Source organism: Hordeum vulgare, chromosome 6H (assembly GCF_904849725.1).
Source record: "Hordeum vulgare subsp. vulgare chromosome 6H, MorexV3_pseudomolecules_assembly, whole genome shotgun sequence".
NCBI lineage: Eukaryota > Viridiplantae > Streptophyta > Magnoliopsida > Poales > Poaceae > Hordeum > Hordeum vulgare.
The window spans coordinates 184,306,160-184,378,248 of NC_058523.1; the positions used below are offsets into that span (position 1 = coordinate 184,306,160).

General features: G+C 43.9%; 1 protein-coding gene across 4 annotated transcripts; it reads left to right on the top strand.

The window, feature by feature from the left end:
• The first annotated feature begins 31,258 nt into the window (after positions 1-31,258).
• LOC123403388 (RNA-binding protein cabeza) lies at positions 31,259-39,357 on the top strand. 4 transcript variants are annotated; one of them, XM_045097327.1, is made up of 4 exons: positions 31,259-31,423; positions 37,891-38,356; positions 38,844-38,942; positions 39,027-39,357. In XM_045097327.1, the coding sequence occupies exons 2-4, from the start codon at positions 37,896-37,898 to the stop codon at positions 39,031-39,033; spliced, it is 567 nt and encodes a 188-aa protein (XP_044953262.1). In that variant the 5' UTR covers positions 31,259-31,423; positions 37,891-37,895; the 3' UTR covers positions 39,034-39,357. The 4 variants fall into 4 exon arrangements, with proteins under 4 accessions (XP_044953262.1, XP_044953264.1, XP_044953261.1 ...); XM_045097329.1 differs by having other exon boundaries at positions 38,844-38,914; XM_045097326.1 differs by lacking the exon at positions 31,259-31,423 and adding an exon at positions 37,615-37,724.
• The last annotated feature ends 32,732 nt before the right edge of the window (positions 39,358-72,089 follow it).

Here is a 72,089-nt window from a genome sequence, read left to right on the forward strand (position 1 = left end):
ACCTTGCTGCACTTTTATTTATTTATTTATATTTACCTATTATCACTATCAGATCTCACTTAGCAAGTAACCATAAAGGGACTGACAACCCTTTTATCACGTTGGGTGCAAGTTTGTTTGTCTTTGCGCAGGTGCCTTGGTGCCTCATCTTGATACTCCTACAGGATTGATACCTTTGTTCTCAAACTGAGGGAAATACTTATATCTACTTTGTTGCATCACCCTTTCCTCTTCAAGGGAAAAACCAACGGAAGCTCAAGAAGTAGCAGGAAGAATTTATGGCGTCGTTGTCGGGGAGTATTCAAGTGAAGCATATCTACCAAGTACCTATCGCAAACTCATCTCTTGCATTTACATTATTTGTCATTTGCCTCTCGTTTTCCTCTCCCCCACTTCTAAAACAAAATTTACAAAAATATTTGCCTTTCTTTATTTTGCCTTTTTCGTTAGCCCCTTTCTTTCGCTTACTTTCTGTTTGCTTGTGTGGGTTAGTCTACTTACCCTTATGGCTAGTCCTATTGCTATGATCATTACTCCCGAGAACGAGGTTCTTAACTTTAAACAAAATGAGGGAGAAAACTTAAAAGATGCTTGGTATAGAATTTGCAATGCTTAGAGTAGATCTACTCGTAAACAATCTACTACCGTTCTACTTCGCAATTTTTATGTGGGTATTTCCCCTTGGAATAGGTATGTTCTTGACACCATCGTAGGTGGAAATTTCTTGGCTAGCCATACCGTTGATTCTTATGGTGCTTTAGTAAATTTGGTAGGCTCACCCCCACTCATGGTTAATGGAACTACTTTAACTTTGGAACATGTGATGCGTAGGGTGGATATTATTGAAAATAAAGTTCCTACGATAGAACTCGTTGAAAATTTTGATAAAAATATCCACAATTAAATCACTCAATATAGATCCAAGGTGGGAATGACTTTGAAAAATTTAAAGGAAAAGGAACCCATAGTTAACGAAAAACTAGATCATGATTCCGCTAGAATTGGCAAACTAAAGGATGTTATAACCAACTTGGGTTCCGCTTTTGCTGCTGTTCAGAACACTCCAAATTTTGCCCACAATAAGGCCACTAAGCTTTTTTATGTTCCTAAAAACAATGGTGAACCATCTAGTAAGAGAGATGAAGATCTTAAAATGTTGAGTGTTCACCCTACCTATCTTAATATTTTTTTTAAACCTATCATCACTAATGATTATCTTTGTTGCCTATCTAGGAGTATAATTATTGATAAAATTAAAGAACTCCCTAGTAATGATGATGGTATGAGTGGTTTGAGCACTAAAGATGACAATACTTGATTCTATTGCCTTACGCCTAGCTAAGGGCGTTAAACAATAGCGCTTGTTGGGAGGCAACCCAATGAATAAATTTATTTTTGCTTTTTTAATTTATGTTTTGTTGGGTCCACACCATAATTATTCTGTTATGATTGTGTTTTTTATGTTTTAATTAGTGTTTGTGCCAAGTAGAACCTTTATGATTAGTTTTGGTGATAGTTGTTTAATCATGCTGAGAAAGATAGAAACTTTGTGCTCACAAAATTGTTTTTAATTCCTACCCAAAAAGAGATTTTGAGTTGATCCTTTTTTCTGCTGATTTACATGCAAATTTCCATAATTTTCATATTTTTGTAAGAATTTTTGGGATAGCAGAGGTATACAAAATATACAGATTGCTACAAACTGTTCTGTTTTTGACAGATTCTGTTTTTGTTGTGTTGATTGCTTATTTTGATGAAACTATGGTTAGTATCGGGGGGTACGAGCCATGGATAAGTGAGAATACAGTAATATAACATCTATCTAAATGGAAATTAAGTTTATTACAGTACCTAAAAAGTTGGTGGTTTGTTTTCTTATGCTAATGATATCACGAGTTTCTGTTTAAGTTTTGTGTTGTGAAGTTTTCAAGTTTTGGGTGATGTTCTTATGGACAATGGAATAAAGAATGGAAAGCGCCTAAGCTTGGGTATGCCCAAGTCATCCCAAGCCAAATTCAAGGACACCAAAAAGCCTAAGCTTGGGGATGCCCCGGGAAGGCATCCCCTCTTTCGTCTTCAATCCACCGGTAACGTTACTTGGAGCTATATTTTTATTTACCACATGATATGTGTTTTGCTTGGAGCGTCGTGTATTATAGGAGTCTTTTCTTTTTGTTTTAATCACAATCATCCTTGCTGCACACCTTTTGAGAGGGACATGCACTCAACGTGAATTTGTTAGAATACTCAATAAGCTTCACTTATATCTTTTGAGTTAGGCAATTTAGCTCGCATGTGCTTCACTTATATCTTTTGAGCTAGATAATTTTTCTCTAGTGCTTCACTTAAATCTTTGTAGAGCACGGCGGTGTCATATTTTGTAGAAATAAAACTATCGATCTTCACTTATATCATTTTGAGAGCGCTCTCTCTAAGTAACTTGGTAATTGGCGTGTGTTATGAAATTAGTCCTAAATATGATAGGCATCCGAAGAGGATATAATAAAAACTTTCATATTCAAGTGCATTGATTAGTAAGAGAAGTTTGATTCCTCACAGATAGTTTTGAGATATAGATATGGTAATATTAGATTTATGTTAGTAGGGTGTTGTGAATCTAGAAATACTTGTGTTGAGGTTAGTGATTCCCGTAGCATGCACGTATGGTGAACCACTATGTTATGAAGTCAGAGCATAACTGATTTATTGATTTTCATCCTTTGTGTGACGGTCGGGATCGCGCGATGGTTAACTCCTACCAACCCTTCCCCTAGGAGTAAGCGTTTAGCACTTTGTTTCGATTACTAATAAAACTTTCGCAATAAGTATATGAGTTCTTCAAGACTAATGTGAGTCCATGGTATAGATGCACTCTCACCCTTCCACCATTGCTAGCCTCTCTAGTGCCATGCAACTTTCGCCGGTGCACAAAACCACCATATACCTTCCTCAATACAGCCACCATACCTACCTATTATGGCATTTTCATAGCCATTCCGAGATATATTGCCATGCAACTTCCACCGTCCCGTTTCATGACATGTGCCATCACTTTCATATTGCCATTGCATGATCGTAAGATAGCTAGCGAGATGTTTCAATGTCATACGCTAAGCTAGATTGTTGCACATCCCGGTACACAGCCGGAGGCATTTCATATACTCATTATTGTTCTAAGTATCGAGTTGTAAGTAAATAAAAGTATGATGATCATCATTATTAGAGCATTGTCCCATGTGAGGAAATAAAAAAAGAGGCCAAAGATGCCCACCAAAAAAATAGGAAAAAATGAAATGAAAAAAAGAGGTCAAAGAGCCCAAACAAAAAATGAGAGAAAAAGAGAGAAGGGACAATGCTACTATTTTTTCCACACTTGTGCTTCAAAATAGCACCATGTTCTTCATGATAGAGAGTCTCTTGTTTTGTCACTTTCATATACTAGTGGGAATTTTCATTATATAACTTGGCTTGTATATTCCAATGATGGGCTTCCTCAAAATCACTCTATGTACCTCTTAACAGACTTGTGGCAAGGCACACATCAGGTGCGGTACACAGCATGGCATACTTTAGAGTATATGGTTAAGGCATAGGGAACGACCTTCGTCCTTTCTCTTTCTTCTTCTGTGGTCGGGCTTTTTGAGTCTTACTCAAATTCACTCCTTACAACACAACCAAGAACTCCTTCTTTGTCGATCTATTTTGAACTCCTTCAAAAACTTGTCAAGGCATGCATTTCATTTGAAAGTTCTATTAAGCGTGTTGATCTATCTCTATAGATCTTGATGCTCAATGTTCAAATAGTTCTATCTAGGTCTTCCTTTGAAAAACTCCTTTCAAACAACCTTTTATGCTTCACAAAATTCTACATTACTTCTGATCAACAATATGTCAACCACATATACTTATCAGAACTTCTATAGTGCTCCCACTCACTTCTTTGGAAATACAAGTTTCTCATAAACCTTGCACAAACCCAAAAGCTTTGTTCATCTCATCAAAGCGTATATTCCAACTCCGAGATCCTTGCACCAGTCCATAAAAGGATCGCTGGAGCTTGCATACTTGTTAGTATCTTTAGGATCGACAAAACCTTCTGGTTGTATCACATACAATCTTTCCTCAAGGAAACCATCGAGGAAACAATGTTTTGACATCCTATGTGCAATATTTCATAAATAATGCAGGAACTACTAACATAATTCTAACAGACTTTTAGCATCGCTACGAGTGAGAAAGTCGAGCCTTTTTTAATAGTGACTTCTCACATCATCGTCTGTCTTCCTTTTAAAGATCCATCTTTACTCAATAGTCCTACGACCACCAAGTAGTTCTTCCAAAGTGCACACTTTGTTTTCATACATGGATCCTCTCTCGGATTTCATGGCCTCCAGCCATTTGTCGGAATCCGGGCCCACCATCGCTTCTCCATAGCTTGTAGGTTCATTGTTGTTCAACAATATGACCTCCAAGACAGGGTTACAGTACCACTCTATAGCAGTACGCGACCTTTTTCGACCTACGAGGTTTGAAGTAACTTGATCCGAAACTCAATGATCACCATCATCAGTTTCCACTTCAATTGGTGTAGGTGCCACAGGAACATCTTCATGCGCCCTGCTACACACTGGTTGAAGTGACAGTTCACTAACCTCATCAAGTTCCACCACCCTCCCACTCAATTCTTTTGAGAGAAACCTTTCCTCGAGAAAGGACCCGTTTCTAGAAACAAACACTTTGCTTCCGGATCTGAGATAGGAGATGTATCCAACTGTTTTCGATATCCTATGAAGATGCATTTATCCGCTTTGGGTTCGAGCTTATCAGACTGAAACATTTTCCCATAAGCATCGCAGCCCCAAACTTTCAAGAAACGACAACTTAGGTTTCTCCAAACCATAATCTATAATGTGTCATCTCAACGAAAAAATGCGGTGCCCTATTCAAAGTGAATGCGGTTGTCTCTAATGCATAACCCATAAACGATAGTGGTAATTCGATAAGAGACATCATAGTATGCACCATATCAAATAGGATGTGACTATGACGTTCAGACACATCATCACCCTATGGTGTTCTAGGTGGCATGAGCTGCGAAACAATTTTCACATTGTCTTAACTGCATACCAAAAACTCGTAACTCAGATACTCATCTCTATGATCATATCGTGGACAGTTTATCCTCTTGTCACGATGATCTTCACTCTGAAATAGCTTTGAACTCGACAATATTTCAGACTTGTGATTCCTCAAGGAAATACTCCTGTATCTACTCAAATTGTCAGTGAAGTAAGACCATAATGATATCCACTGCGTGCCTCAGCACTTATTGGACTGCACACATCAAAAATGTATTACTCCCAACAAGTTACTATCTTGTTTCATGTGGCATGATTTGCATGTCTCAAGTGATTCAAAATCAAGTGAATCCAAACGATCCATCCGCATGGAGTTTCTTCATGCGTTTATACCAACAAGTATGGTTTGCATGTCTCAAACGTTTCAAAAATGAGTGAGTACAAAGATCCATCAGCATGGAGCTTCTTCATGCATTTTACACCAACATGACTCAAGTGGCAGTGCCACAACTAAGTGGTACTATCATTATTACTTTGTATCTTTTGGCACTAATATTATGAACATGTGTAACACTACGATCGAGATTCAATAAACCATTGAGGGTAATTATTCAAGCAAATAAAATAACTAGTATTCTCTTTAAATGCATAATTTTATTGCAATAAACACGATCCAATCATGTTCATGCTCAACGCAAACACCAAATAACAATTATTTAGGTTTTACCACCAATCCCGATGATAGAGGGAGCGTGCGATGTTTTGATCACATCAACCTTGGAAACACTTCCAACACATATCGTCACCTCACCTTTAGCTAGTCTCCGTTTATACCGTAGCTTTCATTTCGAGTTACTAATCACTTAGCAACCGAACCGGTATCCAATACCCTCGTGCTACTAGGAGTACCACTAAAGCACACATCAATATCATGTATATCAAATATACTTCTGTCGACTATGCCAGCCTTCTTATCTACCAAGTATCTAGGGTAGCTCCGCCTCAGGGACCGTTCCCCTCATAACAAAAGCACTTAGTCTCGGGTTTGGGTTCAATCTTGGGTTTCTTCATTAGAGCAGCAACTGGTTTGTCGTTCCATGAAGCATCCCTTCTAGCCCTTGCCCTTCTTGAAACTAGTGGTTTTACTAACCATCAACAATTGATGCTCCTTCTTGATTTCTACTTTTGCAGTGTCAAACATTGCAAATCACTCAAGGATCATCATATCTATCCTTGATATGTTATAGTTCATCACGAAGCTCTAGCAGCTTAGTGGCAGTGACTTTGGAGAACCATCACTATCTCATCTGGAAGATTAACTCCCACTTGATTCAAGTGATTGTTGTACTCAGACAATCTGACAACATGCACAATGATTTGAGCTTTTCTCCTTTACTTTGTAGGCAAAGAATCTTGTCGGAGGTCTTATACCTCTCAACAAGGGCACGAGCATGAAATCTCAATTTCATCTCTTTGAACATCTCTTATGTTCTGCGACGTTTTCAAAACGTCTTCGGCGCCTTGCTTCTAAGAAATTAAGTATTGCGCACTGAACTATCATGTAGTCATCAAAGACGTGTATGTCAGATGTTCGGAACATCCACAGACGACACCGGAGGTGCAGCACACTGAGTGGTGCATTAAGGACATAAGCCTTCTGCGCAGCAATGAGGACAATCCTCGGTTTTACGGACTCGGTCCGCAAAGTTGCTACTATCAACTTTCAACTAAATTTTCTCTAGGAAAAATATAAAAACAGTAGAGCTATAGCACAAGCTACATCATAATTCACAAAGACCATTAGACTATGTTCATGATAATTAGTTCAATTAATCATATTACTTAAGAACCCCCACTCAAAAAGTACATCTCTCTAGTCTTTTGAGTGGTACATGATCCAAATCCACTATCTCAAGTCCGATCATCACGTGAGTCGACAATAGTTTCAGTGGTAAGCATCTCTATGCTAATCATATCTACTATACGATTCATTCTCGACCTTTCGGTCTCTTGTGTTCCGAGGCCATGTCTGCACATGCTAGGCTCGTCAAGTTTAACCCGAGTGTTCCGCGTGTGCAACAGCTTTGCACCCGTTGTATGTGAACGTTAGTCTATCACACCCGATCATCACGTGGTGTCTTGAAACGACGAACTGTCGCAAAGGTGCATAGTCGGGGAGAACACAATTTCGTCTTGAAATTTTAGTGAGAGATCACCTCATAATGCTACCGTCGTTCTAAGAAAAATAAGGTGCATAAAAGGATTAACATCACATGCAATTCATAAGTGACATGATATGGCCATCATCATGTGCTTGTTGATCTCCATCACCAAAGCACCGACACGATCTTCTTGTCACCGGCGCCACACCATGATCTCCATCATCATGATCTCCATCAACGTGTTGCCATCGAGGTTGTCGTGCTACTTATGCTATTACTACTAAATCTACGTCCTAGCAATATAGTAAACACATCTGCAAACACAAACTTTAGTTTAAAGACAACCCTATGGCTCCTGCCGGTTGCCGCACCGTCGACGTGCAAGTCGATATTAACTATTACAACATGATCATCTCATACATCTAATATATCACATCACGTCATTGGCCATATCATATCACAAGCATACCCTGCAAAAACAAGTTAGACATCCTCTAATTGTTGTTGCATGTTTTACGTGGCTGCTATGGGTATCTAGTAGATCGCATCGTACTTACGCAAAAACCACAACAGAGATGTGCAAATTGCTATTTAACCTCTCCAAGGACCGCCTCAGTCAAAACCAATTCAACTAAAGTTGAAGAAACCGACACCCGCCAGTCATCTTTATGCAACGAGGTTGCATGTCAATCGATGAACCAGTCTTTCGTAGGCGTACGAATAATGTTGGTCCAGGCCGCTTCTATCCAACAATACCGCCGAATCGAGAAAAGACTAAGGAGGGCAGCAAATCGAACATCACCGTCCACAAAACTCTTTGTGTTCTACTCGAGATAACATCTACGCATGAACCTAGCTCTTGATGCCACTGTTGGGTAACGTCGCATGGGAAACAAAAAATTTCCTACGCACACGAAGACCTATCATGGTGATGTCCATCTACGAGAGGAGATTTGGATCTACCTACCCTTGTAGATCGCACAGCAGGAAGCGTTAAGAAACGCGGTTGATGTAGTGGAACGTCCTCACGTCCCTCGATCCGCCCCACGAACCGTCCCGCGAACCGTCCCACGAGCCGTCTTGCGATCCGTTGCACGAACCGTCTTGTGATCCGTCTCACGATCCGTTCCGATCTAGTTCAGAACAGGCGGCACATCCGCGTTCAGCACATGTACAACTCGACGGTGAACTCGGCCTTCTTGATCCAGCAAGCAAGACAGATAAGTAGATGAGTTCTCCGGTAGCGTGACAGTGCTCCGGTGGTGGTGAAGGATCTACTCCTGCAGGGCTCCGCCCGAGCTCCGCAGAAATACAATCTAGAGGAAAAACCATGGTGTTTGTGGTCGGGCTGCCGTGGCAAAAGTTGTCTCAAATCAGCCCTAAGACTCCACTATATATAGGAGGAGGGGAAGGGGAGGCTTGCCTTGAGGGCCAAGGCCCCCTTGGTGCACCGGCTAGGGATAGGAGGAGTCCTCCTCCAATCCTAGTCCAACTAGGATTGGAAGGTGGAGTTCTTCTCCTCCTTCCCACCTCCCTTTTTTCTCTTTAATTTCTTATCCTTGGCACATAGGGGCCTCTTGGGCTGTCCCACCAGCCCACCAACGGCTGGTGCGCCACACCTAGGGCCTATGGGCTTCTCCGGGTGGGCTGTCCCCCTCCCGGTGAACATCCGGAACCCATTTGTCACTCGCGATACATTCCCGGTAATGCCTGAAAACCTTTCAGTAATCAAATGAGGTCATCCTATATATCAATCTTCGTCTCCGGACCATTATGGAAACCCTCGTGACGTCCGTCATCTCATTCAGGACTCCGAACAACATTCGGTAAAAACATCGCCGAACCTTAAGTGTGCAGACCCTGCGGGTTCGAGAACTATGCAGACATGCCCCGAGGTACTCTTCGGTCAATATCCAATAGCGGGACCTGGATGCCCATATTGGATCCTACATATTCTCCGAAATAACTTATCGGTTGAACCTCAGTGCCAAGGATTCATATAATCCCGTATGCCATTCCCTTTGTCCTTCGGTATGTTACTTGCCTGAGATTCGATCGTCGGTATCCGCATACCTATTTCAATCTCGTTACTGGCAAGTCTCTTTACTCGTTCCGTAACACAAGATCCCATGACTTACACTTAGTCACATTGCTTGCAAGGCTTGTGTGTGATGTTGTATTACCGAGTGGGCCCCGAGATACCTCCCAGTCACACGGAGTGACAAATCCCAGTCTTGATCCATACTAACTCAACGGACACCTTTGGAGATACCTATAGAACACCTGTATAGTCACCCAGTTACATTGTGACGTTTGATGCACACAAGGTATTCATCCGGTGCCAGTGAGTTATATGATCTCATGGTCATAGGAACAAAATACCTGACACGCAGAAAACAATAGCAATAAAACGACACGATCAATATGCTACATTCATAGTTTGGGTCTTGTCCATCACATGATTCTCCTAATGATGTGATCCCGTTATCAAGTGACAACACTTTTCTATGGTTAGGAAACCTTGACCATCTTTGATCAACGAGCTAGTCAACTAGAGGCTTACTAGGGACAATGTTTTGTCTATGTATCCACACATGTATTTGAGTTTCCAATCAATACAATTATAGCATGGATAATAAACAATTATCACGAACAAAGAAATATAATAATAACCAATTTATTATTGCCTCTAGGGCATATTTCCAACAAGCCTCTAGTGAACACTATGGCCCCCGGGTCTATTTTACACATTATATATTCAGATCTACATACAAAAATATCAAAAATACCTTGCTCACTTTTATTTATTTATTTATTTATATTTACCTATTATCACTATCAGATCTCACTTTGCAAGTAATCGTAAAGGGATTGACAACCCCTTTATCGCGTTGGGTGCAAGTTTGTTTGTCTTTGCGCAGGTGCCTTGGTGCCTCATCTTGATACTCCTACTGGATTGATACCTTGGTTCTCAATCTGAGGGAAACACTTATCTCTACTTTGCTGCATCACCCTTTCCACTTCAAGGGAAAAACTAATGCAATCTCAAGAAGTAGCACACTTCGCGAAGTACTCCTGATGATATCTGTGTAGTACAGCTAGTCTGTCGTGGTTATCGAGGGTGATTCCTCTTTCACCATTCCAGACGATGCCTCTGTCGTGCAACCCCTCAAGTGTGGGACCCTCGAGGGTGATTCCTCTAGGTCCACCTTGACGGTTACATCATTCGGGATCCAACGAGGGTGATACCTCAGATTCCCCCTGATGTTTCTACCACACAGTTACTTGACCATGTTACTGGGATCTTTGATGAATAGATATTAGGTGGGTGGTTTCCTGCGTGTCTGTGTCCATGACATAATTAAAATGATAATGGATTTGGGTATTTGATCTAGGTTGGTCGGAAGGCCTTATTACGCACTAACCGTCTGTGTGGGAAGAATTATGGGTACTCGACGTCACGGTATTAGCCGAAGCTCTTCAGACGTCAGCGATGGAGCGACGCGTGCCCGAGTGGTCCCGAGATGCATCGCTCTTGTATTAAGGGGTGCTAGGACTGACCTCGGCCGCCAACGCATCATGCAGGAGCGCGGAGGGCAAGTGGGCCCCCGAACCCTTTGTGCTTAGGAGTTAGACCGGCGGGCTGGCCTCTGTGCTAAGCTTAGGTGGGGCTGCGATGTGTCGATATTCCGAGACCGGGCATGACCCAAAAAAGTTTGTCCGGCCAGAGTATTATCGAGCGTGTCGGGAATATGTTGTTAACCCCTGCAGGGAAGAACTTATCTATTCAAATAGCCGTGTCCATGGTTATAGGACGACTTGGAGTTGTGCCATGATCTTATACAACTACAATTGTTACTTAATTGGTTCTAGTTGCCCCGGGATTGCTTCCTCGCACGGAGTCGAGGGAGGATCTCTGGGCGTGACCTCATATTAATATTGCTGCAACAATATGACTATTAATTGTGTTACCCTGCTCTACTCTTGTCCATTTCTACAAGACCCTGAAGATGCTAGTCTTTGATAGGACTAGGCCTTCTCTCTATATTCTTGCATTGCTGCAGTCAGTCCACATATAAACCCCTTCTTTGATACTGATGCATACTTAGCATAGTTCTGATGTAAGACTTGAGAGTACTTTGGATGAGTACTCACCGTTGCTTTTCTCCCCCTTTGCCCCCTTGACCCGTTGCCGCGACCAGATGATGGAGCCCGGGAGATGGAGTTTTGCTGCCGACGCCTGCTACCCCGTTGGTGACTTCTTCGTGGAGGCCGCTGAAGACCAGGAGTAGTTAAGAGGTTCCCAGGCAGGAGGCCTCGCCTCGTTCGATCATTGTATCTTTTGTGCTAGCCTTCTCTAAGGCACCCCATGTTTTATGTATGTACTCGGATATTCTTGCTTTCGCTGACTCGTGTGTTTATCGAGCTTCTGTATTCTAGCCCTCGAGGCCCCTGGCTTGTAATATGAAGCTTGTATTGTTTTATTTGTGTCTAGAGTTGTGTTGTGATATCTTCCTGTGAGTCCTTGAGTTTGATCGTACGCGTTTGCGTGTATGATTAGTGTACGATTAAATCGAGGGTGTCACACTTCTTGAGCCACTAGCCCCTTAGGGGGCATCTTCTTGGGGAAGTTGTTCCTGTTTGGGAAAGACTTGGTCTTGACTTTGCGAATGAGCTTGCCACCATTGTCTTCCCTCTACTCATAGGGACAATCTGTCACAAAGTGACTGACATTGCCACAATTGTAGGAAGTTCTCATTCATTGATTTCCCTTAGACCCGTTGAGTTGTTCTTGGAGAAGTTGGGCCTTGAGTTTTTCTTGCCCTCAAACTGCCTTGATGGAAGAGCCATATGCTCATGGTAAGCATACTTGGTGTCTTCAGTACAAGATTCTTCTTTGTCTTCCTCGTCTTCCTCTAAAGCAGCCTTGACCTTCAAAGCAAGGTTGGGAGAGTCCTTTCTTGACTGTTGAACTCGGGCTAGAGCATTTTCAGTGGTTTTGTTCAAAATATTCATGGAAATGAACTCATCCAACACATCACTTGAGGACAAGGCATGAAAGTCTGGCCTTTGACAAATGATGGAGGGCATGGACTTGTTGAAAGGCGTGATGGCCTTGAGAAACTTCCGTTTAATCCAAGTGTCATCCACATCTTTGCTTCCATGATCTTGAAGGGACACAACAAGAGTTGTAACTCTCCGATATAGCTCATGAGGGTCCTCATTCTCGATTATAGCAAATTCATCGGCCTCATCGAGAACCACTTCATAGTTGGACCTCTGAATTCTAAAGCTTCCCTTGTACATGGAGATGTGTGATCCCAAAAATCATTGGAACGAGTGAAGGGATGCAAGTGAGGAAGGTCTTCAACAGGTACAGTTGCTTGAAGAATGAACAAGGCGGAGTGGTTGAGTTGATTGTCTACCTCTTCTCTTGGCGTGAGATTTCTTGGATCATGTGGGTAGTATCCCTGCTCAATGATTCTCCAAAGTTGAGTTGAGATGTGGTTCAAATGAGACTTGATACAAAACCCAGTTAGGAAAACAATTCTTAACAAGGTTTGGTGGCGGACCTAGATTAATAATATGCGATGGGTGAACCGGTCCTCCATAGACTAAGGGAGGAGGAACAGAGGTAAAGGCATTAGCCCCACTTGTTCCTTCAGGCATTTTATCCTTTTCACTACTAGCATTTCCCTTTTCGTAATTGCCTCCCGAATTCGAAGATGTGGGATTCGCCACCAACAATGGGTCGGTACACGGCTTGTAATTATCAAGGAAATCCTTAAGCATGTTTTTGACTTCGATAGCCATAGAGGATTTAAATGTGGACATGACTTCATTCAATTCCTCTCGGGTGATCGAGTTTGCAACAGTTCCCTCGGGCACCTCACCAACCCGTTCCCCGTCGTCAGCCATACTCTTTGGGTGGTAAAACACTTAATAAAGAGACAAGGTTTTGATACCAATTGGAAGAATCGATATGGTTGACTAGAGGGGGTGAATAGGCAACTAAATTTTTTAAGCTTTTCTTTAAACAAATTAGACGTTGTCTTAATTCTTCTTTTGTAGTTGCGGATGCTTGCGATAGGGGTTAATCATAAGTGGGATGCTTGTCCAAGTAAGGGCAGTACCCAAGCCCCGGTCCACCCACATATCAAACTATCAAAGTAACGAAGGCGAATCATATGAACATGATGAAACTAGCATGACAGAAATTCCCGTGTGTCCTCGGGAGCGTTTTTCCTCCTATAAGACTTTGTCCAGGCTTGTCCCTTGCTGCAGAAGGGATTGGTCCACTTGCTGCACCGTTGCTACTACTTGTAACTTTTGCTTGCTACGTTTCACCTCACTACACCATCACTTGTTACCGCTAGTTTCAGTGCTTGCAGTTATTACCTTGCTGAAAACCGTTTATCAGAGCCTTCTGCTCCTCGTTGGGTTCGACTCTCTTAATTATCGAAAGGACTACGATTGATCCCCTATACTTTTGGGTCATCAAGACTCTTTTCTAGCGCCGTTGCCGGGGAGTGAAGCGCCTTTGGTAAGTGGAAATTGGTAAGGAAACATTTTTATACTGTGCTGAAATTTATTGTCACTTGTCACTATGGAAACTATTCCTTTGAGGAGTTTGTTCGGGGTATCTTTACCACGAACGGAAGCACGAGGAGTTGTCCCTCAACCTGAGGTACCTACTGAAAATATCTTTTATGAAATTCCTTCGGGTATGCTTGAGAAACTGTTGGCTAATCCTTTCACAGGAGATGGATCTTCACATCCAGACTTGCATCTGATCTATGTAGATGAAGTTTGTGGTTTATTTAAGCTTGTGGTATAGGCTATGTGATGATACTGGATTATGGGACTACAATCGTTTGAAATTGGAATTTCATCAAAAGTTCTATCCTATGCATTTAGTACATCGTGATCGGAACTTTATTTATAACTTTTGGCCTCGTGACAGGGAAATCAATGCTATATTCATGCCCCAATCATGAGCTCTCGAGAGAAATCATCACTCAAAACTTTTATGCTCGGCTTTCTCATGAAGATCATACCATGCTTGACACTTCTTGTACCGGTTCTTTTATGAAGAAGGATATTGATCACAAGTGGAATTTATTGGAGAGAATCAAACACAACTCTGAAAATTGGGAGCTGGAGGAAGGTAAGGAGTCAGGTATGAATTTCTAGTTTGATTGCATTAAATCTTTTGTTGAGACAAACACTTCTAGAGATTTTAGCACTAAGTATGGACTTGACTCTGAGATAGTAGCTTCTCTATATGAATCTTTTGCTGCTCATGTTGATCTTCCCAAAGAGAAGTGGTTTAAATATCATCCTCTTGTAGAAAGCAACATAGCCAAAACCAATCTAGTTGAGGAGAAATTCATTGCTTTTAGTGATCTTGTTGTTCCTTGTGCTTACACTGAGAAACCACCATACCCTGCTAGGATAAAGGATTATTCTAAAGCTCCAACTGTGATACGTAGGGGTTACATTAGACCACTTGCAACCCCTGGGGAGATTAGAGTTGAACCTAGTGTTGCTATTATCAAAGATGTCATAGCCGAAGACGTAGACGGGCATGTTATCAAATTCTGTGAGGACTCCGCTAGAATTGCTAAACCTCACGCGAAAGAAAAACGCGGACCTGTAGTTGGTCTGCCCGTTGTTTCTGTCAAGATAGGAGATCACTGTTATGATGGTTTATGTGATATGGGAGCTAGTGTTAGTGCAATACCCCGTTCTCTATATGATGAAATCAAAGATGAGATTGCACCTGCTGAGTTAGAACCCATTGATGTCACTATCACGCTAGCTAATAGAGACACTATCTGCCCTCTGGGAATTGTGAGAGACGTAGAAGTCCTGTGTGGTAAGACGAAGTATCCTACTGATTTCCTCGTCCTTGGTACTGCGCAAGATAGCTTTTGTCCCATCATATTTGGTAGACCCTTTCTTAACACTGTCAATGCTCACATTGATTGCATTAAGCAGACTGTCACTGTTAGTTTCGAGGGTGTGTCTCATGAATTTAACGTCTCTAAGTTTGGAAGACAACCCCATGAAAAAGAGTCGTCTCAAAGGGATGAAATTATTGTTGTTGCCTCTATTGTCGTACCTCCTACGGATCCTTTAGAGCAATATCTGCTTGAGCATGAAAATGATATGCATATGGAGGAGAGAGATGAGATAGATAAAATTGTCTTAGAACAATATCCTATTCTCAAGAATAATCTGCCTGTTGAACTGCTTGGGGATCCTCCCCCACCAAAGGGTGATCCTGTTTTCGAGCTTAAATAGTTGCCTGATACTCTTAAGTATGCCTTTCTTGATGAGAAGGAGATGTATCATGTTATTATTAGTCCTCTCCTCTCTGAGCACGAAGAGAAGAAGTTACTAAGAACTCTGAGGAAGCACCGTGCTGCTATTGGATATACTCCTGATGATCTTAAGGGTATTAGTCCCACTCTAGGTCAGCACAAGATTAAAACCAATCATGACTTTAAACCAGTTGTTGATCATCAAAGGAGATTAAATCCTAAGATGAAAGAGGTCGTTAGAAAATAAATCTTAAAGCTTCTGGAAGCAGGAATCATTTATCCTGTTGCTCATAGTGATTGGGTAAGTCCAGTACATTGCGTACCTAAGAAGGGAGGTATCACCGTCGTTCCTAATGATAAGGATGAACTAATCCCACAAAGGATTATTACCGGCTATAGGATGGTGATAGACTTCCGGAAATTGAACAAGGCAACCAGGAAAGATCATTATCCTTTGCCGTTTATCAACCAAATGCTAGAAAGGCTATCAAAACACACACACTTCTGCTTTCTAGACAGTTATTCAGGTTTCTCGCAAATACCTGTTGCACAATCTGATCAGGAGAAAACCACTTTCACCTACCCCTTCGGTACCTTTGTCTATAGACGTATGCCTTTTGGCTTATGCAAAGCACCTGCCACCTTTCAAAGATGTATGATGGCTATATTTTCTGACTTTTGTGAAAAGATTGTCGAGGTTTTCATGGATGACTTCTCCGTTTACGGGTCTTCCTTTGATGATTGCCTCAGCAACCTTGATCGAGTCTTACAGAGATGCGAAGATACCAACCTCGTATTGAATTGGGAGAAGTGCCACTTTATGGTTAATGAAGGTATCGTCTTAGGACACAAAATTTCTGAGAGAGGCATTGAAGTTGATAAGGCTAAGGTTGATGCGATTGAGAAAATGCCTTGCCCCACAGATATCAGAGGTATACGAAGTTTCCTAGGTCATGTTGGTTTCTATAGAAGGTTCATTAAAGACTTCTCTAAGATTTCTAGGCCTCTTACCAACCTCTTGCAGAAGGATGTTCCTTTTGTTTTTGATGAGGATTGTGAGGAAGCTTTCAAAATACTTAAGAAGGCTTTGATAACTGCACCTGTTGTTCAACCACCTGACTGGAACTTGCCCTTTGAAATCATGTGCGATGCTAGTGATTATGTTGTTGGTGTTGTTCTAGGACAGAGAGTTGACAAGAAGTTGAATGTTATTCACTACACTAGTAAAACTTTAGACAGTGCCCAAAGAAACTATGCCACTATAGAAAAGGAATTTTTAGCACTCGTGTTTGCATGTGAAAAGTTCAGATCTTATATAGTTGACTCCAAAGTCACTATTCACTCTGATCATGCTGCTATTAAGTACCTTATGGAGAAGAAGGATGCTAAGCCTAGGCTGATCAGATGGGTTCTCCTGCTACAGGAATTTGATTTGCACGTCGTTGACCGAAAGGGTGCTGATAACCCTGTAGCAGATAACTTGTCTAGGCTAGAGAATGTCCTTGATGACCCACTACCTATTGATGACAGCTTTCCTGATGAGCAATTAAATGTCATCCGCACTTCACATAGTGCACCGTGGTATGCTGATTATGCAAATTATATCGTAGCCAAATACATACCACCCAGTTTCACCTATCAGCAAAAGAAGAAATACTTTATAAGGAAGGAGTAGATGGTGTTATTAGGCGTTGTGTGCCTGAACATGAACAGGGACAGATCTTGCAGAAGTGTCATTCCGAAGCCTACGGAGGACACCACGCTGGAGATAGAACTGCCCATAAGGTATTGCAATCAGGTTTCTATTGGCCCACTCTCTTCAAGGATGCCCGTAAGTTTGTCTTGTCTTGTGACGAATGCCAAAGAATAGGGAATATTAGTAAACGTCAGGAAATGCCTATGAACTATTCACTTGTCATTGAACCATTTGATGTCTGGGGCTTTGATTATATGGGACCCTTCCCAAGTTCCAATGGATACACTCACATCTTAGTTGATGTGGATTACGTCACTAAGTGGGTAGAAGCTATCCCCACTAAAAATGTTGATCACCACACCTCTATTAAGATGCTTAAAGAAGTCATATTCCCAAGATTTGGAGTCCCTAGATATTTGATGACTGATGGCGGTTCACACTTCGTTCATGGTGTTTTCCGCAAGATGCTAGCTAAGTATGATGTCAACCATAGAGTTGCATCTCCTTATCATCCTCAGTCTAGTGGTCAAGTGGAGTTGAGTAATAGGGAGATCAAGTTGATCCTACAAAAGACCGTCAATAGATCTCGAAAGAATTGGTCTAGCAAACTTGACGATGCACTATGGGCTTATAGGACTGCTTATAAGAATCCCATGGGCATGTCACCGTATAAAATGGTTTACGGTAAGGCCTGTCATTTACCTCTTGAGCTGGAACACAAAGCTTATTGGGCAATCAAAGAGCTCAACTTTGATTTCAAACTTGCCGGTGAGAAGCGGTTGTTTGATATCAGCTCATTAGATGAATGGAGAGCCCAGGCATATGAGAATGCCAAGTTGTTCAAGGAAAAGGTTAAGATATGGCACGACAAACGAATACATAAACGAGAGTTCAATGTAGGTGATTATGTCTTGCTATACAATTTTCGTTTGAGATAGGCAAGCTTCTCTCTAAATGGGAAGGTCCTTATGTTATCGAGGAAGTATATCGTTCCGGTGCCATCAAAATCAATAACACGGAAGGAAATTTTCCTAGAGTGGTAAATGGGCAAAGAATCAAGCATTACATCTTTGGTACTCCCATAAATGTTGAGACCAATATCATCAATGTCATAACTCCAGAGGAGTACATAAGGGATGTTTATTAGCCTGTTTCAGACCCTGAAAACGAAGAGGTATCTCTTTCGGTAAGAAATTGTACTCTGATGCTTTTCCAATAGGAAATTTCCTCCGTTTTGAAATTTTTGGAAAATTAGAAAAATAAAAAAGCAGTCCGGAGAGCGCACGAGGCGGCCACAAGCCCTGCCACCGCCCCTACCCCCTGGTGGCGGAGGACAAGCTTGTGGACACCTCGTCTGCCTCCCGGACTCCGTTTTCTTGCAGAGCACTCCTTATGGTCCAGAAAAAAATCAATATATATTCGCCCGAAGGTTTTGATCTCCGTATCACGCAGTTTTCCTCTGTTTTCGTTTCGAGCCTGTTTCTGTGGCAGATCTAGATCATCATGACTACCCCAAACGCTCCTAAGGACAAGATCTTCGGGAAGGTCATCAATGCCTACCTCACGGAAGTGATGAAACACCCTCAATCTATTAAGATGAGCGAGGGGATGTTGCACATCCGTGATGTTGAGGGGCCTAAGAAGACTGGAAGCATGGAGACGAGGCTCGAAGCAATGGAGCAACAAGTCTTCAAGTGCCAAGGGATGGTGGAGCATGGACTCAACGCCAACCACATGATGATCACGGAGTTCACTAGCAATCACAAGATGGATGCCATTGACATTGGGAAACACCTCTCCAGGCTCTATGACAGGGTTGATCAACTACAGGGCCAGATCTATGACCTGCAGAACCAAAACTGTGAGTATGAGTACAGATTTAAATCAATAAGGTTGGCTGCAGATTTGAGGATTCCGGCGACTCGTTCATCCTGCCATGATGGAGCACCTATGCCTTGGAAGACGGAGGATCAGACTACTCCAACAACTTCACCACCTTCTCCACCAAAGGAAGACAACTAAGCATTAGTATGGGCAATCCCCTTGGCTTCTGCCAAGCTTGGGGGAGTTGCCCTCGTATCGTATCACCTTTATATCTTTTGCTTTTACCTTTGTTTTAGTTCTTTCCTTTTCAGTTTTTATTTCTTCTCTTAGAGGAATAAGTCTTTAGTGTTTAGTTTGAGTCTTTTGCTTTTGTCTCTCCCCCGATGTATTCGAGCTTGCGAGCTATATAATAAAGAGTATCTTAGTCAAGGGCTTTGCTTTGTGCCATGATCAAAAGTATGAAAAGGACGATAGCATGAAAGATCATGAGACGATATTATGGAAAGTGATAACTTCACTTATGACACGTATGATGATTGAAACTTGTTGAGAATAAATCAACATAAACCTCAGTCATTGTTGCAATTAATAAGAAGTAATAAGGAAAGATAAGTTCACATATAAATATATCATCTTAGACACTTTTTACAATTGTGAGCACTCACCAAACTATTACATGCTTAGGAGTAGGTGTTGGACAAGGAAGACAACATAATGAATTGTGGTTGCTTCGTTCCAAACAATGTTATATGATTAGAGATCCCTTAGCATGTGACGGTTGCTTCCACCTCACATTAGCCAAAACTCCCGCACCAAGTAGAGATACTACTTGTGCATCCATAAACCTCCAACCCAGTTTTGCCATGAGAGTCCACCATACCTACCTATGGATTGAATAAGATCCTTCAAGTAAGTTGTCATCGGTGCAAGCAATAAAAATTGCTCTCTAATATGTATGATCTATTTGTGTGTGCAAAATAAGCTTTGTACGAACCTGTGATGAGAAAGACATAAAAGCGACAGACGCCATAATAAAGTTCTTTATCACAGGAGGCAATATAAAGTGACGTTCCTCCGCACTAAGAGGACACGCATTCAAACCTCAAAAGCGCATGGCAACCTGTGCTTCCCTCTGCGAAGGGCCTATCTTGTACCTTTACTTTTTTCCCTTGTAAGAGTCATGGTGATCTTCACCAATTCCCTATTTTTGCCTTTGTCTTGGCTACCGTCACATGCTTGGGAAAGATCTATATTCATATATCAACTTGGAGTTAAGTACTTATGCTTTATTATTGTTGACTTTACCCTTGAGGTAAATCGTTGGGAGGCAAAACTATAAGCCCCTATCTTCCTCTGTGTCCAGCTGAAACTTTGACACCATGAGTACCTCTTGAGTTGTAACAATTGTGGAAAACAAAAGAGATGATTGAGTATGTGGATTTGCCTTACAAGCTCTTATTTGACTCTTTCTGATGTTGTGATAAATTGCAATTGCTTCAATGACTTTGGACTGTTGTTGGTTACTTCTCGGTAAGGTTTTTGCTTCATGCTTTGCTTTGTGAAGGAATTGTTACTTTCCCATAAGAATTTTTATGATGTATTGCTGACATATGTGTGATCATGATGCCCTAATGTCCGTATTATGTTTTATCGACACCTTCGTCCCTCAACATGTGGACATGTTTATGGAACTTGGTTTTCGTTTGAGGACAAGCGAGGTCTAAGCTTGGGGGAGTTGATACGTCCATTTTGCATCATGCTTTCATGTTGATATTTATTGCTTTATGGGCTGTTATATTACTTTGTGGTACCATATTTATGCCTTTTCTCTCTTATTTTGCAAGGTTTATTTGAAGAGGGATAATTCAGGCAGCTGGAATTCTGGACTGGAAAAGGAGCAAATCTTAGTCCACTATTCCGCACATCTCCAAATGCCCAGAAAAGTTACGTGGAATTTTTTGGGATTATATAAAAAATATTGGGCGAAAGAAGTACCGGAGGGGGGCCATCAGGGCGCCACAAGCCGTGCCACCGCCACCCCCCTAGTGGCGGGGGCAAACTTGTGGGCTCCTTGACGGCCCACTAGCCCCCCTCTTTTGCTATATGAAGGGTTTCATTCCAGAAAAAATCATTCGGGAGCTTTTTCGTGGTTTCGCCGCCGCCACGAAGCGGAACTTGAGCAAATCCAATCTAGAGCTCCGGCAGGACGATCCTGCCGGGGAAACTTCCCTCCCGGAGGGGGAAATCGTCGCCATCGTCATCACCAACACTCCTCTCATCGGAGGGGAGGCATCTTCATCAACATCTTCATCAGCACCATCTCCTCTCCAATCCCTAGTTCATCTCTTGTAATCAATCTCCGTCTCACGACTCTGATTGGTACTTGTAAGGTTGCTAGTAGTGTTGATTACTCTTTGTAGTTGATGCTAGTTGGATTACTTGGTGGAAGAGTTTATGTTCAGATCCTTGATGCTATTCATTACACCTCTGATCATGATTATGCTTATGCTTTGTGAGTAGTTACTTTTTTTCCTGAGGACATGGGATCAGTCATGCTGATAATAGTCATGTAAATTTGATATTCGTTCGGTATTTTGATATGATGTATGTTGTTTTTCCTCTAGTGGTGTTATGTGAACGTCGACTACATAACACTTCACCATATTTGGGCCTAGAGGAAGGCATTTGGGAGTAGTAAGTAGATGATGGGTTGCTGGAGTGACAGAAGCTTAAACCCCAGTCTATGCGTTGCTTCGTAAGGGGCTGATTTGGATCCACTAGTTTAATGCTATGGTTAGACGTTGTCTTAATTCTTCTTTTGTAGTTGCGGATGCTTGCGAGAGGGGTTAATCATAAGTGGGATGCTTGTCCAAGTAAGGTCAGTACCCAAGCGTCGGTCCACCCACATATCAAACTATCAAAGTAACGAACGCGAATCATATGAACATGATGAAACTAGCATGACAGAAATTCCCGTGTGTCCTCGGGAGCGTTTTTCCTCCTATAAAACTTTGTTCAGGCTTGTCCCTTGATACAAAAGGGATTGGGCCACTTGCTGCACCGTTGCTACTACTTGTTACTTGTTACTTTTCGCTTGCTACGTTTCACCTCACTACACCATCACTTGTTACCGCTACTTTCAGTGCTTGCAGTTATTACCTTGCTGAAAACCGTTTATCAGAGCCTTCTGCTCCTCGTTGGGTTCGACACTCTTACTTATCGAAAGGACTACGATCGATCCCCTATACTTGTGGGTAATCATCCCGTAGTTTCCATTAGGACCCCGCTGCCACGGGAGGGATGGACAATAGATGCCATCCAAGTTCTTTTCCCTAAGCACATATGACTACATACGGAATACATGCCTACATTAGATTGACGAACGGGAGCTAGTTACATATCGCTCCGTGTTATAACTGTTATATGATGAATAGCATCCGACATAATCATCCATCACCAATCCAATGCCTACGAGTCTTTTCCTACTAGTCCTTGCTACGTTACTTTGCCGCTACTACTGTCACTACTGCTACTGTTACTCTGTTGCTACTGCTGCTACTGGTTACTGTTGCTACTGCTGCTATCACTCTACTTTGCTACTGATACTTTGCTGCAGATACTAAATCTTTCAGGTGTGGTTGAATTGACAACTCAATTGCTAATACTTGAGAATATTCTTTGGCTTCCCCTTGAGTCGAATCAATAAATTTGGGTTGAATACTCTACCCTCGAAAACTGATGCGATCCCCTATACTTGTGGGTTATCAAGACCATTTTCTGGCGCCATTGCCGGGGAAGCACAACTATATTCTCTGAGTCACTTGGGATTTACGTCTGCTGGTCACTATGAGGAATCCTATAGATCCAAGAACTAAAGTCTTGCCTTCCACTACGAGGACACGTAAGGAACTGCCATCTAGCTCTGCACTTGATTCACCTTCAGTTATGAGTAAGTTTGCGACATCACCTCCTGCTAGAAATCTTGATGTGTCGCCTGTGCTTGATGATGCTACTTCTGCTGCCCATGATGCTTATGATGATGCTATGCTTGATACTGCTCTGCCTGATGATGCTATGCTTGATACTGCTCTGCCTGATGATGCTATGCTTGATACTGCTTTGCCACTAGGTGCATTCCTTGATGCACAAATTGCTAGAGTTGTTGCTAGATGTGATGATACTTCTGAAACTGCTAATACTATTGAAGTAGAACCTGCTATTATGCTTGAATTGCCTGATGTGCCTGAGTGTTATGTTATGGAGGGAGAGATAGCTGAGGATTTTCTTGCGTGTAAGGATAGCTATGATGTTGAGAAATTACTGCGCAAGTGGAAAGAAAAATCTCTGAACGCTAGGATGAAATACGACCCGAAGTTTGCTACTTCGCCTATCTTTGTGACCGATAAGGATTATGAATTCTCTGTCGACCCTGAGTTAATCACTCTGGTCGAATCTGATCCTTTTCACGGTTATGAGTCTGAAACGGTTGTAGCCCATCTTACCAAACTGCACGATATAGCCACCCTATTCACTAGTGAGGAAAAGATCTCCCACTACTATATCCTTAAGCTGTTTCCTTTCTTGCTAAAGGATGATGCTAAGACCTGGTTCACTTCTCTTGCTCCTGGTTGTGTGCTTAGCCCCCAGGATATGGTCTACTACTTCTCTGAAAAATATTTCCCTGCCCATAAGAAGCAAGTTGCCTTGCAGGAAATATATAACTTTGCTCAAGTTGAAGAAGAGAGTCTTCCACAAGCTTGGGGGAGGCTCGTCCAGCTACTGAATGCTTTGCTTGATCACCCTCTTGAGAAGAACGAAATACTTGATATCTTATGTAATGGACTTACCGATGCTTCTAGAGACCACCTAGATAGTTGTGTCGGTTGTTTTTTAGGGAACAAACCGTAGAACAAGCTGAGATCCTATTGAATAACATCTTGTGCAATGAGAATGCTTGGACTATTCCCGAACCACCTCCTAAGCCAACTCTGAAGAAAAAAGGTATTCTATTCCTCAGTTCTCAAGATATGCAAAAAGATAGGAAATTTACGTGAGAGAAAGGCATTAAATCTGAAGATGTCAAAAATCTACCACCTAACGAAGAGATCCATGGTCTTGATAACCCGATACAGGTAGTAGAAGTAAATTCTCTGTGTAGGTTTGATGAGAGTGATATTCCTTTTGATAAACCTGCTAGCCTATGCCTGGATGAATTTGATAACTTTGTTGCCAAACAACAAAGTTTCAATGATTATGTTAGCACACAATTGGAACAGAATGCTCGTATGCTTAGTCATTTAAGTGCTTGTGTGGACAGAAACATCAATGATCTTAAGCTCTTGAGTAAACATGCCTCTATGGTTACTACTCAAGTAGAACAAGTACTTAAGGCTCAGAATGACTTGCTCAATGAGCTGAATGACAATTCTGTCAGACTCGTCACTAGAGGCGGTAGAATGACCCAGGAACCTTTGTATCCTGAGGGTCATCCTAAGAGAACTGAACAAGATTCTCAAGGAGTTAGCACTGATGCACCTAGTCATCCTAGAAAGAAGAAGAAAGATGATAGGAATTTGCACGCTAGCAACCCTGTTGCTGCTACACCTGAGAGTCCAAACGATGTCTCTGTCTCTGATGCTGAAACACAATCTGGTGATGAACATGAGCCTAATGATAATATCAATAGTGATGTTCATGATGATGCTCAACCTAGCAATGATAAGGATGTTGAGATTGACCCTGTTGATCTTGATAACCCACAGCCTAAGAATAGAAGATACGATAAGAACGACTTTGCTGCTAGGAAGCATGGTAAAGAAAGGGAACCATGGGTTCAGAAACCCATGCCCTTTCCTCCCAAACCATCCAAGAAAAAGGATGATGAGGATTTTGAGCGATTTGTTGAAATGATCAGACCTGTCTTTCTACAAATGCGTTTGACAGATATGCTCAAAATGTATCCGTATGCTAAGTACATGAAGGATATTGTGACTAATAAGAGTAGGATACCTGAGGTTGAGATTTCCACCATGCTTGCTAACTATACCTTCAAGGGTGGAACTCCTAAGAAACTAGGTGATCCCGGTGTGCCCACTATACCTTTCTCCATTAAAGGCAACTACGTTAGAACCGCTTTATGCGATCTTGGAGCCGGTGTTAGTGTGATGCCTCTCTCTCTCTTTATCGTAGGCTTGAACTGGATAAGTTGACACCCACTGAAATCTCTCTGCAAATGGCCGACAAATCAACTGCTTTCCCTATCGGCATTTGCGAGGATGTGCCAGTTATGGTTGCGAATGTCACTATCTTAACAGACTTTGTTATTCTGGATATCCCCGAGGATGATGCCATGGCGGTCATCCTTGGAAGACCCTTTTTAAACACTGCAGGGGCTGTTATAGATTACAACAAAGGCAATGTCACTTTCCATGTCAACGGTAATGAGCATATGGTGTACTTTCCGAAGAAACAATATCGAGTACATTGCATCAATGCTATCAAAAAAACTTCATCGATTCTTATTGGCAGCTTTGAATGCCCTATTCCTCCTGTTAAGATGAAGTATGATTTGCTTGTTGGGGAGATACACATCCCCATTGAGGTAACCTAGTGACTATTAAAAAATTCTCCGTCTTCTTTTGCGATTCGAAAAGTTTGTCAAGGAGACTTGATCAACCTCATTGACGGTTTCTTTCGATGACCATGAGATGGATGAATCGAGGAGTCACAAACCTCTGTTCCAAGCTTTTACCTTCGGTTGCTTAGAAGAAAAATGATAGGTTTAGTTTAGTTTTCCCTGTTTTCTGTTTTAGCGTCCCGTGGAAAAGTACCCCGAAAATAAAAGTTCTCTAAACGTCGTGAAAATCAAGTATGATTTTTTCTGGAATTTTTGAAAAATACTGAGACGAAGAGCTAATCTGGGGGCTGCACCAGTGGGCCACAAGCCCTGGAGGCGCGGCCCCCCTGGTCGTGCCTACCTGGCTTGTGGGGCCCACGTGCACCCCCTCCACTCATTCTAGCTCCCATCTGCTTCTCCTACCTCCAGAAAAATTCATTTTAAAGCTCACACAGCAGTGGCACCCTCAATACACTCCGGAGTACCACGGGGACGGTTATTTCCCTCCATGGGAGGAGACCAACTTAGGCCAAAAGCCTAAGCATGGGGGAGTATGTGTTTCTCACCGATTTTATATTCTTGCTTACACTTTCACTTTATTAGTCGGTGTTCACACTTTGCCAATGTATCATCCATGCTAGTTTATTTTCTTTTTCTCGTTTTCTTTTCGTGTGTCTGTCTAGTTTGAAAAAACCCTAAAAGATTTTATTTTTCTTCTTTTGCTTGTTGGGAGCTTTCCCGTGTAAATAGTTTTCTTTTTCTTTAGGTCAAGGTAGAAGATAATGGTTACAATGTTTAGTGCCTCTCGCATGCATATCTGTTTATCTGTCAAAGAGCCATATTACTTTGTCTTCTCCTTTGTGTTTGCGTGCAGATTCCAGCTTTAGTCCAATGCACGAGCACTCTTATTATTGTTCACATCATTCTGTCGTGCAAGTGAAAGGCAATAATGACAATATATGATGAAGTGACAGAGCCTGGAAAAGCTGGTATGAACTCGATTTGTAAATATTACTAGCTCATCATTCCTTATTCAGCTTTGTTGTGAGAGAAACATGTTTGCAATGACAACTTAGAGATCATAGTTTCTGATGCCATGCTTAATTAGCTAGGAGCTTATAATGGTTTGCCTTGGATGCCAACATGAATTTTGAGATGACTATGATGTAGTATGATAGGATGGTATCCTCCTTTGAATGATTCAAGTGGCTTGACTTAGCGCATGTTCACGCATGTAGTTGAAACAAAATCAACATAGCCTCTATGATATTCATGTTCATGGTGATTTATGTCCTACTCATGCTTGCACTCAATGTTAGTTAATCTCAATGCATTCTGATGACTGTTGTCGCTCTCTAGTTGGTCGCTTCCTAGTGTTTTGCTAGCCTTCACTTGTACTAAGCGGGAATGCTGCTTGTGCATCCACTTCCATAAACCCAAAGTTGTTCCATATGAGTCCACCATACCTACCTATATGCGGTATCTACCTACCGTTCCAAGTAAATTTGCATGTGCCACTCTCTAAACCTTCAAGAAGTAATATGTTTTGCATGCCCGAACCGCTCATGTGGTGACAGGGGGCTATCAGTATCTTCCATGCTAGGCATGTTATCCTCGATATGTGTTTATTCATTATCATTCACGAGAAAGGGGCCAGTAATTGGAATTCCCAGTTCCATGCTCAAATCGAAAAGATAATTGCAAACAAAACTCCCCCAGGATTGATGTTGGTATGGACGGCACCCGAGGATTCGGCTAGTCGTGGAGTGTGATTGATTGGTGGTGGGGGAGTCAAAACTTTACTTTTATGTTTGGGAACCGCCTATAGCATGTGTAGCGTGGAAGATGGTGAGAACTCTTAGTCATTGCGTTGACAATGAAAGCATGCCACCCAAAATTATTATCTCCGTTTTAAAAGCTTGAGCTCCGGCACCTCTGCAAATCAATGCTTCCCTCTGCGAAGGGCCTGTCTATTTATGTTCCTGTTGAGTCATCCTCCTCTTATAAAAGCACCAATTAGAGAGCACCTCTGTCATTTTTATGTTTTGCTTTTAACTGTGTTGAGTATGAATGTGACTGGATCTTCTTTGCCATGAATTACAATGTTTAGTCAGCCCTTGGTCTTTGAAGGTGCTTTGCATTTATGTTTTGCGGTCTCAGAAAGAGCTAGCGAGATACCATCTGTTCGTACTGCTTAATGATTGTTTTGAACTTTTGATTGAAGTGTTGACGTTTGAGACTTATTATTATTTGCTCGCTAGTTGATTATGCCATTGATATGAGTTTACCGTGAGACCTATATGTCATTTGCTTATGTGGTTAGCTTGTGATCTTGCTGAAATTCTGGTTATGAGTTAGACATAGTTGCAACAACAAAATCAAATAGAGTTCGTCAAAGTTTTTCTTTTTTCTCTTTCAGTTTGTCAACTGAATTTCTTGAGGACAAGCAAGGCTTTAAGCTTGGGGGAGTTGATACGTCTCCGTCGTATCTACTTTTCCGAACTCTTTTGCCCTTGTTTTGGACTCTAATTTGCATGATTTGAATGGAACTAACGTGGACTAACGCTGTTTTCAGCAGAATTGCCATGGTGTTGTTTTTGCGCAGAAATAAAAGTTCTCGGAATGACCTGAAAATTTACGGAGATTTTTTCTGGAATTTATAAAAAATACTAGCGCAAGAATCAGCGGAGGAAGTGGAGCCGTGAGCCCACAAGCCCACCAGGCGCGGGCCCCCTGGCCGCGCCTGGCAGGCTTGTGGGGCCCACAAAACTCCACCGCCTCCAAATCCAGCTCTATTTAGTCTGTATCACCCGGGAAAAAATCAGGGAGAAGAGTTCATCGCGTTTTATGATACGGAGGCGCCGCCACCTCCTGTTCTTCATCTGGAGGGCAGATCTGGAGTCCGTTCTGGGCTCCGGAGAGGGGAGATCGTCGCCATCGTCATCATCAACCTTCCTTCATCGCCAATTCCATGATGCTCTTCACCGTTCGTGAGTAATCTCATCGTAGGCTTGCTGGACGGTGATGGGTTGGATGAGATCTATCATGTAATCGAGTTAGTTTTGACGGGGATTGATCCCTAGTATCCACTATGTTCTGAGATTGATGTTGCTACTACTTTGCCATGCTTAATGCTTGTCACTAGGGCCCAAGTGTCATGATTTCAGATCTGAACCTATTATGTTGTCGCCAATATATGTGTGTTTTAGATCCTATCTTGCAAGTTGTAGTCACCTACTATGTGTTATGACCCGGCAACCCCGGAGTGACAATAGCCGGAACCACTCCCGGAGATGACCATAGTATGAGGAGTTCATGTATTCACCAAGTGTTAATGCGTTGGTCCGGTTCTTTATTAAAAGGAGAACCTTAATATCCCGTAGTTTCCATTAGGACCCCGTTGCCACGGGAGGGATGGACAATAGATGCCATGCAAGTTCTTTCCCCTAAGCACGTATGACTACATACGGAATACATGCCTACATTAGATTGACGAACGGGAGCTAGTTACATATCTCTCCGTGTTATAACTGTTACATGATGAATAGCATACGACATAATCATCCATCACCTATCCAATGCCTACGAGTCTTTTCCTACTGGTCCTTGCTACGTTACTTTGCCGCTACTGTTGTCACTGCTGCTAGTGTTACTCTGTTGCTACTGTTGTTACTCTGCTGCTACTGGTTACTGTTGCTACTGCTGCTATCACTCTACTTTGCTACTGATACTTTGCTGCAGATACTAAATCTTTCAGGTGTGGTTGAATTGACAACTCAACTGCTAATACTTGAGAATATTCTTTGGCTTCCCCTTGAGTCGAATCAATAAATTTGGGTTGAATACTCTACCCTCAAAAACTGTTGCGATTCCCTATACTTGTGGGTTATCAACCAACCCTTCACCCCCACCCACCATAGGAGGAGCACCAACCACCACACCCCATCGATATCACCCTACCGGAATGGGAAAAATCGATGGATCAAGTGAGGAAAGCATGTGTACATGTCTGAGTAGACGCGAACCACCGTGGATACACTCCTTGTCACCACAATTGCTGGTCTACTGCGGTCGCCTAGCCGTCGTCGACCTCCCAGCCACACGAGACTTTGCCCCCTGCTGGATCTAGCCGCTCTCCTAACTGTGAAATAAGGGTCCTTAAACAACCAACGAGTTGCAAACCTCCGTTTTTTATTTTAAAAACGCCAATTGCAGAAGGTTGCGTGGGTGTGGGTTGCTTTTATCTGTCTGATCAAAAGACGATCCACTCGACACATAGCCGGCGGACCGTGAAATCACTAATTAGCGAGTGCTCCTTTCAAAGATCACTTCCACCACTGCACGCCACTTGTCGCAACATGAGAGTTTTCTTTTTTTCGTAAATTCGTTTTTTCAAAACATTTTATATCCTAAACCGTGCGTCCAAATGTTGAACTGTTTTCACCGTTGTATTTCTCGCGTCGAGATCTTCAAAACTAAATCCTATGTTGGTAGGTTTTGACGAACTTTTTTTCACGAAAAAAACCGGAACAAAAAAACCGTGCCTCTCGCGATAGAAAAAAAACATAAAACACGTTTTTTCGTGTTTTCTTTCCGTTCCGAGAGGCACGACCGTGCCTCTCATGAAGACAAAACTATGCCTCTCACGAAAACAAAATTGTGCCTCTCGAGAAAAAAACGTGTTTTTCCCTTTGCGAGAAGCACGACCGTGCCTCTCACAAAGGCAAAATCGTGCCTCTCGCGGAAGAAAAGCCGTACATCTCACGAAAAAAATAGAAAACACATTTTTTTTCTTTCGAAAAGGCACGACCATGCCTCTTGCAAAGGCAAAATCATGCCTCTCGTGAAAACAAAACCGTGCCTCTCGCAGAAAAAGAGAAAACTTATTTTTTCGTTTCCGAGAGGAGGCAAAACCGTGCCTTTCGGGGAAGCAAAACCATGCCTCTCCCGAAAAAAAACACGTATTTTTGTGAAAAACCGCAATGTATCGCGCTCTGAGCGCTTTTTCCGTAAAAAAGCTAAGAAAGACCGATGAAAAACCGAAACATCAAAAAAATTAAAAAAAATTAATCTAAAAAGTCAAAAACGCGTGTGAAAAAAATAAAAAAATAAAAAACAAAAAAACTCTTAAAACGCGATACGTGACGATGACTAAGAACGCGTCAAGTACGACGCGCAAGAGTGTTTGCTGAAAGACTTTGAAAAAAACGCTCCCTAACTGGTGACTTGCGGCGGACGGACCGGTCCAAGATAAGCTTTTCCCATCATTTGGTGCTGAACATTTAAAAGAAGTTCAAATATGTGATTTTGGCCAAATATCAGCCCACGACCATCAGCGGCGTCAGTCAGTCATCAGATTAGACGGCTGAGATAACGATAGGATAAGCGAGTCTGAACGCGCAACAATGTCCCCACATGTCAGTCAAAGCCTGTGCACATCGAAGGGGTCGAACGTGGACACACCGACAGGCGGGCCCGGACCTTTTGACCCGCCTCGACGTCGGTGCCGTGCCGTGCCGTGCCGCCGCGAGCACACAAATCCCAGAATCCGAAAGAAATCCCAAGATAAAGAGGCAGGTTTTAATTCTCTCCTTAAATCTCCTCTCCCTTCATCAGTTTTAAAAAAATCCTTGTCGCTCCTCCCCCTTCCTCGATCTCCCGACGAGATTGTCCTCGCTCGCCGTCGCACCGGATCGCCGCCGGAACGTTTCCTCGACCAGGTGCGTGACCCGTCGCCGCCGCTCCCCTAGGATGTTGGTCTCGTCAGATCACGCGTGGTTTGGGTTGGATTTCGTTTCATGTTTCGTATTTGAAGATGCGTGTGTTGTTTGACTTCTGTTTCGTCGTCGTGGAGATGGATCGATCGGTAGAGATGACGAGAACTGGACGATAGATACGTCGCGGCGGTTTTGGCCTCCTCTCTCCCCGTCGAGTCACGTAGCCGTCTCGTTCGCGCCGTAGGGTTTGAGGCCGCGGGTTGGTGGTGCCCGTCCTCGAGATTTGTGCTACTGGACAGGTGGCATGGCATCTGTTTCCAGGTGGGGCTGATTGGTGGGGGCGGGGTGGCGCGTTGGTTCGCCGTCGATACGGTCGGTGTCCAGTGTAGTGTAGGCCTGTAGGGATGGTTCTGGAGGATTCGAGGGTTGTGTGACTAGTGCAGCAATCCTTGCTGCTCGCAGAGAGCACAGCACACAGCTTGTTATATTCTCGTCTCTTTTTACTGAAAAAAGGGAACTCATATATATTCTTGACTCGCTCCTCCAAGGGACGAACCTCAGTTGCATGCTCCAAACCATCTCATGTTTTCAACATGGGTGGTTTGGCTTGTTTGACCTCCGACAGTCGTCTGTTTGCATCTTTGGTGTGGCAGTGAAACCTCTCCATCTCCCATGCACATCATCCAGGGCACCATCGAATCATTTCGTGCACTATCCCAGCATCATCTAAACTTGATTAAATCCACCTTACTGCATATGTCTCGATGTTCCCGACGGGCCAACCTTAAAGCCAAGCAGATCTTTAGCGCAGCTCATTGATATGCAACGCAGTGCATCAGCACCGCATCGAGCGCATACAAGAAAGCCGGCCAGCCTAGCTTTCACCTTGTCGAGGTCCCATTACGTCACCAAGCCAAGGAACTACAGGAGTCCAAGTGAGCTCCATCAACACACCACACATGGCTTGGTACTCATGGCGTTCTGCTTGCATGCATTCCAACCTGCACCAATATAATTAAAGTGTGTGCACCATAGTGTTGCTCTTTGTCTTGGGTAGTCAGCCCATCCGTGTGCCGACTCATTGCTACGTGGGCCACGGCGCAGGCCTCTCAAAAGCGAACCATGCACACACAACACATGAGTACATGACCAGATGAAAACAAGTGTGCTACACGAAAATTGCATCACTATCTTTGGAATCCTAGAGTCCTAGATACTTGCATCTAAGCACAGCTAATGATTCATTTCATAGGAACAAGAGCATACCTACTGCAAATTTGTATGCCCTGGGGCAGCATGGTACTATTGTTTATGACTGTTTGACTAGTATGTTGTATCATGTCAGTGTACGTACAGTTTAACGCTCTCGCTCCATCTGAAAATGTATGGAAGTTTAGATGTGAAAAGGTACATGAATATGCTAATAACAAATAAATTATGGAGTTAGGAAATGTAATTTATCTAGTACTAACATTATTTTCATTTCACCAATGACAATAATATAATAGTTCATATTTTCCCAGGATGTTATCTGTTTTGGAACAGACTTAATAGTGCATATTTTAATTTAATGGTGAAATGTACTTTTCCTAGGACTCAATTAGTGTCAACACCTGGTAAAATATATACCCCCATTGGATATAAATCAAAAGTACTAATTCACATTCTGCTGAATAGTCGAATACAGAGCCCCCCCCCCCCCCCCCCCCCCCCCCTCCTCACAGTAGTGTAGAGCATATTTTAAAGCTCAGTCATGTGTTGGCTCCACCACAAAACAACACGTAGTGTAGGGCAGTTGAAGATTGTCCGCGTTCCAAGCAGTCTTGATCATAGTTTTACTATGCTTGTTAACACGAAAGCTTAAAGCTTGAGCCATTCTTGGATGTGCAAAAGCAAAGAATCAAAGCATGTTAGGGGCTATCAAGTGATTCACTTCCTTTGGAGTTCGGTCATGGTCATGCATGGAAGCACTTCCCTAGGAGAGAATCCAAGCTAGCTTTTGCCCCCTCAGTTTTTTTGGCAACTACTCCATGATATGTATCTGCTTCTACTTTCACTTCACCCAAGAGAATGGAATGGAAGAGAAGCCATATCATCCTATGGTTTTGAAACCTATATGTGGGCTCCAAGCATCTACTATCAGCAGTACCAGTACTAGACTACTAGTACAGTGCTAACATAAGAGGGAAACATTTAGATAAAAAGCGAAAGTAAATGCACTAATGTAAAGCCTCAAGGATGAGTACAGCAAGTAAAGGGCGAGGGAAACTGCAACAAAGATGCAAAACACAACTTAAAATAAAAGAAAGGTGAAAAGAATTCTAAAGAGGGTGGTCAAGGCACCCTCGATGACTACTATTTTGTTGATTTCAGTCTATCTTCATTGATATTCATACATTCTCACCTGTTATGTACCAGCCCTTTGCTTTATTCCATGAATCATTTTCATCTCGGTATCTGCGTGGAAGGCTAATTATAAGATGATGCCATCTTTCTCTGTGTTCGAAAATACTACTACCCTCTCAAGCCCTGCTCTTTGAACGAAAAAGATAAAGTCTAGTGCTCAGCACTTACAGCGTAGCAATCCATTTGTCGATGTCCTGATTTGAAGTGATACTTCCTAATTTCACTTATCTCCTATCACTATCATGATTTTATCTAGCAATGCAACTAGCTGTCAACATCCTTCACATTTCGATTAGACATAAGTGCACCTCTGTTATGGATATATGTAGAGGTACCATTTATGTACACATGACAAGGGATTTAGAATGGACCACTTATGTCTAAGTAAAATGGAAAAAGGGGAAATATAGGAATTTATAAGTATAGGATTTTTTAGGAAAAATTATTTCGGTGACAAAGATTTATTTGATTGGTCTAAGTAAATTGACCTCGGAACTGGTTATGAATGGGAGCCACTATCCCAGCCGGGATCCATCCAGGTTCTATTGATCATGTCCCAATCCCAACAGTTGTACCTGTCCTGGGTCATTTTCTTTGGCAGCCAGACGCAAACGATGATTTAAAAGCTTTCCTCAGGATGCATGACATCTCAAATCCCGTGTTTTTCTTATATTACAAATGGCAATGGGTCCTTGAGCGAGAAACCACAAGGCCCAAATAAAAATGGTGCCTCGTGGTTGCTGCTTCGGCGGTCGGCGACACAAGATCCGTGGCGTTCCCCTCCCCTGATTGGCGTGCGGGCCCCTTTGGACGGGTGGTGCATCGTGTGGTCGCCGGTACCTGGACAAGGAGGTGGCTTGTGGGGTTGGGGCGGCCCTGGCGAAATCCATGGCCGGCATGGCCGGCCGAGCCGACGGCGACGGCTGTGGGCGCCGTTCCCCTTCCTGGAGGCATCGGTATGGACTGCCCCCCTCCACTTCCCCTTCCTCTAGGTCTCTGGGGCGAAAGCCCTAACTTTGTTGGGCGGTGACGGCGCTCCCAGTGCCATTCCCTTCTTGAAGGCGCCACCTTTGGAGCCTTGTGGTTGGTGGGCGCTTGTGGTTGGTTGGTGGCACCGGCGGTGTGGCCCTCTTCGTCCTGGCATGATGCTCCCCCTCTTCCGGTGCTGGACGTGTGCAGCGGCCTTGTTCTGCGCAAGAAGAGCCTCCGGTGACTTGTGGGGATGCGCTGACCCTCTCTATGTGGCCATCTCCGGCGGCGTCCACCCCACTTGGCGACGGTGCGGCGCCTTCGATCCAGGCGAGGAGGTTGTGGCCTCCTTTGAAGTTGGGTGTTGGATGCGATGTGCCGGGGTCCGTAGGTGCATGGCGACGGCATGCCCCGCCGATGCCGGTCCCTCTCTCCTTTGTGCCTGCGCGTTCTTGCTCCTCGTGCTACATTCTTGGTCGAGGACCTCGGCATCTTCGGCTTCACCCTTCATTGCTTATCTTCAGTTGCCGTGGTGTGTGAGGCTTAGTTTCATGTTGTCCGCCATTTTTGTATCTTTTGCCTTGTATTTTCTTCTTTTTTGCCTGAGGGCGTGTGCTTGTAATCCTGGCCGGTTGATGGCTTTGTTAATTCAAAGTCGGGCTAGGCTCGAGCCTCATCTCGGGCTCGGTTGATGCCTTTTCTCTAAAAAATAAAAATGGTGCATGAATGAATTCCTGAAAGGTCCTGAAGATGCTCCTGCCCCATCCCCACCGCTAAGTAAAATATAATAAAATAAAATCTTGAGTTAATAAGCGAGCAAATATGTTTCACATAATTTTTTGTGCATCAGTCCTTCAATATATGAAACTGAATCATAAATCATCTCCACTGGAAGGTTTTCTCTCTGAAGAACAGAAATTTCTCGTTTGTTAAATTCCCTAGTATTGGTTCCTCTTTGTCACTTTTCATTATATTATATGAAATAGCATTATAAATTTTCTCCAATGTAAGATCTTTTCTCTGAAGAAAAGAAGTATTTCATTTTAAAATGGGGTATTATTGGTATTTTTTTATCACTTGCACATCATGTTGATTCTTACATCCTTCAGTTGATGAAAGCTTTATTCTCCTTTTTCTCCTTCCATTGTCTCGAATATTCACTTGGAGCTACTGCTACACAGTCACCACATTCATGTTTGTTCTTCTTATCTCAACTTAGCTAGTCCATTGTCGTGGCATGCTAGATAGAAACAGATAGTCACCAAGAGAAGTGAAATAGATAGCATTAAGTCGACGTGATGCTGGTTGGAATGGATTCTATGGGCTTTTCTCAATTATTGCTAGTAAAAGACATCAAAGTTAGTGTGGAATAATAGGGATGTGAATTGCCTTTTTTAGTGGCAAGAATCAATAGTAACATAACAGAAAATATAGCACAAGCTCAGAATGATAGCCATTCTTGACACCTCATTTATACCTATACTTGTTCTGTTAGGATCAAATAAAATCTGATTTTAGGTTTATATGCTTGCTCTAGAATTGGTCCTGTACATGCAGTATTCCGTCACACGTGTGTGGATAGTACTGGAGCATCAAGTTCCACATTTGCTCAACCGGGTGTGATCTTCTGCATTATTAGGCATAGTTAATTAGAACTGACATTCCTTATCGTAGATACGGCTTGGGGCTTCAGAATCAGGTAGAGAAGAGGGTGACGTGTTGTCCCTGGGACAATGGTATAACAGGAATTCTGTCATGGAGCAGTTAGACCAATGACCTCAACTTGTCCAACTAAACTGTATCCATTCTTGGCCTGGAAGTACTTTCGCTAACCTGGCTAAAAACAGATTATATATAAGGTGGTATATATCCAGTCTGTATTATCCTGGAAGAGTGGAACAATAACCATGTACAATCGAAAATTGTTCTTTTCCTTTGGTCTAAAATTGTTTATTTCTACCTTACAAAAGCTGCTGTTAGTTACATACTCAAATTACAGCTGCACCTTTTTGTTTTTATTATGTGACACACGTACCCAAAGACCTCACAGGTCCTGAAACCATCGATGTCTCTAGCAATGACCTGTTCCTTGCCCATTAGAATTATTACCCAACAGTGCGAATCAGACCTGGAGATGTATAGTCATTTTCATGTTGAAGTGTGAAATGTTAGTTGCATCAGTTTTGTGGAACTATGTTCTTATGAGACAGATAACTTTTGGCTCAAGTTGTACTGATAGAAAAAAAGGGGGTTATAATTATGAATTCTGATTTAATTCCTCCTTCCTTAGATTTATTTGAGCTGTCAATGGTGAACTCCCTTGTTTGAAGTGTTATTTAAAGAAATTCTTTTTCTTGACTAAAAATGTGTTTTGAAACTAGTGTAGAACACTTCCATTTATCCATCAACATTTTTTGCTTTTCACTTTCAGTGGTATGCCATGTTGTCCTGAAATCCCATATTACTCCACTCTTGGCATTTGCTTCTGGATGCATCAAAGTTGAAAATATTATAATCAGTATGCAACAAAAACCAATAACAGTGCATGTTAAATTTCCTAAGCACAAGAATGCGCGCAAGTGCACTTCCCTCCACCCCATGTCTCAAAAGATGTTGCCAAGGCAGGCACAGATGCAGGTTAAAGGAAGCATTCAAACTCCTTATAATTCTTTTTCCCTTTAATGGCTTTCTCTTCTTTTCTTTTCTTTAACTCCCCTCTTCTTTCTAGTTTTACGTGATTCCCTTGTTCTTTGCGGGCCAAAGCGCACCAAGAATCAAAGGCACAAGGATAGCTCACCCTTGGTTTCAGCATCCCCTCCAAACGCTCTATAAATACCACTGCACATACGCACCTTGCTGCATCACCATTTCACCTCACAACACTTCTCATCTTGGAGCTCAGCAGCACAGCATCCAAGCTTTTTCTTCGGTAACTTAGCTTCTTCTGCCAGTCTGTCCATCCAGTATCCAAACACCTCACCTCATGTTTTTTGTTGGATTATGTTTCTTGACTGGGTTTTGCTCAAGTGTTTTTTTTTTTTGCTGTTCAGTTTGATCATACCACCTTGTATCTGACTATCCATTTGGCACCGCAGGCAAGATGAACAGGAAGCCAGGAGACTGGGACTGCAGGTCGTGCCAGCACCTCAACTTCAGTCGCCGGGACCTATGCCAGCGCTGCGGTGAGCCACGTAGTGCCGCTGACCGTGGCAGCGTCGGTGGTGCTCTTGGTGGTGACTACGCCAACTTTGGCGGCCGTGGCGGGGGTGGTTCCTCATTTGGTGCCGGCTTTGGTGCCGGCTCTGACGTCCGCCCGGGTGACTGGTACTGCACCTGTGGAGCGCACAACTTCGCCAGCCGCTCCAGCTGCTTCAAGTGTGCTGCTTTCAAGGAGGAAGCTGCCGTCAATGGTGGCGCTGGTGGCTTTGATGGTGACATGTCACGCTCAAGGGGCTTTGGCTTTGGCGCTGTCGGTGGCATGGGTGGCGGCATGGGAGCCGGCGCAGCCGGTGGTCGTGCCAGTCGCCCTGGCTGGAAGTCTGGCGACTGGATTTGCACCAGGTGCGTGTTGCTTAAACACTGTCCCATCCTGTCCTTTCATTTGGTAGCTTCATGTAGTTACGACTTAATATTAGACTATGCATAGACAGTAGAAAATTAATTTTACTACTCCTTGTGTCTGGATATACTTCACATGGTACGGACACCTTACAATAGTAACGTTAAACTATCGTTGCTTCGAGTAGTATATATCTTCTGTTCCTGCCATTGCTCCCTGTTTCCGGGTCCCTTTTTTTCCTGATAAAAAGAAGATATCAATGCACGAGAAAACAAGTAGCAATAGACAGAAGAAAAAACTGATCATGCTTGCATGCGAACAAAGTAGGTAGGGTCTTTCCCGGTAGGTGCCACTCACGACATGAGTGTGTGTCGTTTAATTAGTAGATAAGCAAGTAGATGTAGGGCGTCTTTATGTACAAGACCGTACCATGCATGTTGTTTCATATTTTGCTTTGTGCTAAAGCTGTTGTATTTCTGCTCTGTGTAGGTCTGGATGCAACGAGCACAACTTCGCCAGCAGGCAGGAGTGCTTCAGGTGCAACGCGCCGAGGGACTCCGGTAGCGCCACACCATACGAAAATTTCTTGTAAACTATCAGATCCTGCTCCCCTTGACTCGGCGTTAGATGCCCCTGTCTCTAACCCCATGTATCTTGTGCATCTATCTGCAGGCACTGAGGTGTAGGAAGCCCGTGACGGCGGCGACGAGCAGAAGCAGAGTGTCCGTGTCCTCGTCATCATCATAAGAAGAAGAAAGTGGAATGCAAAGAAATCCTCCTCGAGTGCATGCTTACTAGTTTTGTCTCTTCCCGTTTTAGATTTGGTTGTCATTTCCCATTTGGGACAGAGTCCGTCCGTCTGTCTGATCGATGATGACTAGCTATGTTTACCGTTTTATTATTTCCGTTCCTTTTATCAAGTTTGCAGTTCGAGTTATGTAACCCAAAAGATGTACGCTTGCTTCAGAAGTATTATTGACTAGTAGTACTGTTGCTTCTTAAATTCCTGTTAAGCTGAGATTTGATGATGTGCGCATGTGCATTGCCCAACTCCCAGCACGTTTCACATGTTATTTTTCCGTTGGAGAAGCAAATATTTTTAACTTAAACTGGTGGTCATCTAGGAACAATGTTTGTTAGTCTACCGAAAAAAAAAACTACTCCCTGTAATCCATATTTATTGGTGATGGTTTAGTACAAAGTTAAACCTAACTAGGAGGGAGTAACAAAATCAATCAACCTGAGAGTAGAACGCAGCACGTGTATGCAAGTTACAGCGCCGCGTTTCCCTCGAAAAAAAAAGTTACAGCGCCGCGCTAACTTAATTTGTGCATGCACCTTCCACCGTTTCTAAGCAGAACCGCGCGCTAGCACGTGCAGAACACACTCCTCGCGGCGACACGAAAACCTGCACGCGACCCAACGACAAGCTAAAGACACACCGTAGTTCATCGGATGCCCTTGTCGTCTTTTACCATGGCCAACGCCATATCCCATATGAACCTGCATGCATGTGCCGCCCGGCCAGGTGAGATAGATGCCGGTCAAAAGCGTCGCTCGTCCAGGAAAATTTCCGGCCTCACGGCAGGCGGCGTCGGCACCTGCCAGCGGATTGGCTATATCAAATCCCTCCCGGCGAGATTCCCCCATTCTTCGGTTATCTCGCCCTCGCCTCGCTTTATACATGGCATCAGCTTTGGTTCGCCGCTTTCCTTCTTTCTTTAAAACAATTCCTTATTTAATATTATCTTAAATTTTATTTCTTTATTTAATATTTTCTTTTTTTTCCTTCACCTAAGAACGAGTCTAAATTTTATGTCTTTTATAATACTTTTATTCATTTTAAGCCTAAATGAGTTAGGAAAAGATCTTTTTATCCCTCATGTGGTATGTATGTGTACGGAACAATAACATACACAAAGCATCAATGCGGGATAATAGCGCGTATATAATGACAATAGCGCACACACGTAACAAGACATATACACACGGTAGCACACACGCACACATCACACACATGTAACAAAACACACACGCACACACATCAGCCAGCACACATGCGGCGCACACGCGCACGCAGCACACACACGCAACATCACACACACAGATACAACAACACACACGCGCGCACTCACACACAGGTAGCAGCACATAGAGCAGCAGCATCCATGCCCGTGCGCACTTGGAGCAGCGCACACATACAACAACAGTAGCATACATGTGCGCACACAAAGACACGCAGCAACACGCACACGGGCGTATCACATGAGGAATAAAAGAATATTTTCAGATGTTATTTGACTTAAAATGAACAATATTATGGAAGACATAAAATTTAGACTCATTGTTATATAGAAAAGAAATCATTTATCAATATCATATAGGGCATAAAATTTAATCATGATATTAAATAAGAATTTTTCTCTCTTTCTTTAGGCCTTTTCTTTGGTTTCCTTGTCTCTTTTCTTGTCTCAGCGGAGTAATATGCATGTCATGGCTTTTATCGTGGGGAGAAACCAAAGGCGGCCGGCCGGGGGTAGCTAAAGCCTTGCGGCTGTTGCTGCAGACGCTGCCTTTTGAGGCACCGTGTTCCGTTGCATCTTGCATGACCTCTTTTGCAGTTGCGCGCGACCACGAGTGACCATCAGGTTGCACGGATTTTCAAGATGATGGACACACCAAAGGATGTACTACTACTGGCCCTAAAAAAATCTATATCTATTCTATACCTATTAATAAAGCACCTATTGCTTCTGTGATACGTCATGGAAATTGTTCTTAAAGTTTGCATAAATTATCCACCATGTCACCCGTAAGTAATAGAAAAGTATCACAAAGCGAAAAATTTCGGACTGGGCCGGCCTATGTAAAAATCTTCTATATTACGCTCTGCATCCTGGAAGAATATCCAGCACACCGTATGGGCCGGCCCATGCACAGGCGCCAGTATTTTTAGTTCCATTTATTTATTTATCTTCAGTTTCATTTTATTTTTCTATTTTAAATAATTTATAATTTCAAATAACCTTTAAACTTTTAATAAACTTAAAATTTTAAATCAACATATTTTAAAAAATAAAATGTTTGTGACTTCAAAAACTCCTCGGAGCTTTTGTAAAAAATGCTCGCATATACAATAAAATGTTTGCAAGTTTGAAAAAATGTTTGTAAAATAAGAAAAGTCCATGATCTCAAATCAAACTCCATGTATTAAAAATTATTAAAAGAATTTAACAAAATGCTTTCTAATTCAAAATATGTTAATGCATTTATATAATGTCCTAAAATTTTAAAAATAGCTAATGCCTGTTTTGATAGTTCCTTTTCTTATTTAAATTTTTTCGTTTCATTTTTGTTTACTTCTAATTTAAATAATTTAAAATTAAAAAGCATTTGCATAATATAAAATAGGAATATTGAATCAAAATGTTGATGAAAACATAAAATGTTTGTGGATTCAAAAAATGCGCCGGATTTTTATAATTTTTTTTGCAAATTCCAAAACAATGTTCGTGAATTTAATAAATATATCACTGACTTATAAAAATGCTTGTTTATTCAGAAAAACTTCATGCGTTTCAAAAATGTTTGTGAATTTAAAGTAAAATCCTCCAACATCAAAAATTATGTTCGTCTTTTCTAGAATTGATTGCCAATTCAAAAGAAAACATTTAAACCCCTTTGAAATATAAAAAATATTCATGATTTTTAGTAAATGTTTGTAAATTGTAAAAAATGTTCTTGATTTTAAAATTGTTCTCATATTTGTATAATTGTTCATGAAAGATCTAATGTATGTAGTTAAACATTAATGCTTCTAAGTCTTTGTAAAAATATACCCGTGTGATTTTTGAAGAATTAACTGTTGGATGGATCGGATTATTATTGTATGTTTTCTAAAAAATCTTGAAATTCAGAATAATTCTTTGAGTTATCAAGATTTTTGACAACCATGATATTGTTTTTAAAATGTAAAGATTGCTTCAACTTGTGAATAATTTAAAAGAAGAAACATTTTCTTGCATTTGTCCACAAAATTTTAAAATCAAGCGATGATGTGTGAACATAATGTGGTCATCATCATTGAAGATTATGTTTTTTATTTCTCGTTGCAACGCACGGGCCATTTTGCTAGTATTAATAAAGCACCTATTGCTTCCCTTAAGTTCGCCAAAATTACCTACCAATGCCACCCGTAAATGACAAAAACGATTCGTTTTTAAACTTTGATTCGGCTCTTTGTTTCTCTTTCTAAAGGCTGGCGTTCCATATTTTACCACAACAACAGGCTTAGACCAACCGGTTGGGTGTGCTCCGTCCCACCCAGGAGACCTAGGTTTGATCCCCACTACAACCCTTTTCTTCTATTTCGCACTTTTTCTAATTTTTTTCTCTTTTTCCTTTATTTCGATAAACTTTGCACACATGTTATCATGGATTAAAGAAATGTCAAATTTATAGATACAAAAGTTTCCACATATACAAAAAAAAGTACAATGCGTATGGACAATAAAAAAATGTACAAACCTTTTTGTTCTTCTATTTCACACTTTCTCTATTTTTCTTTCTCTTTTACCTTTATTTCGATAAACTTTGTACACATGTTAATCGTTGATTAAAGAAATGTCAAATTTGTAGACAAAAAAGTGTACAATGCGTATGGACAATAAATAATATATTTTTCTTTTATTTTGAAAAGTATTGATCGTGTATTTAAAAGACTTTAAATGTGCATAGGAAAATGTTTACGGTGTATAAGAAAACATATACAAAAATATATAATGTGTATGGAACAAAGTAGACATAGAAAATAGAACTTTTCGAAAATGTTAATCGTGTATTTTAATAATGTAAAACATGTATATAAAAAATATTCATGATGCATACAAAATATGTAAAATGCATATTAAAAAAATTAGACATCAAAACTTAATAATGTTTGTGATGTCACACGCAAAAAAATGTTTCTAATGTATAAAAAATATACAATGTTGTTTATACAAGCTTTTCATGAAAAATGGTTGAGCTTTGATTTTTCATATATATATAAACTGTTTTGCTAATTATTATTTTAAAAATACGATATTGATACGCAACATGGAACATTTGGTATGCATGTACTTACAAATTGATTGTTTTCGATGTAGCTGTCTAATATGTTTGCAACCAAATTAAGACTCACTTAGATTACAAATGCAAACACATATATCAGCAAGATAAAAATAATGTTCTAATGCATATGCTATCATTAATTAACAAAATAAAATTGCAAATGAAGCTGTTAGTCATAGAAATTAATTAATTATAAAAAAGTTTACAAGGGCCAACTTCTATTAAATTTATAGCCCGTTGCAACGCACGGACATTTGTACTAGTAAAATTAAAAGGACGTACTACCACCAGTTGCTTTTGGAGCAGCGGGGTGTCATCGTGGAGTTCACCTGAATCCCCCCGAGGAACTTCAAGGCGCCAAACGGAAGATGCGGTTTGTTCGATTTTTATTTGCTTGAGTCGGTTGGAAGTTCGTTAGAGCAACTCTAGCAGACCCCGCATTCCGTTTCGATCCAAAAAATAACCGTCAAAATACGGGTCGAGGCAAAAAAAATCTGCCCGATCGGACCCCGCATTCCGTTTCGATCCGAAAAAAAACCGTCAAAATACGGGTCGAGGCAAAAAAAATCTGCCCGATCGGACCCCGCATCCTGTCCCGGTCCTCAAATAATTTGGGGGCGCGGTAAAATCTCGGCCCTAACCCGGTATTCGCGGGTGTTCCGTTCGCCGCCAGTGGCTGCGCCAAGTGATGGAGTGGTCGGGGAGCATCTCCCGCAGCCCCCGGCAAGGGTGCATCACCGCATGCAGGGACAGGTTCGTCCTCCTGACGCCGCCGATGATTTGTCGGCCGATGATTTGCGGTCGTCCACCGAGCTCGGCGCTCGCGCAGCGGCTCCGTGGCTCGCCATTGCCGCTCATACAGTGCGACGACTGCATGCAGACAGTGTTGCGGCTTACTTTGGCCACGTCGAAGCACCCCGGATGAGTGTTCTTCAAATGCGAAAACGACGGGATACGTGCACTTGCGGTTGCTGATTTTGATATCTCATTCTTTGGTTGCGGATCCTCATTCCGAAGTGTCATTCTTTTGTGTAGGAAGAAGGATGCTCATTTTGGTTTTGGGAAGGCCAATACATTGATTTATTGATAGAAAGAAAGTTAATAGATGTCGACGCACTCCTTAGTAGAATAAAAAACAATGATGCGGTTGTATGTGCAACGTCTATTTCTTCCAATGTTGTTGAAAAACCAAAGAAATACATTATGTTGGATCAAATTAAGGTGCAAATTTAGGTTTTCTGGGCCAGGAGGAGCTGCGCCAGATCAGATCCCGCAAGGCCGACCCGTAAAAAAACATATTCCACGAATATGCTTTTTTACGGGTTCGTTATGCGGGGTCTGCATCCGCTACCGTGCGCGTCGGCCCGTAAAGGCGTCTCCCCGCGAACTGCAAACACGTTTTGCGGACCGGAGGATGCGGGGCCTGCTAGAGTTGCTCTTAGGCCAACTCCAACGCTATACCCCAAAATGACCCCATTTCATTTGGATTTTTGTTTGTTTGGGACAGTATTGGGTGAAAAACGAATGTCCGTGTCCGCTTTGTCATGGATGTGTCCAACGCAGCAATTCGCCGCAAATACTGTCCAACTTTATCCACCCACCTTCGCTCGTCATCCCGCTCACACGTGTTGTCACGCCTGCTCGCCGCCTCGCCTGCGCCCCGCCTCGCCCATGCGCTTGCTAGCCCGCTCGCCGCAGCTTCCACCCAGACCACCCACGTGTCATGCTTGCCCACAGCAGCTGATGTTCTCGCCCGCATGCACCGCAAGAGCAGCAGTCGTGTCGAGATAGCAAATTTGCAGTGCGTCGAAAAAATGGGAGTCCTCTCTCCCTCCTCCTCCGCTGCCCCCACGGCGGCCGGAGCCTAGATCCCACCCACCAGCCCAAACCGCCGTTTCCCCGTCGGCCCTGCCTCGCTCCTGCACCTGCTGGCTTCCTCGCCGGTCAGCCTCTCGTCTGCCTCGCCCTGCCCGCGAGTGGATGCTGCCGCAGCGAGATCCACCTTCCCGGATGGATCTTCGGGGAGGATTCATTGCCGGATCCCGACGACCGTAGATGTATCTTCCCTTTCCCAGCTCCCGGCAGCGCTGCCAACTGCAGCTGCCCGTGATCCCCCTCGGCCCAGACTGAGCTCTCTGCTCGTGGCTCCCGAGGGCTGGACGGTGCAGCCCCCCGGCGCGCCTCCGCGCCCGGGGCTGCAGTCCATTATTCTCGCTCCATGTGGAGGCCCGGCGACAGGCTCCCCCCTCCTGCTCCTACCCAGCCCTTTAATGCCAAGGATGCCCCTGCCGATCCAGCACTGGAATGGAACCTGGTTCGTTCCAGGAAGGAGACGAGGGCGATGAAGGCTTCCTCTTCCAGAGACCTACATCTGCAGCAACGACGCGCCCCTCCCTCTGATCCAGTGGCTGTACAGCAGCATCTTGCCTTCAAAGCGAGATTCAATGTCCGCTGCTACAGATGCCTTTCAACACGCCATTGACTTGCTTCCTGCCGAGATCCCCTTCACTGCATCCGATGCAAAAAAGCAGGCCACCTCGCGCGCTCTTGTACTAGCAGGCTATCCTCCAAGCCACCACTTCCTGCCCGCAAGCAGCCACAACCTACCCAACCACCGCAAGTGAACCCGGCCGCCTGGCCTGCGCTTCATTTGGATTCAGGCGAGATGGAGCTCACCCCTGGCCTCGCCTCCCGTCGACTGGAGCGCTCCTCCTGCATTGTGTTGAGCACTCCAGAGATGGAGGCGGATGCCTACCACCTGCGCCGCACTGCGCTGACGGCCACTACACCTGACGCCAGGGTCGACCTCAACACTGCCCTGGTCGCCAAGGCGCTCGAGCAGGCCTCAACATCCCGCGAGAATCCATCCAGGTGGCCTCCGCACACCCAGAAGACTACCTGATCCGCTTCACAGAGCCATACCAGCGTGATTTGGCACTCGAGCATGGATACATCCGCGTTGAGGGTATCCGTCTCCAGCTCGAGCAATGGGAACCGGCGCCGGCGGGCACCATCCACAGCCTATGTTTCTATTGCCGGTTGGCCATCTCCGGGATCAAGTTTCACGCCTGGAGGCTGGATGTGATCAAGAAGCTGCTGGGCAGCTCGTGCATCGTCGACCGGATGGAGCGTCAAACAGAGCGCCTCCAAAATGTGACTGCCTTCTTCGTCTGGGTCTGGACGGAGAACCCAGACCTCATCCCCAAGGCGGCTGATCTCACCATTGTTGAGAGGGACGGAGACGACCGCAACCGGCATCAGCTACCGGATGGCGTGCCAGCGGAAGAATGCCGACACGGGCTGATGACCGGAGTTCTCATCCACCTTGTTCTGGCAAAGGACTACTCCCACGTCGCCTCGGACTCCTCCTCAATAGCAGAATACCCGCGCATTTTCACTTACAATGTGCAGATCGGCACCATGGATGGACGTGTTGTGCCGCCTAGGCGTCCTCTTGATGCTGGCTCCTCGCGCCTCCCTCGGCGCCGCGATGATGATGCCGATGATGAAGGGCAGGGCCGGCAACGCCGTCGCCGTGCTGGGAAGCGTCGCTCCTTGTGGTGGTCTGTTGTTGGCCAGGCGCAGTGTCGCGACACTGCCCGTTTTGACCCGGCACCGCGTCGGGGTGGACGGCATGCTGAATGCTGGGAGCATGCGGCAAACCGACACCGTGCACCGAGCCGCTCCTCTGACAGAGAGGGCCGATGGTGCACCTCCCAAAGCCCCCCTCCGGCTCCGCGTCAGGCAGCTTCTGTGAGCTCTTCTACTGCAATTCCCGCAGGCTCTGTGCACCGCCCATCCTCCAGCCGCTCGAGACAGGGCGCCGGAGCTGCTCCTGCAGCCACGGCGACAATGGGGCGCAGCTCTTGTGGCCAGTCACCCACGATTGCAGACAACACGGCCAGATCCACTGCTGCTGACAACCTTGCTTCCTCTCGCTGGGGCGTCGCGTCTGACAAGCACAAGATGGAGCTGCAGGCCGCCGGAGATGCCTGGCATGGTGCCCAGGATGCTATGGCCGCTCTGTCCCCGCTAGATGAGATTGTTGCTGCAGCTTCCAACCACAATGTTCAGCACATTTGCCTGACTACAAAACCAACCACTGAAGATGACGGCCTGCATGGCTCCATGCTAAACTCCTTTGGTGAGATGGGTATCTCCTACCCGACCAACATTCAGCTACTGCATCAGCCTAGCGCAGAGCCAAGCGCAGCCGCAATGCCAGGACAACCATCAACACACTTCACCACCGCTGTTGATCATGCTGGCAATGATTGGGTCACTAACATAAGCGTCGCCGAGGCAATCTCCTGGGATCATCTTGTTGTCGCAGATTCCGCGCAAAGAACCTTCTTCACCAACTGCGGCCCAACGCCCATACGCTCAACAGCTGGGATGCATTTGTCGCTAGGACGCCGGCCATAGACTTCACTGGCATGCAGGGACCGCCTCCTCACATGCACTCTGAGATTTGTTTCATCCCTCGAGTGCAAATTGCACAGTCCGGCTTGGACAGAGATCAAATGGACAATGTTGCAACTGGTAGAGAGATCGTCACCGCAATCATTTCACATGTGGCCTCACTACCTACGGAAAAGCAGCGCTGGTTCATCGGAAGAGTTGCCGATCTGCTATCCCCCTCCCTGTTGGGAGCCCCAATGTTGCCAGATTCAGAGCCAGGCAAAATCAAGAAAAAGCTGTTTGCCTCAATGACCAAAATGTCAAAGAAAACCAAAGCACACACTGCCAGCCACTCTTTCATGGCCTCTAGGAAGTCTCAGGCCAGGTTTTGCGTCCGCCTGGGTCTGATCAAAGATATCAACGAGTTCAACGAAGAAACTCTAAAGATGTATCTCAGCTTTTTCAAGAACCCAATGCGAGAACCACTGCTGTCTAAACTGGCAGAGGTTGCCGGGATTAGCGCTCCACCATGCACCAACCTTCCGGACAATGACCTTCAGCTCATCCTCGATGAGCTGAATGCAGAAACAAACTGAAGATGTCATGCAACTACAAGTGCTCCAAGTCCCCTATGGATTGTGCAGCCTACTTGTTAAGAGGATCGTTACCAAAATTTATATGCTTAGCTCGCCGCACCGCGCCAGATAAAAGCTATGTTTATCGTTGCCTACTTCCTGTTTTATTTTTATCTATCTCACGCGCCGGTGGCGTCTGAAGTTGAACTGTTAATTTCTCATCGAGTCGCGCGAATTGCGCCTACTCCCTGTAATCATGTGCCGGAGGCACCTGATGAACTCCTACTCTGTATTTGCATCACACTTTTTGATGTGATCAGCTGTTCTCACGCGCCGGTGGCGCCTGAAGTTTTCCTTTATATTCCTAGTGTGTCATGAGCCTGCTTTTGCCTCCCTTTAGGCAGTTTGTTCCTCCAGTTTTTTTTATGGATGATACATTAGCTATTCTATGCTGGAATGTGCGAGGACTAAATGATCGGGCTAGGCGCCTCGTGGTCAGATCAATGGTGCAGCAATGCAAATGTTCAATACTGTGCCTGCAAGAATCAAAGCTTCGTCTCCTCTCCGACGAGGACAGGCAAGAGATCGGAGGGCCAATGCTCCAGGGAGCAGCTTCCCTTCCTGCAAATGGAACTAGAGGTGGTGTGATTTTGCTTTGGGATACATCTAAATACGCCGTAACAGATGTCACAGTCTGAGAATTTTCAATCTCTGCTATGATGAAGCCGCTAAACGGCAACCCATGGGCAATCACAACGGTGTACGGACCACACGATGATGCTAGAAGGACGCTTTTCCTAACCGAGGTGCAGGACATCGCTACAACAATCATCGCTCCTTGGCTGGTGCTTGGGGATTTCAATCTCATCACCTCGGCGGCGGATAAAAACAACTTGAATCTGGATAGACGGTGGATGCTTAGGTTTCGGCAGGCACTAAACGCCTCCAAACTTAAAGAGATTCGGCTGATCGGCAGAAAATACACTTGGTCAAATGAACAATCTCCCCAACGCTCGTTAGATTAGACCGTGCTTTCTGCACAGTGGACTGGGAACTTATGTTCCAAAACACAAAGCTGCTACCACAATCCTCATCTATGTCGGACCATTGCCCAATTATTTTGGTCAATGATGCAATGCTAAGAAAGCAAAGAAGATTTCAATTTGAGCACTACTGGTTGTTCGTTCATGGATTCCATGAAGTGGTTCTGGCAGCATGGAATAGTATACGTGCCATGACAGACCCAATACGATCTTTCAACATGAAACTTTGAGCAGTGGCACGGTCCCTATCGGTATGGAGCAGGGAAAAGGTTGGGAACCTGCAACTGCAACTTCTAGCGGCACAAGAGCTCATCCTCCAGCTGGAATGTGCCCAGGACGAGAGAGCCCTCACAGCGCACGAAAGTGCAACAAGGCTACACCTTAAATCAAGGTGCCTGGGACTTACAGTTCTGCTAAGAATCAAACAGCGACAACGTGTGAAGATATCATGGTTAAAAGACAATCTGTCCAGCTCTAAAATGCTTTTCATCAAAGCAAATTCACATGCTAGGAAGAGCACAATCCATTCACTGCTAGGCCCTCTTGGAACGATTCTCAGCGACCAACATAGCATCCTCCATGCAATCGGCGAGCATTTTACTGCTGTTGTCGGAACACCGACTGAAACCTCAAAATCCTTTTGCTGGGACTTCCTACAAATTATTCCAGAAAATCTGCAGGATCTTGAGCACGACTTCTCTCTTGAAGAAATAAAAAATGCAATCTGGGACATGCCAACGGACAAAGCGCCGGGCCCCGACGATTTCCCAGGAGTGTTTTATCGCGCATGCTAGGAGATTATTAAAGAGGATCTGCTCACTGTCTTCCAAAGGATTTTTAATCTAAACTCCAGATCATTCCATAAGATCAACGATGCTTTGATTGTGCTCATCCCCAAGAAGAAAGACCCGACACAGATTGGAGACTACAGACCAATCAGCCTGATACACAGTCTTAGGAAGCTAGTAACAAAAGTCCTTGCAAGAAGGCTAGCGCCGCGGCTACCCTCCCTCATTTCAAAATGCCAGAGTGCATTCATGAGCGGAAGAAGCATCCAGGAAAATTTCCTCTATGTTGAGAACCTGGCAAAACATTACCATCGAACACGGCTACCATCAGTCCTGCTAAAACTTGATCTGGCCAAAGCTTTTGACACCATTTCCTAGCCATATATCTTGAGCTGCATGCACGCAATGGGTTTTGTACAACGATGGTGCTCCTGGATCGCCATGATCCTTTCTTCCTCTTCCTCAATGATCATGGTAAATGGTGTGCCGACTGAGAGGATATGGCACAAGTGTGGAGTTCGATAGGGAGATCCGATATCGCCGTTCCTCTTCATCATCGCTATGGAGCCCCGTACACAGGATCTTAGACAAGGCCACAGAACATGGGCTACTATCACCGCTACGGGGTCGGGCAGCCACAATGAGAACGTCGCTGTACGCTGACGATCTGGCACTATTCGTAAACCCAATCCAAGAAGACATGACAATGGTTGGATTGATACTGCAAACATTCCAACAGGTAACCGGCCTTCGCACAAATTTCGCAAAGAGTGTTGCGTTACCGATACATTGTGACGGCCTTGACCTCCAACAAGTGTTGTCCCCACTGGGAATACCAATTGGAACTTTCCCCTCAACATACCTTGGGATGGAGCTCTCTGTAAAGAAACTGCAAAAAATACACTATATCAACATCATGTCCAAGTTTGACAACAGAATGGCGGGATGGAAAGGAAAGCTAATGTCCAAAGGGGATAGGCTAACCCTCGCAAGAGCGGCGCTACAATCCCTCCTTGTCTACATGATGTCAGCCAATAAACCACCAAAGTGGCTTCTAAAATGGTTTGACCAGCGCACTAGAGCCTCGTTTTGGTGCGCCGAAGACAAATGCAATGGAGGGCAATGCAGGGTAAGATGGGATGTCGTCTGCCGCCCAAAATGGCTTGTAGGTCTTGGGCTACATGACATGGAGAAGTTTGCATGTGCACTAAGACTGAGATGGATATGGCTACGATGGACCAGCTCCAACTTACACATCTTTGGAATAGCAGGACCATGTGATGATAAAGATTTTGCCATATTTGCCGGAGCTACTAACGTATGTTTAGGTGATGGTAAAACAACTCTTTTTTGGAAAGATGCATGGCTACATGGGATGGCACCAAGAGACATTGCACCAAGTCTGTTTGCGAGCTCATCCAGGAAAGGTAGAACCGTCCATGACGCGCTATTGAGAGATAATTGGATCAACGACCTACAGCGGAACTGGCACGATGATATGATGGATGAGCTTTTTAACCTCTCCAATCTGTTGGATCAAATTAATCTGCGCATGACGATCAACGACTCTATCACATGGAAGCTAACCTCCGACGGTAAATACTCTGCCAGATCAGCCTACTTATTGCAGTTCAAGGGGATGATCCAATACAACCTGCACACCTCCATATGGCGGGCATGGACGCCTCCCAAATGCAAGATTTTCCTATGGACGGCCATGCAGAGGAAGATCCTCACGGCAGACATCTTACTATTGAGAGGTTGGGACAATAACTACTTTTGCCCTCTATGCATCCGATCATTAGAGACAACCGCGCATCTCCTCTCTGAATTCCCATGGTCGAGGAGGATCTGGAATGCAATAGCTGTATCTGCACGAACGCCGTCACTGCAGCCTGCCTCCTGGATGGATGACAAACCCCTCAGCGATTGGTTCCACGATCTGACCACCCCTGACTTGGGAACGCGACGTAAAAAAGGGGTTCGGTCTCTTGCCATGTTGATCTGTTGGGAGATCTGACTAGAACGCAATAGGAGAATCTTCAAGAAAACTGAGCTTCCGGTGTCGGCGTTGATCACGCGTATTCGAGATGAAGCGGCAGCTTGGAAGCTTGCCGGATGTACTATTACTTTTGACCCGGGCTCACTCTCTCTTTTTCTCTTCTTCTTTCGTTGCATGGCAAAGCCGGCAACAATAGGAATTTTTGTTAATTAGCTGTGCGCCGCTGTTTAGCGTTACTATGTTACTGGTCGTCGGTCTATTTCTCCTTAATAAAATCACAGCAGATCTCCTCTCTCTTACTAAAAAAGAGCAGCAGTCGTCGTTTGCCACAAGAGCAGCAGTTGTCGCCCGCAAGGGCAGTAGTCGTCGCTCGCCCACAGGAGCAGCATTCGTCGTCCGCCAAAACATCAGTTGCCGCTCACCCGCAAGAGCAACAGTCGTCGCTCGCCGGCGCACTCCCGCGTGACCGAGCTGCCCAGCGTGGGCTAGCTAGCTAGCTAGCAAGCACCCATGCCGCTAGCTAGCAAGCACTCATGGCCGAGCTGCCCAGCGCGGGCTAGCTAGCTAGCACACATGTAACGGCTCGCGGCATCCAGCCTCGCACCGCGCCTCACTCGTCGCTCGCCGTGCCGACTGTCCATCTGCAGCTCCTCGTCGGCATCCCGCAGTGCTGCTCCTTACCGGCGTCCGCGATGATGCTCCTCGCCGGCGTCGCGTGCTCTTCACGGGGACCTCCATCGGGGTCCGTCTGCCCGCTGCGCGCGCCAGCCGCGCTCACCTACCCCGATTCCCATCGATGTTGCTCGTTGGCGCGTTGTCCCTGCTCATCAACCTCGTTGTGGCCGTCGGCAACATGGTGGGAAGAGGAGAGAGAAGGATGGGTGGGTGGGCCCCTCGGGTTTCAGCGACAGGCGGGCCAGCCCTCACATGCAACAGATACAACCTGGATGAGGAGTGCCCAGAAAGAGTCCACGTGTGTCTGCTTTGTCCTCAAATTCAGATTAAATTTGCTTTAAAAATGGGGTAGAACGGACATGAAATTAACAGAAAATGGGTATGCTCATGTGTGTTGGGTCGTGTCGTCTGTCCGTTTTACTCTAAACGAACGTACGTGGACATGATGGGGTCTAGTAGCAGCCGTCCTTATATGCGTGTGTCTAACTCATGCGTTTAACAAATCCACGTACTTTTTTTCCGCGTAGGAATCAATATAAATTGAACGCCAGCAGATTTCATGTCAGCGGGCATGCCAGCTGCCACAGTTCATGCCGCCGCACATAGCAATGGTGTTGCCGACACTAGTGGTGGAGCCCGGAGAAAAATGGAGGGTGTGGACACCTTAAAAAAACTCAACCTAATCCTTTAGGCTAAATAAGTACATACTAAAAAAATAATTCTCCAAATTCTGGATGGACCACGGCCCATCGTTCTTACACTCTCGCTCTGCCACTGGCCGGCACACAAAAAAGGACGAAAGTTCAACCACGTCATACACTTCGGTCGTGGTCATGCCGGCACACTCGTTGGCATAAAAAATGGTGCGCTCTCGGACATAAATCACTCATTAAGTTTGAGCATCTTTTTTTGCATCTTCTCGAACCAAGACTTCTTTCTCGGGGACATCGTGCTCAAGTGCACCGTCATGATCTTCACCTCCTTGTTTATGCAAGCGAGCGCCACTTTTCTTGTGCTTTGTTCTTGGCGTTGGTCGTCTCTATCTCGAGCTTCTTCGCTTGCATGTCCATCTTAACCTCTAGCTTCTTTGCTTGTATTTCCGCCTCCATCTCTAGTTTCTTTGCTTATGGTTGGGGATGGGCACCTGACGACCGCAGTGTGGTGGACGTGCACGGTGACTGTACCCATGGAGGAAGGGATGCCGATGAGCCTGTGCTGGTCGCGGCCACGATGGCAGCGACGAGCTCATGCTGACCGGGCCGTTGTTGGACCCTAGCATGAGGAGGGCCTACAGCGTGGCCGCAACAACGAGGGGCTTGTTTTCTGTGATGCTGGACTCCTGTTGAGCGGCGGTGGTGAGGGCGACGGCATTGCGGCTTCATCTTGTCGGCCCGCACGTTCCTTCGGTTAGCCTTCCTGGCTGACTGAACGCCTCGTCGCATGTCCGTTGGTTCCTTCTTCTTGGGCGCCTTCGCGTTTTTGCGGGCAGCACGGGGTTTGTCGACTCAGGAGGCAAGGCCGACGGGGCCGTCGGGGTGTTGCACGTCGGACATGGCGAGTGGGCGGGAGAGCGAGCATGGCGGGAGGGTTTTTGGGAAAAGGAGGGAAATGAGGGTTGGATGAGCCACCGACTGGCAGACCAGGGGGAAGATAAGGGCGGGTGTAACGCGCATCAGTGATGTGGCCTGCTGACGCAAACCTGGCTTGGGCATGAAAGGGTCACGCACGGACAAAAAGCGGACGCTCGTCCGCTTACGTTAGTGTGCTGGGACACGATTTGTGTTATTTCGATACGAATGGACGCGCGCGTATGTGGGATCTATAGTATGTCTATGAGGGGGGGGGGTGTTGATTAGACTACTTGACCAAATAAAAACTTAACCTTTTACCAATTTTATCGGTTGGGAAGTTTTAGTGATTTTAAGTCTAGCAGATCCTACACATGCAAGTCTGTGAATATAGCAGCGGAAAGTAAAGATATGCAAGTGTAAGTAGAGGGTAGGGATAGGAAAATCAAACACAATGAAGACATGATGAATTTTGGCATGGTTCCGATAGGTGGTACTATCGTACGTCCACGTTGATGGAGACATCAACCCACAAAGGGTAACAACTGCGCGAGTCTACAAAGGGCTCCACCCACGAAGGGTCCACGGAGAAGCAACCTTGTCTATGTTGGGGCTCGAGGGAGAAATACAAAAAAATTCCTACGAAACACCAAGATCAATCTAGGAGATGCTACCAACAAGCAAGGGGTAGAGCATCTTCATACCTTTTAAGATCGCTAAGCGGAAGTGTTACTATGAACACGGGTGATGGAGTCGTACTCGCAACGATTCAGATTGCGGTAGATGGGATCCAAAGCGACGAACAACGACGCCTCCATGTTTAACACACGTGTAGCCCGGTGACGTCTCCTCTACCTTGAACCAGCAAGGGGAGAGGGGAAGTTGATCGAGAGCTCCGGCAGCACGACGACATGGTGGCGGTGGAGCTATGTGGTTCTCCGGCAGGGCTTCGCCAAGCACCACGGAGGAGGAGGAAGAGAGAGGGCAGGGCTGTGCCAAAGTGGATGGAAAACTTGTGTGTTGCAGCCCCAAAACCCTTGGGTATATATATGAGAAGGGGGAGGGCTGGCCGACCACCCTAGGAAACCCTAGGAGGGGCGGCTGCTAGGTGGGAGGTGGGCCACCTCCACGCCCTAGGGTTGACAGCCCTCGACGCCTTGGGCCTTGGTGGGTGGCGCACCAGCCCATCTAGGGGCTGGTTCCCTTCCACTTTTGGCCCACATGGCCCTTAGAGGCTGGTGGCCCCTCCCGGTGGACCCCCGAAACCCTTCCGATGGTCCCGGTACAATACCGATGATCCTAGAAATATTTTTGGTGATCAAATCTCCATTTCCTATATATGAATATTTACCTCCGGACCATTCCTGAGATCCTCGTGACGTCTGGGATCTCATCCGGGACTCCTAACAACTTTCGGTAACCACATACTATTCTCATTGCAACTCTAGCGTCATCGAACCTTAAGTGTGTAGACCGTATGTGTTCGGGAACCATGCAGACATGACCGAGACACCTCTCCGATCAATAACCAACAGCGGGATCTGGATATCCATGTTGGCTCCCACATGTTCCGCGATGATCTCATTGGGTGAACCACGATGTCGGGGATTCAATCAATCCCGTGTGCAATTCCCTTTGTCTATCGATATATAACTTGCCCGAGATTCGATCGTCGGTATCCCCATACCTTGTTCAATCTCGTTACCGGCAAGTCTCTTTACTCGTTCCGTAACACATGATCCCTCGACTAACTCCTTAGTCACATTGAGCTCAATAGGATGATGTATTACCAGGTGGGCCCAGATATACCTCTCTGTCATACGGAGTGAAAAATCCCAGTCTCGATTCGTGCCAACCCAGCAGACACTTTCGGAGATACATGTAGTGCACCTTTATAATCAGCCAGTTACGTTGTGATGTTTGATACACCCAAAGCATTCCTACGCTGTCCGGGAGTTGCACAATCTCATGGTCTAAGGAAATGATACTTGACATTAGAAAAGCTTTAGCAGATAAACTACACGATCTTGTGCTATGCTTAGGATTGGGTCTTGTCCATGAAATCATTCTCCTAATGATGTGATCCTGTTATCAATGACACCCAATGTCCATGTTCAGGAAACCATGACCATCTATTGATCAACGAGCTAGCCAACTAGAGGCTCACTAGGGACATGTTGTGGTCTATGTATTCACCCATGTATTATGGTTTCCGGTTAATACAATTATAGCAAGAATAACAGAAAATTATCATGAACAAGGAAATATAATAATAACCACTTTATTATTGCCTCTAGGGCATATTTCCAACAGTCTCCCACTTGCACTAGAGTCAATAATCTAGTTACATTGTGATGAATCAAACACCCATAGAGTTCTGGTGTTGATCATGTTTTGCTCATGGAAGAGGTTTAGTCAACGGGTCTGCGACATTCAGATCCGTATGTACTTTACAAATATCTATATCTCCATCTTGGATGTATCCACGAATGGAGTTGAAGCGGAGCTTGATGTGCTTGGTATTCTTCCGAAACCTGGGCTCCTTGGCAATGGCAATAGCTCCAGTGTTGTCACAGAAGAGAGTCATTAGGCCCGACGCACTAGGAATCACTCCTAGGTCGGTGATGAACTCCTTCATCCAGACTCCTTCCTATGCTGCTTCCGAAGCAGCTATGTACTCCACTTCACATGTAGATGCTGCCACAACGCTTTGCTTGCAACCGCACTAGCTGACTGCCTCACCATTCAAATTATACACGTATCCGGTTTGTGACTTGGAGTCATCCGGATCTGTGTCGAAGCTAGCATCAACGTAAGCCTTTACGACGAGCTCTTCGGCACCTCCATAAATGAGAAACATATATTTAGTCCTTTTCACGTACTTAAGGATATTCTTGACCGCTGTGTAGTGATCCACTCCTAGATCACTTTGGTATCTCCCTACCAAACTTATGGCAAGGTTCACATCAGGGCTGGTACACATCATGGCATACATAATAGAGCCTATGGCTGAAGCATAGGGGATGGCACTCATCTTTTCTCTATCTTCTGCCATGGTCGTGCGTTGAGCTGTGCTCAACCTCACACCTTGTAATACAGGCAAAAACCCCTTCTTGGCCTTATCCATATTGAACTTCTTCAATATCTTGTCAAGGTATGTGCTTTGTGGAAGACCAATGAGGCGTTGATGACCCAAAAGTATAGGGGATCAATCGTAGTCCTTTCGATAAGTAAGAGTGTCGAACCCAACGAGGAGAAGAAGGCTTTGATAAACGGTTTTTAGCAAGGTAATAACTGCAAGCACTCAAAGTAGCAGTAACAAGTGATGGTGTAGTAAGGTGAAACGTAGCAAGCGAAAAGTAACAAGTGACAAGTAGTAGCAACGGTGCAGCAAAGTGGCCCAATCCCTTTTGTAGCAAGGGACAAGCCTGAACAAAGTCTTATAAGAGGAAAAACGCTCCCGAGGACACACGGGAATTTCTGTCATGCTAGTTTCATCATGTTCAGATGATTCGCGCTCGTTACTTTGATAGTTTGATATGTGGGTGGACCGACGCTTGGGTGCTGCCTTTACTTGGACAAGCATCCCACTTATGATTAACCCCTCTCGCAAGCACCCGCAACTATGAAAGAAGAATTAAGACAACGTCTAACCATATCATTAAACTAGTGGATCCAAATCAGCCCCTTACGAAGCAACTCATAAACTGGGGTTTTAAGCTTCTGTCACTCTAGCAACGCATCATCTACTTACTACTCCCCAATGCCTTCCTCTAGGCCCAAATATGGTGAATTGTTATGTAGTCGACGTTCACATAACACCACAAGAGGAAAAACAACATACAACATATCAACATACCGAACGAATACCAAATTCACATGACTATTATCAGCATGACTTATCCCATGTCCTCAGGAACAAAAGTAACTACTGACAAAGCATAATCATAATCATGATCAGAGGTGTAATGAGTAGCATCAAAGATCTGAACATAAACTCTTCCACCAAGTAATCCAACTAGCATCAACTACAAAGAGTAATCAACACTACTGGCAACCTTACAAGTACCAATCGGAGTCGCGAGACGGAGATTGGTTACAAGATATGAACTAGGGTTTGGAGAGGAGATGGTGCTGATGAAGATGTTGATGGAGATGACTCACCTCCGACAAGACGAGTGTTGGTGATGACGAAGGCGACGATTTCCCCCTCCGGGAGGGAAGTTTCCACGGCAGGATCGTCCTGCCGGAGCTCTAGATTGGTTCTGCTCAAGTTCCCCCTCGTGGCGGCGGTCAATCCACGAAAAAGCTCCACCCTGATTTTTTTCTCGGACGAAACCCTTCATATAGCAAAAGAGGGGGGCCAGTGGGCCACCAGGGTGCCCACAAGCCCTGTTGCCGCGGCCAGGGGGGGTAGGCCGCGGCAACCAGGCTTGTGGGCCCCTCGCAGCTCCCCTGTGACACTTCTTTCGCCCAGTATTTTTTATATATTCCCAAAAAATTCCACGTTGATTTTCAGGGCATTTGGAGTTGCGCAAAATAGAGGACTCAGACTTGCTCCTTTTCCAGTCCAGAATTCCAGCTGCCGGTATTCTCCCTCTTCAAATAAACCTTGCAAAATAAGAGAGAAAAGGCATAAGTATGGTACCACAAAGTATAATAACAGTCCATAAAGCGATAAATATCAACATGAAAGCATGATGCAAAATGGACGTATCAGGCGTCTCGATCTATCTCTATAGATCTTGATGCCTAATATGTAAGCAGCTTCTCCAAGGTCCTTCATTGAAAAACACTTATTCAAATAGGCCTTTATGCTTTTCGAAAGTCTATATCATTTCCCATCAAAAATATGTCATCCACATATAATATAAGAAATTCTACAGAGCTCCCACTCACTTTCTTGTTAATACTTGCTTCTCCATAAGTCTGTACAAACCCAAACGCTTTGATCACCTGATCAAAGCGAATGTTCCAACTCCGAGATGCTTGCACCAGCCCATAGATGGAGGCTGGAGCTTGCATACCTTGTGAGCATTTTTAGGATCGACAAAACCTTCCGGCTGTATCATATACAATTCTTCCTTAAGAAAGCCGTTCAAGAATGTCGTTTCGACGTCCATTTGCCAGATCTCATAAGCATAAAATGCAACAACTACTAACATGATTCAGACTGACTTCACATCGCTACGGGTGAGAAAGTCTCATTGCAGTCAATTCCTTGAACTTGTCGATAACCCTTAGCGACAAGTCGAGCCTTATAGATGGTGACATTACCATCCGTGTCAGTCTTCTTCTTAAAAATCCATTTATTTTCTATGGCTCGCCGATCATTGGGCAAGTCCACCAAAGTCCATACTTTGTTCTCATATACGGATCCTATCTCAGATTTCATGGATTTAAATCATTTGTTGGAATCCGGGCCCGCCATCGCTTCTTCATAGTTTGAAGGTTCACTGTTGTCCAACAACATGATTTCCATGATAGGGTTGCCGTACCACTCTGGTGCGGAACGTGCCCTTGTGGACCTACGAACTTCAGTAGTAACTTGATTCGAAGTTTCATGATCATCATCATTAACTTCCTTCCTAGCCATTGTAGGCACCCCAGAAACATTTTCCTGCGATGCGCTACTCTCTGGTTTGAGAGGAGGTACAATTACCTCATCAAGTTCTACTTTTCTCCCACTCACTTCTTTCGAGAGAAACTCTTTCTCGAGAAAGGATCCATTCTTGGCAACAAATACATTGCCTTCGTTCTGAGATAGAAGGTATACCCAATAGTTTCCTTAGGGTATCCTGTGAAGACACACTTCTCCGATTTGGGTTCGAGCTTTTCAGGTTGAAGTTTCTTGACATAAGCATCGCATCCGCAAACTTACCAAAACGACAACTTAGGTTTCTTACCAAACCATAATTCATATGGTGTCGTCTCAACGGATTTAGACGGTGCCCTATTTAAAGTGAATGCGGCAGTCTCCAATGCATATCCCCACAAGGATAGCGGCAAATCAGTAAGAGATATCATAGATCGCACCATATCTAATAGAGTGTGATTACGACGTTCAGACACACCGTTAGGCTGAGGTGTTCCAGGAGGCATGAGTTGTGAAACAATTCCACTTTTTCTTAAGTGTGTGCGAAACTCGTGACTCAAATATTCTCCTCCATGATCAGATCGCAAGAACTTTATTTTCTTGTCACGTTGATTCTCCACCTCACTCTGAAATTCCTTGAACCTTTAAAAGGTTTCAGACTTGTGTTTCATTAAGTAGACATACCCATATCTGTTTAAGTAATCAGTGAGGGTGAGAACATAACGATATCCACCGCGAGCCTCAACGCTCATTGGACCACATACATCGATATGTATTATTTCTAACATGTTGGTTGCTCGCTCCATTGTTCCGGAGAACGGAGTCTTGGTCATCTTGCCCATGAGGCACGGTTCACATGTGTCAAATGATATAAAAAATCAAGAGACTCCAAAAGTCCATCTGTATGGAGTTTCTTCATGCGTTTGACACCGATATGACCAAGGCGACAGTTCCACAAGTATGTGGGACTATCATTATCAACCTTACATCTTTTGGTACTCACACTATGAACATGTGTAACATCACGGTCGATATTCATCAAGAATAAACCATTGACCAGCGAGGCATGACCATAGAACATATCACTCATATAAATAGAACAACTATTATTCTCAGATTTAAATGAGTAGCCATCTCGCATTAAACGAGATGCAGATACAATGTTTATGCTCAAAGCTGGTACTAAATAACAATTATTGAGGTTTAAAACTAATCCCGAAGGTAGATTTAGAGGTAGCGTGCCAACGACGATCACATCGATCTTGGAACCATTGCCGACGCGCATCGTCACCTCGTCCTTTGCGAGTCTCCACTTATTCCGCAGTTCCTGTTTCGAGTTGCAAATGTGAGCAACAACACCGGTATCAAATGCCCAGGAGCTACTACGAGCGCTGGTAAGGTACACATCAATAACATGTATATCATATATACCTTTGATGTTGCCGGCCTTCTTATCCGCTAAGTACTTGGGGCAGTTCCGCTTCGAGTGACCGGTTCCCTTGCAGTAATAGCACTCAGTCTCAGGCTTGGATCCATTCTTGTGCTTCTTCCCGGCAACTGTTTTACCGAGCGCGGCAACTTTTTTGTCGTCCTTCTTGAAGTTCTTTTTACCCTTGCCTTTCTTGAAACTGGTGGTCTTATCCACCATCAATACTTGATGTTCCTTCTTGATTTCCACCTCCGCTGATCTCAGCATTGAATATAACTCGGGAATGGTCTTTTCCATCCCTTGCATGTTATGATTCATCACGAAGCTCGTGTAGCTAGGTAGAAGCGACTGGAGGATTCTGTCAATAACTGCGTCATCTGGAAGATTAACTTCCAGCTGAGACAGACGGCTATGCAACCGAGACATTCTGAGTATGTGCTCACTGATAGAACTATTTTCCTCCATCTTACAGCTGAAGAACTTGTCGGAGGAAAACCAGTTTCAGCTCCTCGAACATCTCATATGCTCCATGATGCTAAAAACGCTTTTGGAGACCCGGTTCTAAACTGTAAAGCATGCCGCACTGAATCAGAGAGTAGTCATCACTTCGTGACTGCTAGGCGTTCAAAACGTCTTGGGCTGCCGCGGGAACGGGAGGGTCACCTAGCAGTGCATCAAGGACATATTCCTTCTTGGAAGCAATGAGGATGAGCATTAAATTATGATCCCATTATGCATAGTTGCTACCATCGTCTTTCAACTTGGTTTTCTCTAGGAACGCGTTGAAATTGAGGTTGACATGAGCATTGGCCATTGGATCTACAATATTGTAAAGAAAATTTTAGACATATATCCCTCTAGTCATCTAAGTGATACATGATCCATGTTTACTAGCGTGTGTCCGATCATCACGTGAGACGAACTAGTCACCAAAGGTGAACATCTCCACGTTGATCGTATCATCCATACGTCTCATGTTCGACCTTTCGGTCTCTCGTATTCAGAGGCCATGTCTGTACATGCTAGGCTCGTCGAGTCAACCTAAGTGTTTTGCGTGTGTAAATCTGGCTTAGACCCGTTGTATGCGAATGTTAGAATCTATCACACCCGATCATGACGTGGTGCTTCGAGACAACGATCCTTCGCAACGGTGCACCACACTTAGGGGAATAGTTTTCTCAAAATTTAATGAGGGATCATCTTATCTTTGCTACCGTCGTTCTAAGCAATAAGATGAAAAACATGATAAACATCACATGCAAATCATACAGTGACATGATATGGCCATTATCATCTTGCGCCTTTGATCTCCATCTTCGGACGCGGCATGATCACCACCTTCACCGGCACGACACCATGATCTCCATCATCGTGTCTCCATGAAGTTGTCTCGCCAACTATTACTTCTACTACTATGGCTAACGATTAGCACTAAAGTAAAGTAATCATATGGTGATATTAAGATTGACACATAGGTCATAGAAAATATTTAAGACAACTCCTATGGCTCCTGCCGGTTGTCATGATTCCTATTACAAGAACATGATCAATTTCATACATCACATATATTTCATCTCATCCTTTTGGCCATATCACATCACATAACATACCGTGCAAAAACAAGTTAGACGTCCTCTAATTGTTGTTGCAAGTTTTACGTGGCTGATTTGGGTTTCTAGCAAGAACGCTTCTTACCTACGTGACAGCCACAATGTTGATATGCCAATGCTATTTACCTTTCATAAGGACCCTTTTAATCGAATCCAATTCGACTAAAGTGGGAGAGACAGACACGCACTAGCCACCTTATGCAACAAGTGCATGTTAGGCAGTGGAACCAGTCTCACGTAAGCGTATGTATAAAGTCGGTCCGGGCCGCTTCATCCCACAATACCGCCAAAAAGAGATTGGACTAGTAACGACAATCAACTGACAAAATCATCGCCCACAACTTTTGTGTTCTACTCGTGCATAGAATCTATGCATATACCTAGCTCATGATGCCACTTTTGGGGCTTGACGGAGAAATTCAAAATTTTTCCTACAAAACACCAAGATCAATCTAGGAGATGCTAGCAATGAGCAAGCGGTAGAGCATCTTCATACCTTTGAAGATTTCTAAGCGGAAGTGTTACTATGAACGCGGGTGATGGAGTCGTACTCGGAGCGATCCAGATCGCGGTAGATGGGATCCAAAGCGCCGAACAATGGCACCTCCGCGCTCAACACACCTGCAGCCCGGTGACGTCTCCTCTACCTTGAACCAACAAGGGGAGAGGGGAAGTTGATCGAGAGCTCCGGCAGCACGATGGCGTGGTGACGGTTTATGTCTACTACGCAACCTTCTCCTGTAGACGTTGTTGGGCCTTCAAGTGCACAGGTTTGTAGGACAGTAGAAATTTTCCCTCAAGTGGGTGACCTAAGGTTTATCAATCCACGGGAGGCGTAGGATGAAGATGGTCTCTCTCAAGCAACCCTGCAACCAAATAACAAAGAGTCTCTTGTGTCCCCACACACCCAATACAATGGTAAGTTGTATAGGTGCACTAGTTCGGCGAAGAGACGGTGATACAAGTGCAATATGGATAGTAGATATAGGTTTTTGTAATCTGAAACTACAAAAACAGCAAGGTAACTAATAGTAAAAGTGAGCACGAACATTATTGCAATGCTTGGAAGCAAGGCCTAGGGTTCATACTTTCACTAGTGAAGTTCTCTCAACAATGATAACATAATTGGATCATATCACTAGCCCTCAACGTCCAACAAAGAGTCACTCCAAAGTCACTAATAGCAGAGAACAAACGAAGAGATTATTGTTGGGTACGAAACCACCACAAAGTTATTCTTTCTGATCGATCTATTCAAGAGTCCGTAGTAAAATAACACGAAGCTATTCTTTCCATTCAATCTAGCCTAGAGTTTGTACTAGAATAACACCTTAAGACACATATCAACCAAGACCCTAATGTCACCTAGATACTCCATTGTCACCTCAAGTATCCGTGGGCATGATTATACGATATGCATCACACAATCTCAGAATCATCTATTCAACCAACACATAGAACTTCAAAGAGTGCCCCGAAGTTTCTACCGGAGAGTCAAAACGTGTGTCAACCCATATGCATAGGTTCCCGATGTCACGAAACCCGCAAGTTGATCACTAAAACATACATCAAGTACTCACATGAATATCCCATTGTCACCACAGAAAGACACGTGCAAGACATCATCAAGTGTTCTTAAAGACTCAATCTGATAAGATAACTTCAAAGGGGAAACTCAATTCATTACAAGAAGGGAGAGGGGGAAGAACATCATAAGATCCAACTATAGTAGCAAAGCCCGCGGTACATCGAGATCAAGACATCTCAAGAACACGATAGAGAGAGAGAGATCAAACACATAGCTACTAGTACATACTCTCAGCCCCGAGGGTGGAATACTCCCTCCTCGTCATGGAGATCGCCGGGATGATGAAGATGGCCACCGGAGATGGGTTCCCCCTCCGGCAGGGTGCCGGAATGGGCTCCCGGTTGGTTTTTGGTGGCTACAAAGGCTTGCGGCAGCGGAATTCCCGATCTAGGTTTCTTTTTGGGGGTTTCTGTATTTATAGGAATTTATGGTGGTGGAATTACGTCAGTTGGGCCCACGAGGAGGTCACAAGCTTGCTAGGTGTGACCTAGGGGGGGGGGGGCGCCTCCTGGGCTTGTGACTCCCTCGTGGCTCTTCTGGCCTTCTTCCAAAGCTTCGGGGGTCTCTTTTGGTCCAAAAAATCATCGCGAAAGTTTTATTCCATTTGGACTCCGTTCTAAAAAAGGTCAAAAACTCGGAAAAAATAGAAATTGGCACTAGGCACCAAGTTAATAGGTTAGTCCCAAAAAAGATACTCCCTCCGTCCCAAAATAACTGTCTCAACTTTGTACTAGAGCTAGCACAAAGTTGTACTAAGGTTAAGACACTTATTTTGGGACGGAGGGAGTATAAAATAGCATATTCGTGCATATAAAACATCCAAAGTTGACAAGATAATAGCATGAAACCATCAAAAATTATAGATACGTTGGAGACGTATCAAGCTTCCCCAAGCTTAACTCCCGCTTGTCCTCGAGTAGGGAAGTGATAAAGAACGATTTTTTGATGTGGAATGCTACCTAACATATTTGTCCTTTGTAACTTCTTTCTTGTGGCATGAATGTTCAGATCCATAAGATTCAAAACAATAGTTTACTATTGACATGAAAACAATAATACTTCAAGCATACTAGCAAAGTAATCATGAACTTTTGAAATAACAAGGCCAAAGAAAGTTATCCCTACAAAATCATATAGTCTGGCTATGCTCCATCATCCCCACACAACGAATTTAAATCATGCACAACCCCGGTATTGGCCAAGTAATTGTTTTTGCACTCTTACTTTCTCAAACTTTTTCAACTCTCACGCAATACATGAGCGTGAGCCATGGATATAGCACTATAGGTGGAATAGAGTGTGGTGGAGGCTGTGAGGCAAAAAGGAGGAGATGGTCACATTGACTCGGCATATCAATGGGCTATGGAGATGCCCATCAATAGATATCAATGTGAATGAGCAGGGATTGCCATGCAATGGATGCACTAGAGCTATAAGTGTATGAAAGCTCAAAAAGAAAACTAGTGGGTGTGCACCCAACTTGCTTGCTCACGAAGACCTAGGGCAATTTTGAGGAAGCCCGTCATTGGAATATACAAGCCAAGTTATAAAATGAAAATTCCCACTAGTATATGCAAGTGACAAAACAAGAGACTCTTTATCATGAAGAACATGGTGCTATTTTGAAGCACAAGTGTGGAAAAAGATAGTAGCATTGTCCCTTCTCTCTTTTTCTCTCTTTTTTTGGGCTCTTTGGCCTCTTTTTTTCATTTTTTTATTTCCTCACATGGGACAATGGTCTAATAATGATGATCATCACACTTTTATTTACTTACAACTCAATACTTAGAACAATGATGACTCTATATGAAATGCCTCCAGCAGTGTACCGGGATGTGCAATTATCTAGCTTAGCGTATAACGTTGAAACATCTCGCTAGCTATCTTACGATCATGCAATGGCAATATGAAAGTGACGACACATGTCATGAGACAGAACGGTGGGAGTTGCATGGCAATATATCTTGGAATGACTATGAAAATGCCATAATAGGTAGGTATGGTGGCTATTTTGAGGAAGGTATATGGTGGGTTTGTGCACCGGCGAAAGTTGCACGGTACTAGAGAGGCTAGCAATGGTTGAAGGTAAGAGTGCATCTATACCATGGACTCACATTAGTCATGAAGAACTCATATACTTATTGCGAAAGTTTTTATTAGTAATCGAAACAAAGTGCTAAACGCATACTCCTAGGGGAAGGGTTGGTAGGTGTTAACCATCGTGCGATCCCAACCGCCACACAAAGGATGACAATCAATAAATCGATTATGCTCCGACTTCCTAACATAGCGGTTCACCATACGTGCATGCTATGGGAATAACTAACCCGAACACAAGTATTTCTAGATTCACAACACCCTACTAACATGACTATAATATTACCATATCCATATCTCAAAACTAATTGTGAGGAATCAAACTTCTCTTACTAATCAATGCACTTGAATATGGAAGTTTTTATTATATCCTCTTTGGATGCCTATCATATTTAGGACTAATTTCATAGCACACGCCAATTACCAAGTTACTTAGAGAGAGCTCTCTCAAAAATATATAAGTGAAGATCGGGAGTTTTTTATTTCTACAAAATATGACACAGCTGTGCTCTAAAAATATTTAAGTGAAGCACTAGAGCAAAATTATCTAGCTCAAAAGATATAAGTGAAGCTCAATGAGTATTCTAGCAAATTCACGGTGAGTGCATGTCCCTCTAAAAAGGTGTGCAGCAAGGATGATTGTGACAAAACAAAAGAAAAGACTCCTATAATACACGACGCTCCAAGCAAAACACATATCATGTGGTGAATAAAAATATAGCCCCAAGTAAAGTTACCGATGGATTGAAGACGAGAGAGGGGATGCCTTCCCGGGGCATCCCCAAGCTTAGGCTTTTGGGTGTCCTTTAATTTGGCTTGGGATGACATGGACATCCCCAAGCTTAAGCTCTTTTCCACTCTTTATTCCATTGTCCATGAGAACATCACCCAAAACTTGAAAAATTCACAACACAAAACTTAAACAGAAACTCGTGATATCATTAGCATAAGAAAACAAACCACCAACTCTTTAGGTACTGTAGTAAACTTGATTTCCATTTAGATTGATGTTATATTACTGTATTCTCACTTTTCCATGGCTAGTAACCCTTGGTACTAACCATAGTTTCATCAAAATAAGCAATCAACACAACAAAAACAGAATCTGTCAAAAACAGACTAGTGTGTAGCAATCTGTATACTTCGTATACCTATGTTTTCCCAAAAATTCTGAAAAATTATGACAATTAGGGAAATTTATATATAAATCATCAGAAAAAAGAATTATCTCCATATCTATATCTGTATAGGAATGAAAAATAATTTTGTGAGTGCAAAGTTTATGTGTTTTTCAGCATGATCAAACAACTATCACCCAAACTAATCATAAAGGCTTTACTTGGCACTTTATTGAAATAAAAGCTATAAAACATGATTAATACAGTAGACGAATCATGTGAACACACAAAAACAGTAAGGATACATATTGGGTTGTCTCCCAACAAGCACTTTTCTTTAATGCATTGAAACATAATGGAAGCATCATGGAGCATATGACTAGAACATTTAAGCCTAACCCACTTCCTATGAAAAGGGATTTTGTGACCATACAATTTATTGGAGCAAGAATAAACTACCATAGGAAGATAAAACAAGCATGACTTCAAAAATTTCAACACATAGAGAGGAAACTTGATATTATTGCAATATGTAGAAGCATATGTTCCTCTCTCATAATAATTTTCAGTAGCATAATGAATGAATTCAACAATATAACAAGCACCTAAAGCATTCTTTTCATGATCTACAAGCATAGAAATTTTACTACTCTCCACAATAGCAAATTTATTCTCATGATTAATAGTGGGAGTATCGTAAAAGACATGAACACTACGAATAGTTTCCACATTAAAAGAGTAATGTTCAGTAAGAGGGTACTCATAATTGTGAAAAGTTTTATTATCATTCTTATTTATAGCATAAGTATCATCACAATAATCATCATAGATAGGGGGCATGCGTTCATCATAATAAATTTGATCATTCAAAGTGGGGGAACTAAAAAGATCATCTTCATCAAACATAGCATCCCCAAGCTTGTGGCTTTGCATATCATTAGAATCATGGGTATTCAAAGAATTCATACCAACAACATTGCAATCATGCTCATCATTCACATATTGTATGCCAAGCATTCTATGTAATTCTTCTTCTAGCACTTGAGCACAATTTTCCTTCCCATCGTTTTCACGAAAGACATTAAAAAGATGAAGCACATGAGGCAACCTTAATTCCATTTTTTTGTAGTTTTCTTTTATAGAATAAACTAGTGATAAAATAAGAAACTAAAAGATTCAATTGCAAGATCTAAATATATACCTTCAAGCGCTAACCTCCCCGGCAACGGCGCTAGAAAAGAGCTTGATGTCTACTATGCAACCTTCTCCTTGTAGACTTTGTTGGACCTTCAAGTGCACAGTTTTGTAGGACAGTAGCAATTTTCCCTCAAGTGGGTGACCTAAGGTTTATCAATCCGCAGGAGGCGTAGGATGAAGATGGTCTCTCTCAAGCAACCCTACAACCAAATAACAAAGAGTCTCTTGTGTCCCCAACACACCCAATACAATGGTAAGTTGTATAGGTGCACTAGTTCGGAGAAGAGATGGTGATACAAGTGCAATATGGATAGTAGATATAGGTTTTTTGTAATCTGAAACTACAAAAACAGCAAGGTAACTAATAGTAAAAGTGAGCACAAACGGTATTGCAATGCTTGGAAGCAAGGCCTAGGGTTCATACTTTCACTAGTGAAGTTCTCTCAACAATGATAACATAATTGGATCTTATAACTAGCCCTCAATGTGCAACAAAGAGTCACTCCAAAGTCACTAATAGCGGAGAACAAACGAAGAGATTATTGTCGGGTACGAAACCACCACAAAGTTATTCTTTCTGATCGATCTATTCAAGAGTCCGTAGTAAAATAACACGAAGCTATTCTTTCCGTTCAATCTATCCTAGAGTTCGTACTAGAATAACACCTTAAGACACATATCAACCAAGACCCTAATGTCACCTAGATACTCCATTGTCACCTCAAGTATCCGTGGGCATGATTATACGATATGCATCACACAATCTCAGAATCATCTATTCAACCAACACATAGAACTTCAAAGAGTGCCCCGAAGTTTCTACCGGAGAGTCAAAACGTGTGCCAACCCATATGCATAGGTTCCCGATGTCACAAAACCCGCAAGTTGATCACCAAAACATACATCAAGTACTCACATGAATATCCCATTGTCACCACAGATAGACACGTGCAAGACATACATCAAGTGTTCTTAAAGACTCAACCCGATAAGATAATTTCAAAGGGGAAACTCAATTCATTACAAGAAGGGAGAGGGGGTAGAACATCATAAGATCCAACTATAGTAGCAAAGCCCGCGGTACATCGAGATCAAGACATCTCTATAACACGAGAGAGAGAGAGATCAAACACATAACTACTAGTACATACCCTCAGCCCCGAGGGTGGACTACTCCCTCCTTGTCATGGAGATCGCCTGGATGATGAAGATGGCCACCGGAGATGGGTTCCCCCTCCGGTAGGGTGCCGGAACGGGCTCCCGATTGGTTTTTGGTGGCTACAGAGGCTTGCGGCAGCGGAACTCTCGATCTAGGTTTCTTTTTGGGGGTTTCTGTATTAGTAGGGATTTATGGCGGTGGAATTACGTCGGTTGGGCCCACGAGGAGGTCACAAGCCTGCTAGGTGCGACCTAGGGGGCCGCGCCTCCTAGGCTTGTGACTCCCTCATGGCTCTTCTGGCCTTCTTCCAAAGCTTCGGGGGTCTCTTTTGGTCCAAAAAAAATCATCGCGAAAGTTTTATTCCATTTGGACTACGTTCTAAAAAAGGTCAAAAACTCGGGAAAAAACTGAAACTGGCACTAGGCACTGAGTTAATAGGTTAGTCCCAAAAAAGATATAAAATAGTATATTCATGCATAAAAAACATCCAAAGTTGACAAGATAATAGCATGGAACCATAAAAAATTATAGACACGTTGGAGACGTATCAACGGTGGAGCTATGTGGTTCTGTGACAGGGCTTCGCCAAGCACCACAGAGGAGGAGGAAGAGAGAGGGAAGGGCTGCGCCGAGTTGGTTGTAAAACTTGTGTATTGCACCCCCAAAACCCTTGGATATATATAGGAGGAGGGGGAGGACTGGACGGCCACCCTAGGAAACCCTAGGAGGGGCGGCGGCCAGGTGGGAGGTGGCTTGCCTCCGAAGTTGGAGGTGGGTCACCACCACGCCCTAGGGTTGCCAGCCCTCGGTGCCTTGGGACTTGGTGGGTGGCGCACCAGCCCATCTAGGGGCTGGTTCTCTTCAACTTATGGCCCACGTGTCCCTTCGGGGCTGGTGGTCCCTCCCGGTGGACCCCCGGAACCCTTTCGGTGGTCCCAGTACAATACCGATGATCCTCGAAACATTTCTGGTGATCAAATCTCCACTTCCTACATATGAATGTTTACCTCCGGACCATTCCGGAGCTCCTTGCGACGTCCGAGATATCATCCGGGACTCTGAAAAACTTTCGGTAACCACATACTATTCTCATTGCAACTCTAGTGTCATCGAACCTTAAGTGTGTAGACCCTACGAGTTCGGGAAGCATGCAGACATGACCAAGACACCTCTCCGGTCAATAACCAAGAACGGGATCTGGATATCCATGTTGTCTCCCGGATGTTCCACGATGATCTCATTGGATGAACCATGCTGTCGGGGATTCAATCAATCCCGTATGCAATTCCCTTTGTCTATCAATTGATAACTTGCCCGAGATTCTATCGTCGGTATCCCCATACCTTGTTCAATCTCGTTACCGACAAGTCTCTTTACTCGTTTCGTAACACATGATCCTGTGACTAACTCCTTAGTCACACTAAGCTCAATAGGATGATGTATTATCGAGTGGGCCCAGCGATACATCTCCGTCATACGAAGTGACAAATCCCAGTTTCGATTCGTGCCAACCCAACAAACACTTTCGGAGATACCTGTAGTGCACCTTTATAATCACCCAGTTACGTTGTGACGTTTGGTGCACCCAAAGCATTCCTACGGTGTCTGGGAGTTGCACAATCTCATGGTCTAAGGAAGTGATACTTGACATTAGAAAAGCTTTAGCAGACGAACTACACGATCTTGTGCTATGCTTACGATTGGGTCTTGTCCATCACATCATTCTCCTAATGATGTGATCCCGTTATCAATGACATCCAATGTCCATGATCAAGAA

Coding starts and splice junctions, on each gene's coding strand:
- LOC123403388 (XM_045097327.1), top strand. CDS start 37,896: ATGAACAGGAAGCCAGGAGACTGGGACTGCAGGTCGTGCCAGCACCTC. Junction 38,357..38,843: donor GGCGACTGGATTTGCACCAG/GTGCGTGTTGCT, acceptor TGCTCTGTGTAG/GTCTGGATGCAACGAGCACA.